The 72,089-nt window shown below is 34.5% G+C and overlaps 4 protein-coding genes and 1 pseudogene across 9 annotated transcripts; 2 read left to right on the top strand and 3 right to left on the bottom strand.

The window, feature by feature from the left end:
- The first annotated feature begins 37,385 nt into the window (after positions 1-37,385).
- Positions 37,386-39,459, top strand: LOC114169506 (ankyrin repeat-containing protein BDA1-like). Its single transcript, XM_028054682.2, has 2 exons — positions 37,386-38,006; positions 38,538-39,459. The coding sequence occupies exons 1-2, from the start codon at positions 37,386-37,388 to the stop codon at positions 39,282-39,284; spliced, it is 1,368 nt and encodes a 455-aa protein (XP_027910483.2). The 3' UTR covers positions 39,285-39,459.
- A 12,782-nt stretch (positions 39,460-52,241) lies between these two features.
- On the top strand, positions 52,242-53,363 carry LOC146881541 (uncharacterized). Its single transcript, XM_085669226.1, has one exon. The coding sequence runs from the start codon at positions 52,242-52,244 to the stop codon at positions 53,361-53,363; it is 1,122 nt and encodes a 373-aa protein (XP_085525352.1).
- A 3,518-nt stretch (positions 53,364-56,881) lies between these two features.
- On the bottom strand, positions 56,882-61,219 carry LOC114169938 (uncharacterized). 6 transcript variants are annotated; one of them, XR_014986635.1, is made up of 4 exons: positions 61,012-61,219; positions 58,930-59,068; positions 58,167-58,500; positions 56,882-57,371 (listed from the first exon to the last, which is right to left on the bottom strand). XR_014986635.1 is itself a non-coding variant. In XM_028055341.2 (4 exons), the coding sequence occupies exons 2-3, from the start codon at positions 59,056-59,058 to the stop codon at positions 58,399-58,401; spliced, it is 231 nt and encodes a 76-aa protein (XP_027911142.1). In that variant the 5' UTR covers positions 59,059-59,068; positions 61,012-61,219; the 3' UTR covers positions 56,882-57,371; positions 58,388-58,398. The 6 variants fall into 6 exon arrangements, 4 of the variants coding, with proteins under 4 accessions (XP_027911142.1, XP_027911146.1, XP_085525549.1 ...); XR_014986636.1 differs by having other exon boundaries at positions 58,930-59,063; positions 61,012-61,170; XM_028055341.2 differs by having other exon boundaries at positions 58,388-58,500.
- Positions 61,220-62,188: 969 nt separating this feature from the next.
- LOC114168283 (uncharacterized) lies at positions 62,189-66,579 on the bottom strand. Its single transcript, XM_085669225.1, has 10 exons — positions 65,904-66,579; positions 65,729-65,792; positions 65,071-65,156; positions 64,482-64,723; positions 64,198-64,403; positions 64,039-64,132; positions 63,855-63,956; positions 63,554-63,772; positions 62,404-62,514; positions 62,189-62,322 (listed from the first exon to the last, which is right to left on the bottom strand). Exons 1-10 carry the CDS (start codon positions 66,577-66,579, stop codon positions 62,266-62,268), a joined length of 1,857 nt encoding a protein of 618 aa, XP_085525351.1. The 3' UTR covers positions 62,189-62,265.
- A 3,010-nt stretch (positions 66,580-69,589) lies between these two features.
- On the bottom strand, positions 69,590-70,657 carry LOC146881540 (uncharacterized; annotated as a pseudogene).
- Between the last annotated feature and the right edge of the window lie 1,432 nt (positions 70,658-72,089).

The raw sequence follows: 72,089 nt of genomic DNA, 5'->3' as shown, positions 1-72,089 counted from the left end.
GTGCGTAAATAACCTGTTGGCACAAGCAAGCTTGAAGCAAATAATCGATAAAGCCATGTGCATGAAGATTATAGGTGTTTGATGAAGATTGATGAAGATCCATTTGAAGATTATGTTCTAGTGTGTTAAATCTATAAATAACGTGTTAAATGTAATGTGTTATTGTTATATCTTATTGGTAGGCTATATAACATAGGTTAGATGTCTTCTGTGCCTTAGTGTGTCATTTTAATATGTTAAAATGGGTTTTAACATGTTAAAAGGCTTGCTGTATATAGTTTTTGGTATGAATGCATTCAGTTAGTTGAATTATTTTTCAATCGACTGATTTCACTTAAGTCAGGTGAAATCAGCTGACTATACGGAAAATTCAATCGACTGTTTTCACTTAAACTAGACTATATAAGTTGTGTTTTTGCGAGCAGAGGTGCGAATCTAAGATTTTGAGAACGAAACTTTGTCATTCATCTCTGGGAAGCTCTCTCTCTCTGCAATACACAGCTGTAACTCGTGTTTTGAAGATCTTGGTTGATCTTGGTTGATCTTAGAGGCATTTTGACTTGTGAGTAACTTGAAGAACACATGTATGGTTGGCTAGGGACCACCACCATCAGGTTTGGATGTTCTTATGCCTTTGGTTAGTTTGCCTGATGTGATTTCAAGTCTGCAAGTGTGATTCTTGTAGGGTGTGTCTCTAGATTTTTGTGAGTCAAAAGTCTTGTGAGTTTTGTTGTTCAAAAGTGCAATCTTGGTGTGTGATTTGTAAAACTTTTGAATATAGTGGAAACCAGGCTCATGTTGTCCTGGTAAACTGGATGTAGCTATGTGATTGAGTGAACCAGTATAAAAATAGCTGTGCATTCTTCTTTCCCTCATCTCACTCTCTTTGAAACTCTTTAAAAACTGAAGAAAACCAAGCAATTTAATCTTTGGTGTGATTTAACGCATTCTTGTGTAATCTGAGGCTTTATACTTGTTATAAATACTGACTGAAACAAGTCTTGTATGTAAAAGATTGTTGTTTGAGTTGAATTCGCAAATTTTGCATTCAGCATAATTCTCCAGTATTTTAGCCGACTGATTTGTCTTTTTAATCGACTGTTTCATAGAATCAAGAACAATTTAGTCTGCTGTTTTATATTTTAATCGACTGAAAGTGTACTAGTTTACTGCATTTACATCCAAACTTTCCAGACCATTAGATTCAATTGAAAAGAGGTTTAAGCTTTCAAAAAAGTTTTATAAAGCCAATTCAACCCCCCCTTTCTTGGCTAAACTCACCATTTCAAAACTAACAATTGGTATCTAGAGCAAGGTTCTTGAAAGGTATTCAAGTTTGATAAAAAATATTTTGAAATGGCTGAAAGTAAACTCCCTTTTGCTGAAGGTGCCTCTATTCATAGACCACCTATGTTTTGTGGCCTAAACTAGCAGTTTTGGAAAATAAGGATGCAAATTTTCATTGAATCTATAGACAAGGGAATTTGGGATGCAATAGTTAATGGACCATATACTCCTAAATGTGTTGTTGAAAATAAATAGGTGGAAAAGCCTTGGAGTGAATGGACTGATAAAGAAAGGAGAAGAGCTCAATATGATTGCAATGCCAAGAACATCATCACTTCATCTTTGAGTATGGATGAATTTTTTAGGGTCTCCCAATGTAAGAATGCAAAGGACATGTGGGATGTCCTACAGGTTACACATGAAGGAACAAGTGAAGTGAAGAGAGCAAGGAAGCATGCCTTGATTCAAGAGTATGAGCTTTTCAAGATGCAAAAAGGAGAGTCCACAGTTGAAGTGCAAAAGAGGTTAAAAGAATTTGACAAAGAGGAGCTAAACATCAAAGTGCTTAAGTGTCTTGATAGAAATTGGCAACCAAAGGTGACTGCCATATCTGAATCCACGTATTTATCCATCATCATAACAACTGCACTGTTTGGCAAGCTTAGAGAGCATGAGATTGAAATGCAAAGGCTAAGTGAGCTTGAAACAAGTGAGAAAAAGGTAAAATCCATAGCCTTGAAGGCTAACTCTAAAAAGAGTGATGAAACTGAGGAAGAGGATGCTAAATCAAGTGATAATGAGAACTTGAATCTACTAGTCAAGAGGTTTGGGAAGTATCTCAAGAGGAAAGGCACCAAAGGTAATCAAAGGAGGTACAATTCTAAACAAAATGATTCAAGTAATTCTTCTAAATTCTCAAGTTATAATTGTAGAAAGCAAGGACATATCAAGATTGAATGTCCTAATGTTAACAAAGAGAAGGAAAAGGTTAATGAGAGGAAAAAGGAGAAAAAGGGCAAGAAAAGATGTGCTTACATAGCTTGGGAGGACAATGATGATTCAGCAAGCACTTCATCTCAAGAAGGAAGTGAGGAAGCAAACCTATGCCTCATGACCGGATATAAATCATCCTCATCAAGTCAAGTAAGTTCCTTGTCATCCAAAGATAAGAATGACTATTACCAATTGTTGCATGACTTTGAAGAGTTGTATAATGAGGCAAACAAAATTGTTGTCATGAACAATCAGCTAAAAGGATTAAATAGCTGGCTAGAAAACAGAGTTAGCCAACTAGAATCGGAAACACTCGACTTAAAAATTTGTTTCAAACATTTGGAAATGATTTACAGTAATTCAGTCGATTGTTCTGAAAAATAGCTGGCTATAAAACCTTGTGAAAACTGCACTACTTTGAAAAATCAAGGGAAATATCTTTTGAAAACATGTGCAAAGTTCACAAGAGGAAAAGCAAATCTGGAAGCTGTTCTTGGCTCTCAAAATTGTGTTTTTGGAAAGGCTGGACTTTGTTATATACCTATCCATGAAAAGAAAGCCAAGAAGTTCTCTAGTTTCTTTTCCAAGAGTGAGCCAAATGCTATGCCATTCATTTCCTACAACTATTGTATGAAAAAGGGTCATGTTCTTAAAAATTGCTATGCTAGAGAGTATGATGTACCTAAGGGTTTTATGAATGGATCCCAAAAAGATCTAGAAAGGCATAACCATGTTGGACCCAAACTATCAAAGGGTACCATGTAATACTATGTTATTTAGAAGGTCATAAAACAAGAAAAGAAGGATCTATGGTACCTAGATAGTGTCTGCTCAAGGCATATGACAAGAGATAAGACCACATTTGCAAAGTTGGAATTGAAAGAAGAAGGATTTGTAACCTATGGAGACAACAATAAAGGAAGAATTCTTGGAAAGGGAGTCATAGGCAATGGATCCTCTTTCAACATCAAGAATGTGCTGCTGGTAGAAGGGCTCAAACATAATTTGATAAGTATAAGTCAATTATGTGACAAAGGCTTTAAAGTGATGTTTGAACCAAATAATTGCTTGATATATGATGCACATGGTAGTATTGTCTTGGTAGGAAAAAGAGTCAACAATATATATCTACTTGATCTACATCATGCATCATTTAGCATCCATTGTTTGCTTATAAAAGAGGATGACACTTGGTTATGGCGTAAGAGACTTTATCACATACACATGTAGCATTTTAATCGGCTAAACAGAAAACAGTTGGTTGAAGGACTACCAAAACTCAAGTTTGAGAAGGATAAAGTGTGTGAAGCATATAAAAAAGGAAAACAGACCAAGGTCTCTTTCAAACCCAAAAATGTTGTTTCAACTGAAAGACCTTTAGAGATACTTCACATGGATCTATTTGGTTTATCTCGAACCATGAGCCTTGGTGGCAATCTTTATGCATTAGTCGTAGTTGATGACTTCTCTAGGTACACATGGACTTTGTTCTTAGCTGCCAAAAATGACACTTTTAATGCTTTTAAAAGACTTGCCAAGATGCTAGAAAATGAAAAGAGTTCCAAAATAGTGTCTATTCGAAGTGAACACTTTTGCAAAAAGCTTGGCATTAAACATAATTTTTCTGCACCAAGAACGCCACAATAAAATGGTGTTGTTGAAGCGAAAAACATATCACTTGAGGAACTAGCTAGAACTATATTAAATGAGAATTCACTACCTAAGTACTTTTGGGTTGATGCAGTCAACACTGCTTGCTATGTTTTAAATAGAGTGTTGATTAGGCCAATTTTGAAGAAAACACATTATGAACTTTTCAAAGGGAGGAGGCTTGTTTTAAGTCACCTAAAAGTATTTGCATGTAAGTGTTTCATTTTAAACAATGGCAAAGAAAGTCTTGGCAAATTTGATGCAAAAGCGGATGAAGGTGTTTTTCTAGGCTATGCTACACAAAGCCATGCATATAAAGTCTATAGTAAGAGATTGATGACTGTTGAAGAGTCTATGCATGTTGTATTTGATGAAACTAATCCAAAATTGCAAGATCATGTGCCTAAGATTGCAGATGAAGAAGAAACAACACTGGAAAAGAAATCTGCTGTAGAATTAGAGACTGCTGCAGGAAATCAGTCAGCTAAAAAGGAAATTCAGTCAACTGAAAAAGTTGCAGATAACAACTTACCTAAGGAGTGGATTAAACCCAGGGGATTATCAAAGGGCAACATAATTGGTGACATAGAACAGGGAGTATCCACAAGACGCAAGCTTGCATTCTTTCAACATCTTGAATTTGTTTCTCAAATTGAACCTAAGAATGTGAATGATGCATTGTGTGATAGTAATTGGGTTGTTGCTATGCAAGATGAACTTAATCAATTCTCTAGGAATGATGTGTGGTCTCTTGTTCCTAAAACTGATGCAATGAATGTGATTGGTACAAAATGGGTGTTTAGGAATAAAATGGATGAAAATGGTAACATTGTTAGGAATAAGGATAGGCTAGTTGCTAAAGGTTATAATCTAGAGGAAGGCATTGATTTTGATGAAACATATGCGCCTGTGGCTAAGCTAGAAGTTGTGAGGTTATTGTTAGCATATGCATGCATGTGTAATTTCAAACTTTCTCAAATGGATGTGAAAAGTGCATTCTTGAATGTTTCTTGAATGAAGAAGTGTATGTATCACAACCTCCTGGCTTTGAAGACCACCTCTATCCAAATCATGTTTTCAAATTGAAAAAGGCTTTATATGGTTTGAAACAAGCACCATGACAGTGGTATGAGAGGTTAAGCAACTTTCTTGTATCTAAAGGATATGCTAGAGGTGTTGTTGATAAAACACTTTTCATTAGAAAGCATGCAAGTGTTGTAATACTTGTTCAAGTATATGTAGATGATATAATCTTTGGATCAAATAATAACTCCATATGTGAAGAGTTTGTTGTAGCTATGCAGGGAGAATTTGAGATGTCCATGATGGGTGAGCTAACCTACTTCCTAGGGCTGCAAGTGAAGCAATTCAAGCATAGGACACTTTTAAGCCAATCAAAATACTATTTTGATCTACTAAAAAAGTTCAAAATAGAGGATTGCAAAGAGGCTGCCACTCCAATTGCTACAATCTGTCTTATGGATGCAGATGAAGCTGGAAACCAAGTTGATTCAACTAAATATAGAGGGTTAATTGGTTCCTTGCTATATATAACTGCTAGTAGACCGGATATACATTTTGGTGTTTGCTTGTGTGCAAGGTTTCAATCCAATCCAAAGAAATCACACTTCAAAGCTACAAAACGGATTCTCAAGTATTTGAAAGGACAACTAATGTTGGATTATGGTATCCTAATGAATCTAACATTGTTCTTACTGGTTTTTTAGATTCTGACTATGCAGGGTGTAATTTTGAGAGGAAAAGCACATGTGGTACATGCCATCTACTTGGATCAAGCCTAATCTCATGGAATAACAAGAAGCAAGCTTGTGTAGCACACTCTACAGCTGAGGCTGAATACATAGCAGCTGGACATGCATGTGCTCAAAGCATATGGTTGAAGCATCAACTTATGGATTATGGTGTAAAGCTAGAGAAGGTACCTCTTTATTATGACAATACAAGTGCAATCAACCTAACCAAGAATCCAATCCAGCATTCTAAAAATAAACACATTGAAGTCAGGCATCATTTCATAAGAGATCATATTCAAAAAGGTGATATTGAAATCATGTTTGTGAAAATTGAAAATCAATTAGCGGATTTATTTACTAAACCATTTGCACGTGATAGATTCAATAAGCTTAGAACTGAATTAGGTATTCTTGACATGAAGAATATATGTCGATATCTGTTTGGCTTGTTAATCTTATTAGATCATGTGTGTGCTGCACTTAAAATGACAAAAATCTGCGTAATTTGAAAACTGCCAGAATTTTAGTAAGCTAAATTTGCAATTTTGACACATTGATTTCATTTAAAATGTCAAAATCTGCATAATTTGTGTTCTAGATCTGTTTCAATATGTTAAATCTCGCATAATAGCACATATATTTGATTCAAATTGGTCTGGTGTGAATTTCGTGAAATTTGAAATTTTTAGTTAAATAAAACTGCAAATTTAACACAGATTTCACTTAAAACTGCCACTACACCAAAAATCAGTTTTCTGGTACAATTTTAGTCGACTAACTCTGTATTTTTATGTGTTAAAATCACTTATGCTGATGTGGAATTGCTTGAATTGATTTTAATTGATTGACCCAGTCAAAGTATGCATCACATGACTATTTTTGAACTGTAGCAGTAGTTGTAACAACTATTACATCAGCTAAAATCAACTTTTCAGATTGCATTGATCATAAAGTGCTTTAATTACATGATTTCCAATGAACATGCATTAGATGTGAATTGTTTGTGAGTGGGTTGTTCATAAAATGCATGGGAAACACATCACTGCATCTCTGATACAGATTCCCTCACATTTAATTGTTGTGATTTCTTGTATTGCATTGAAAAACAGAATATCTGCACAATTTAATTGACTGATTTTGAAAATCAACATGTTGATTCTATAAATACTTGTATAAGCATCATGCATTGGCATTCTCATTTTCTAGTAAGAGCCAAACCTACATTTCACCATGCCTAGAAGATCACGAACAACCCCCTCAGATGATGAAAGCTCCACCCCACCTACTCCATCCTCTCCAAATGCCATGAATTAAGAAAGGCTTGAGATATGGTTTGAAGGTCATGAAGATAGAATTCAAACCTTTTTGATTGAGATCAATAGGACGCAAATCATCCTTCCTAAGGTGATTCGTATGTCATGGCTAAGGGCAGAAAACTTTGGCAACCTTGAGCAATATCTTAAAGCTAAAAAATTGAAGACTTTCCTTGAGCTTTCAAGCAAGGTGTATCCGAATTTGGTGAAGGTGTTCTATGCGAACCTGAAGTTCAACAATGGCAAAGGTGTGAAGATGAAAATCACTAGGCAAACATGGAAGGATGTGGCTGGCCTAAGGCAAAGATGTGTGCAAGTTCGCAAAGGTGAAACTAGTGCAATGGATGAATTCAACAAGGTGCAATAATTCAACCAATGTGTGCAAAATCAAGGTGAGCAAGCTAGAAATTTCCATGTGGGAAGGCTTCATGTGGAGGAAAGATTGCTAGCAATGGTGGTGACCAAAATCATCATGCCTAGAGGGAGCAATCATGCCACTTTAAATGAAGGTGATCTAGTGGTAATGTATTGCATTCAAAATGGTGTGATGGTGGACCGGACATACACAATCCGTGACCACATGATGAAGGCAAAAAGACTCATAGATTTCAAGCTCCCACATGTGGTGCTCATCTCCAAGTTCATTGAGCATTTTGGTGTGGATGTGGAAGGAGATCTTGAGGAGTCTACTGGTCTTCTCAATCATGATTCCACACTGAATATGCACAAGATGGGATTCAAGAAGGTAGGAAATACTTGGCTGGTTGAAAGAGATCAAGGTGCTAATATTAAAGTTGGAGCAAATGATCATGAAGCGGGAACTAGTGGAGGAAACCAAGATGAAGATGAACCACAGCCAATGACAATTGAGCTGTACAACCCTCCTGAGAATACTGGACCTGCATACTCCCAATTTGAGAGAATGGTTCTCAATCAACTTCAAGACCTCAACATGGCAAAAAATGCACATCATGCTTATTGCACAACAAGGTTTCAAGACTTGGATGACCAACTGCATAATGTTCATGACCTCCTTTCCAATGTCTACAATAGAGACAACCCTAGGAATGAGTGAAGGGCTCATAGGTCATGCATTGCATTTTCGTGCTACATTTTGTGTGTGTATCTGTCTGTTCCAGTATTTTAATTGGCCATTTTCTCATTTTAGTCAACTAATTATATCAGTTTTCAGGTTCATGTTGTATTTGTCATTTCTGTTTCAGTTCTGATATGTTTGTATTTGTATTAGCTGCCTTGATACACCCCTATGTTACTACTTTAATGAAAATTTTCATCTATCCAAAATGATCTATGCATTTACTTTCATTTGATGAATCCAAAGGGGGAGAAAAATGAGTTAAAATGAGTAAAATGGTGTTAAAATTGGAAAGCCTGAAATAAATCTGTTGTAATCATATAATACTACAAACTCAATCTAAAATCTGAAGTTAAATCATATTATTAGTGATAGGGGGAGCATACGCATATGTGATATGTATGTATGCAAAAAGCTTTTTCAGGTTTCTCTATGGATCTTAGCTCATCAATTAAACTCGAGGATATTGGCTTCATCAATTCATGGGGAGATTGTCGGCACAAGCAAGCTTGAAACAAAGAATCGATAAAGCCATGTGCAAGAAGATCATAGGTGTTTGATGAAGATTGATGAAGATCCATTTGAAGATTATGTTCTAGTGTGTTAAATCTATAAATAACATGTTAAATGTAATGTGTTAGTGTTATATCTTGTTGGTAGGCTATATGACATAGATTAGATGTCTTGTGTGCCTTAGTGTGTCTCTTTTAGTCTACTAAAATGAGTTTTAACTAGTTGAAAGGCTTGCTGTATATAGTTTCTTGTATGAATGTATTCAGTCAGTTGAATTATTTTTCAATCGACTGATTTCACTTAAGTCATGTGAAATCAGTTGACTGTACGAAAAATTCAATCAACTTTTTTCACTTCAACTAGACTATATAATCTATGTTTTCGCGAGTAGAGGTGCAAATCTGAGTTTTTGAGAACGAAACTTTGTCATTCATCTCTGGGAAGCTCTCTCTCTACAATACACAGTTGTAACTCATGTTTTGAAGATCTTGTTTGATCTTGGAGGCATTTTGGCTTGTGAGTAGCTTGAAGAACACATGTATGGTTGGCTAAGGACAACCACCATTAGGTTTGGATGTTCTTGTGCCTCTGGTTGGTTTGCCTGATGTGATTTCAGGTCTACAAGTGTGATTCTTGTAGGGTGTGTGTCTAGATATTTGTGTGAGTCAAAAATCTTGTGAGTTTTGTTGTTCAAAAGTGTAATCTTGGTGTGTGATTTGTAAAACTTTTGAATATAGTGGAAACCAGGCTCAGGTTGTCCTGGTAAACTGGATGTAGCTCTATGATTGAGTAAACCAGTATAAAAATAGTTGTGCATTCTTCTTTCCCTCATCTCACTCTCTTTGAAACTCTTTAAAAACTGAAGAAAACCAAGCAATTTAATCTTTGGCATGATTTAATGCGTTCTTGTGTAATCTGAGGCTTTATACTTGTTATAAATACTACCTGGAACAAGTCTTGTATGTAAAAGATTGTTGTTTGAGTTGAATTCGCAAATTTTGCATTCTGCATAATTCTCCAGTATTTTAGCCAACTGATTTATCTTTTTAATAAACTGTTTCATAGCATCAAGAACAATTTAGTCTGCTATTTTATATTTTAATCGACTGAAAGTATACTGGTCTGCTGCATTTACATCCAAACTTTCCAGTCCATTAGATTCAATTGAAAAGAGGTTTAAGCTTTCGAAAAAGTTTTATAAAGCCAATTCAACTCCCCCCTTCTTGGCTAAACTCACCATTTCAAAACTAACATAAGCAACTTAATTAGGCACACTCTACCCGTGAAAGACATTTGTCTTCCTTTCCATTTAGACAACTAGTTCCTAACTTTTCCCAAAACATCTTGCCAAAACTGTTATTTCCTTAGGTTATCCCCAATGGGGATTCCTAGATACTTGAAAGGGACTTTCATTTGTGTACAATTTAAAGTTTTAACAAAATCTTTCAGTACTTCCTTAATTATACCCATGTCTCCTACCTTAGTCTTACGAAAATTTACCCTTAGTCCTGACAGCATTTCAAAGCATCTCAATACATTTTTTATTTCATTAATGATTTCTGTAAGACCCCAGAAAATTTAGAATAAAGAGAAACACATGGGAAAAATTTATGACTAGACCAATATGGTTGATTTTTTAAAATTAATTATTATTTTTAATTATGAAATATTTATTATTTGAGTGATTAAGTTATTGTTGTATTTATTTTTTTTAAGTGAGTGCAGTTGTTGTTTATTTCATTTAATTCTGAATTGTTAAAAATGTGTGTTTATAAATTCATAATGCATATGAAGTAAAGAGAAGGCATTTGGCTTAGTGGTTGGTGCATATGTATGGTGTATAAATGAACAATGGTTTGATTCTTAGCTGTCCTAGAAATAGGTTAGATTTAATATATATTTTTTTCTCTTCTTGACTTTTGTTGAGAGGCCCACGAAAATTTCTTTAGTTTTCTCTCTCCTCCGTTGGTCACGTATCTCTATCTCTCTTTTTCCTGTTATCTTCCTTTAGAAAAACATTGAGACCACATTTTCCTTTGAAGAATAAAAATAGCTTGTAGAATGTATCTTTTCATTTTGAAGAATAAAAATGGTAAGATCTTAGATTTAACTTTTAGAATATGAACAAAAAAGATTAGGTAGGAAAATGGATAAATTAATTATAGGTTAAAGGTTAGGGTTTTGGGAAGAGGGAGAGGACGAGAGTTGGAGAAATGGTAGAAACGTGAAGAATGAAAGAGGAGGCTATGGGAGAAACGCGTACTGAAGAACCTAATTCATGTAGGGGAAACCAACTTTTTGTATATTATTCTTTAACTTGTTTCTGTTTTTGCTTCTTCTTTTGGTCGTTTATACTGTCATTGCTGCCATGGATTTTGTGGTTATGTTATCGTTTCAATATGGTTAAAATACTCTGATGGTCCTCGTTTTGGTTTAGAATTCTCAAATTGGTCCTTGTATTTTTATTGATCTCAATTTTGTCCTCATTTTTGTAAATGTGTATTAAATCAATCCTTTCCGTTATCAGTTCACAAACAACGTCTATTCGTGATGATGTGGTTGTTTTGTGTATTCTTACGTGTCATTCAGTTGTGTTTTGGCAAATGCGTTCTTGCTTTCTCTTTTAAAAAGAGATTATGTTCATAACATTTGAAGGTAAGGGTTTGAAAAGGGTAAGGTGAAGTTGTCTCCTCCATTCTGATTTGCTAAGACCGATAATGTGTCCCTCTCATTCTTGCTCGTCTTGCACTTGCAATGGTTGGGGAATGAAAAATTCTAGCGTTTCTTCTCATGGGGGGTGTGGTGAGGAGGTTCTATTTAACTCCTGTTTGCTATTGCGGTGAAAAGGCAATCACGAGAACAGCTAAGAACAAGGGGAGAAAATTTTGGGGTTGCCCAAAGTTCAAGGTATGATATTTGTTGTTTTGGTGGACGTTGTTTTCGTATTTTGGTTTTGGAAAACCTAATTTTGTAATTGGTATGCAATTGGTGGTGTTGATTTTTCGTTGGACAAGTTGGAAGTGAAGAAGTTGTTGGCTGCAACTTTTTTTCATGGTGCAGTGAAAATGTACTAGAAGAAAGATGTGATCCTACGAAGAATGATGATGATAGTGATGACACTACGACGAAGATGGTAGGAAGGGATGACCAAAGCAAATTAATAAAGACGAAGATGGTAGAAAGGGAAAGGGAAAGCAAATTAATAAATATCGAGAAATCTATTATGAGTTTGGAAAAATGGGTGAAAGTGTTGTTTGGAAAGGGAAAACAAATTAAACATATTTCTATTCACAATGTATTAAACTTCTTGATGTAATGATTCAAAATGAATGTGAAAGTTTCAGTACCCTTGGAATGTAATGACAAATCCATTTCAATTATTGATTTTTGTCAAGCATTTTGATTTTGGTACTGAAATATGACATGGATATATTTGAATATACTGCGTTCGAGTACACCAAATGTGATATAAAATATGTACATATAACTGGATTTCTGTGGGACAAATATGTGTTCGAGTAATCTAACATGAAATGTTCACTTTATTATGTGTATGCACCACATTCCTGTCACAGTTATTTATGCCAACATTGTTTTAAGCAAAGCAAAACAATATCTTCTCTTACTATAGTAGAGATCAAGATTCAGTGATCCCATTAAGACAGATTAAATGGAACACATCCATCCCAACATTAATTAAACAAAATAGCAAACATATTGGTCATCCATCTAGATTATCACACAGATCCATCCATCCATTCATTACTTAAACACCATCAACATACAATAGATCCATAAATCAACTGCCTACACAAAAGATTGATCACAACCAAAGCAGAAATTGTTCAACATACCATTACAGTGGACTGCCCAAAAAGACTACATGGCTATGACTATTCAAACACTCAAAAATCAACAAAAGTTTAAACAACATCTACAAAGCAGATTGAAATCTGTCTTCTACAAATGCTCAGGGCTTCTAAACATATCCCCTTCTAGCCTGGAGTTTGTTCCTCATTGGTTAGACAATTTGGTTGCTTGATGCACATTGAGATTGACATGGTGGTGGCACTGATTGGGACTAATTGGCTGGTGGGCCAGTTTGTGTTCTTGCTGCTAGTAGTGGGCCAGTTTGTTGTGATGGGGCTGATGTTGTTGGTGGGCCACTTTGCTGTGATGGGGCTGATGCTGTTGGTAGGCCACTTTGCTGTGATGGGCCTGATGGTGTTGGTGGGCCAGTTTGTTGTGATAAGCCTGATGCTTTTGGTGGCACATATGATTGACTTGGTGGTGGCACTGATTTTTTAGGACAAGCAGTTCTATTATGACCAATTTCCCTGCACACAACACACCTTTTGTGAATGACCAACCTCAGAAGGACCAACCTCCCCCATACGAACACCCTATATCATGTTGATTCTCAGGTTCTGTCATTTCATGAACCACATACAAATGAACTGCACCATTTAACCTTGCTAAGTTTGCCATATGAGTGGCCCCTTTATCATCACAAAGAAGCTCCAACCTATCTTCTAAGACAGTCCCACCTCCTAAACAATACCACAACTCCTTCAGAGATACATGTCCTAACTCTTTTAATCCAGTAATAACCTCAAAATATCCCCACATATCATGGTCACAGAACCACGTGGTTGTTTCCCCATCATATTCCAATTTCCCATTACTAAAAAAGTGGCCACTATGGTGGACCACCACTTCAAAACGATCAACAAACATGGCTATATATGCACCTGTATACATTGCCCACAAAGGAATTCAAATATTACAATTCATACCAACACAGACAACACAGAACCATGCATTGAAATAGGGGACCACAACTTAAACAAATAAAAATGGGAGAACACATTCAAATAGGGGACCACATACTACAATCCATACGGTTACCGATTAAAAAACACATTCGAATAGGGGACCACCAATCAAACGATTTCATTATCGAAAATGGGGGGACAAGCAACATTTAATCACACAATAAAAGCCATACAACATCATTCCCAGCCAACAAAACCCAAAAGGCATAAAAGCGAAAAAATCCTACACCTAATCAAATAAAACAGCCAACGATGAACTCATACTCACCTTCACGGTGTGGCGCCCAAGAACGACTAGGATCAACGACAGTAAAGCTCGGAAATTGACCTCTGAAATGTTCAAGCTCACCTTCGATGACGCTAAATCTCACCTTCGTCCACATTCACGGCATTGGCGTAGTTGCAGTCACAATCGTAGTCACAGTCGCAATCGCAGTCGTAGTCGCTCCCTTCACCACCCAATTGCAATTCCTAATTGCGTAATTTAGGGTTTCAAGAACGATGCTTTTTTTAATTATAAGGTCCACACACCAATTTTTTCAATCCTCAAAATAATGCATAAAGCCACGTTAGAAATTTAAAATGAAGTTAACGTTAATAATTTTAACATTGTTAACGATTGGGTTGATTTAATACACATTTAAAAAAATGAAGACGAAATTGAGATCAATAAAAATTCGAGGACCAATTTGAGATTTCTGAACCAAAACGAGGACCATCGGAGTATTTTAACCTTTCAATATTGCATGAAGCTTTGTGAGTTGGATGACTTATATGTGTGCATGGTGCCACTATTTTTACTTGCATTTTTCTTCTCTTCTTTCATGCATGAGGTGTAGCCACATATGATGGCTTAGTCAAGAGTTAATGGTCCTTATCTCATCACGTTGTGGGTTGTATAGTTAAAGCTTTTCTCTATCCATGGGTTGTATATTCACTTGTTTCTTTGTTTAAATAAGTGGTGCAGACCATGCATAGCCAACCTTGCCTTCTCTTTCTTATTCTTTTGTAATAAATGTGCCAAAACCACTATAAGAGTGTAGGCCTATATTTTCTCTCTTTGGTTTCTTTCTTTATTGTGCACATTGCTGCCACAATAAATTAATGCACATAAGGGTTCTTTTTCTCATGTCACTTTCCTTTTTGTTTAGTATTATACTATAATATATCATTGGAAAAAGGTGCTTGAAGGTGGGCCACTTACACAAAATTTTTTTTTTCTTTTCTTTCTTGGACGTCTTTTGCATGGATTCTTGGTTTATTTTTCTTTTTTTCACATGAGTTTTTGTTGCAATACTACCACAATCATAGGGCTTTATTTAGCTTAGATTGCAGTTTGTTTTTTTTATGATACTACTTCATGTGTTTGGTGCAACCATGATGTGTGAGGGTTATCTCGTTTATCTTGATGTTTAGTGCATGCATTCTCCACTTGGGTAGCAAGTTGTGTGTTTTGGATATAGGGTAGCATGGTTATGGAATTAAAATGGTGGCTTGGTACTTTAGTTGGTTGTTACTTCTTTTGGTTTGGAAAACACTCAATGAGTTCGTTGTTTGAATGTATTGTTTGGTAAGTTGATGGATTTTGATGGAACTTTATTTTCCATGCATGATATGATGGTGTGTATTATGTTGGCAATCTATAACTCTAATGTATTTCATGTTGGGAATGTTTTTCTGGTTAAGTGTTGTATGAGGTTTTCCGTTTCACCTAGAGACCTAATGAAGAATCTTTCGCCTGTGTGAAGCAGTGGAAATGGGTCCTCTTCGCTTGTGTGAAGCAGTGATAAAGGATTGATATGAGTACTGAACTCTCTCGACTGTGTGAAACAATGGGGAGAGGAAAGATGTTTCGCCTTACTTCTGACTTGTTGTTGAGTATAGTGCTAGGTGTGTGATGCACCGACGTTTTTACTCATAAGTATTTGAGGAATAAGGGAGATTTGTCTTTACTGGAATGGTAGGACTACTCGAACCGTCTGATTCTAGGAAACTAGGTGTGTGGTGGGGTAAAAGGTGGCGAAAAACCAAAGCTTGATTATGATTACTATGTGCAAGGATTCTAGATGAATGTGATAGTTTATTTAGTTTGGTATGGTTATTTTGATTTTGGGATTGTGTGTTCAAACCAAAGCTTTGTTGTGATTACTATGTTGAGTATTTTAGTTGGATGTGATGCTGAATATTATTTGCCATGTTTTATTTTGCTGAATTTCTTTTATATATCATTATTTATGGTTAGCTTAGCCCTATTTGTTTATGTGTTTGTTGTGTGTGCGATGATCCTATAACATGTGTTATACGAGAGCAAAAGATATTGCAAATGCTTTTGGCATGGAGTAAAATGACGAGAGGCTGGGGTGAAATCGGGAGTTTCTTATAATTTATTTAGTTCTTTTAAATCAAATACTAAAGACTATGTAATATTCTTTTGTTCACAATTGTTACTTGGAATTTTTTTAGACAACTTGAGGTTTTAAATTACGTAATTTAAACTAAATTATAAGTTTTTTTATTATTATATTTTCAATAATAATCATTTTCCACCAAACGTGTTCATTTTCTAAAATTTTGTGACCTCCCAAAATTGGGGGTGTTACAATTTCCATGTTGGCTTCACATTCAAATAATTTGTCATTTGCAAACTGTAAAAGGTTAACTAGGGTTCCCTGTTTTCCCACTCTTACTCCTCTCTATACAATTGTTTCTATATTACATGTCTAACCAACCCAACCAACCCCTCTGCCACTCCCAAGAATAAGAATGAAACCATTGGGTCCCCTTGCCTCAAGCCTCTTTTTGGTTGGAATTCATTTGTTGGGTTACCATTTATAAGAACTGAGATTGTGGCAAATTACGTACATGATTTAATCCAACTTATCCATTTACAAAAAAACCTAAGTCTACCCATCATGTAATACATAAACTCCCAACTCACTAAGTCGTACGCTTTTGCATAGTCCACTTTAACTATTGTTGTAGTTCTTTTTTTCCTCCTAATCTCTTGCACTACTTCATTAGCTACTAGAATACTATCTAACATTCCCCTCCCCTTAATGAACGCTAATGGAGAAAAGCCAATCACTTTTGGTAGTACTTTTTCATCCTATTTGCTAGCACTTTAGAGATCACTTTATAGACACACCGAACCAAAGATATTGGTCTAAATTCATTTAAGTCTATTGGGTTGTTTTTCTTTGGTATCATTGTAATAAATTATGCGTTACAACCCCTAGGAATTTCCCTTGCCTGTTGAAACCACTTCACTGCTTTTATCAAATTTTTGTTTTATGGTCTCCCAATTTTCTTTAATAAAACTAAAGTTAAAACCATCTAGTCTAAGGCTCTTTTTACTTCCACAATCATTAATTGCTTCCCTAATTTCCATATCCTCTATATCACTTGTAAGTATGTTGTTGTCAGCATGGGTTATAGATTGAAATTCTATATTGTCCAACGTGATCCTACTTTCTCCAATTGCCCTAAACCTATTTTCAAAAAATTCTCTTACTTTTTCTTTTTCTTTTATTTGATTCCTCACACCATTTACCATGTACCAACATCCCTTTTAGATTATTCTTTTTCTTCTCCATCTAATCCTTGAATGGAAAAATATGGAATTGGTATCTCCTTGTTCTAGCCAGCTTGCTCTTGCCTTTTGTTTTAAAATTTGGCTTTCTTTGTTAAATCAATTTGAGCTCCCTTAGTAACTTTATACATGCTAACCTTTTTTCATCATCTATGTTACTCTCATCGTCCAACCTATCTATTTCCTCAATTTACCTTATTATTAATTGTTTCTTTGTGCTTGTGATCCCAAAGACATCTTTATTCCACTTTTTAAAGTCATTTTTCAAAATTTTCATTTTTTTCCTCATAACTACCATGGGGTTCCCAATTTCTTTGTTAGTATTCCACATTTGTTTTATCATATGTCCTTAAACCTTGATTCTTTATTCCAAACATTTAGGTACTTAAATGGTTTTGGTCCCTGATCAATTGATGACTCCTTTAGAACTAATGCACAATGGTTGGATACTTGTTTTACCTTGATGTACTGTTTGCTATCCGACCATTGTTCCAACCACTCTAAAGATACCATAATCCTATCTATCCTACTCTTTGACTTACCATTACGTTTGTACCATGTGTATTTTCCTTCAACTTTCAGAGGGTGAATATATATTCATGACTGTTATTGGCACTTGATTTTCATTATTGGTCTTCTTATATTTACCTATGACAGAAAACCCTAACCTATGATGTGCCTTTCACAAGAAAATATCTCTTTGTGCCACATAGTTAAGATCTCCCCGGATGCATTTTCCCCTTTGTATATCCAATCTATGTTATTACCCTCTTTGTGCCACATACCCACTTATAACATTTTTCTTTATTTAGCTTCCTTAATTTTGTTTCTTGTATGCATACCATTCCCGCTCCTTCCATTACAAGAAAAACTGTATTTATCGACGATAATAATCCATCAGTAATGGCAAACATTTGTTGGTATATATGTTTTACCGATGAACTACCGACGACCGAAAATTCGTTAGTGAATGCTTCATCGGTAATACTCTACTGACGGATTGTCCAGATCTGTCGATAATTATTGACAGACACATCCTTTGCAAAAATCGTTAGTTATTATCGACAAATGCATCGTTCGGTAATTACTAACGACCATATCCGTCGGTAACTACTATCGTTCATGTTTTATCATTACCAACGAATTTGTCCGTCGGTAATTATCAAAATACGTGTGCCATTCTAATATGAAACTTGTACCCATTCACGAAGTACGTGTGCCATTCTTTGACACATTTCATGGGCCAATTTGACAAATCCCTTAGGTCTTGGTTCCTAACACTTAATGGCTCGTTATAAACCTACAAATATAGAAAGATAGAAGTAGAATTATGATACATTAAAACCCTTTTGTTGTATAATTAATGTTTCAAAACATACTTGATATTGGAACTATTAAGGAAACTCTAAATGAATACGAGCAGAAGCACTAGTCTTAGGTATTTGCAAGCACATTACAATAGGCTTATATATGACTAACCACTAAAATTTGTTCACAAAGGAGGTTACAACATACTCAAGATATGGTTTAACTTCAGTGCAATTGATTAACACATGAACATGAGAAAATTTGAACTCAACATCAGTTAGCCAATGAATTTGTATTATACCTAGGCAGTCAGGATCGGTATGGCTATCTACCTGGCCCCAACTGCCAACTTATAGTCCTAGATTAAAAGGAATATAGGATAACTATATAAAAAGATCACATATACATAGCGGCCAAGGCAACAAACAAGAAAGTACTGCCTACTCTTAACTTAGGAAATAATGGTTCCTAGAGTCAAATCACAAGTCTGGTACTGGACCTTAGTCAGGCCCACACAGACCCGAAAGAGGCCTAATAAGACTAATAAGAGCCCAACCCACGAATAAGGTAAACTGTGATTAATGCTCTATAAATACAAGTGGACCCCAACAATTAAAGGTACACAATTCATTAATCCCCTAATCTGTGATTTGACTTTTGAGAGCTTTTTTGCTGACTTGATTATCAGAGTCTTTTTTGCAAGTAATCCTTAAAATGTCCTATCCACCTACATTGCAAGGATATACTCCAATCGAGGAACAAAGAAGTATCCATCCTAAGGAGTCAAGGATTTGGTAAGATTTAATTTGTGTTCCCTGATATTCTGTTATTGTTTCCGCAGGAACAAAATCAATTCTCTCCCTAAGTGACGACCTTGTTGTTGGAAAACATACAACATTGACACATCTTTTTGACATTCAACTTCATTCCTCTAATTGTGTGGTGACAACATGAAGTTGTTGAAGTAATTGGAACAAAAGTAATTTGATACATCCATCTGTATTGCATTGGTCCACCCAACAATGCTTCATGGGGCAGATGAATAAGGAGATGTTCCATGGAATCAAATAATCTAGGAGGGAATATTCTCTCTAATTTGTAGAGAATAATTGGAATACTTTCCTCCATTCTTCTGAAGGATTCCTCTTTTAATGTTGTAAAGCACAAATCCTTGAAAAAATGGCTAATTTCAGTAAGAGGATTTAAAACATGAATGGGAATAAGAAGTAATGTCTCTATGAATACATGGAAATCATGACTTTTAATTCCATGAATTCTTCACTTTTCAGCATTAGCACATCTAGCCAAGTTGGAACTATAACCATCTGACATCTTAAGTTCCTTTATCCACCAATAAACTGACTTAGCTTTATCTGTGATTAAAGTGTAATTCGCTTTAGGCTTTAATATTTTCCCATTATCTTGAACCTTCAACTCTAAGTCTTTTCGCTTGCAATACAATCCTAAATCCCTTCTTGCCTTCTCATTGTCCTTTGTCTTCCCTATCACATTCATAATAGTATTGAATATGTTCTCAAAGAATTTGTTTTCTATGTGCATTACATCAAGATTATGTCTTAACAAATTATCTTTCAAATATGGAATATCCCAAAAAAATGATTCCTTTTGTCCAATTATGCCAATCTCCATATCCATCTATCCTTGTAACACCACTTTCAGTGACTTTTGGAAAATCTTTCACTCTTCTCTAAATTTGTAATGGTGTCAACCTAGGAAGTGGCCCATCTGTTTCAACTTGGACTTTTCGAAAGGCTTTAATATTTCTCCTAAAGTGATGGTCATGAGGTAAAAACCTATATTGTGAATCAAACCAACAACTTTTGTGACTATAATTTAATGTGAATGACTTATTGTGCTCCATGCAATGGGGACAAGCTAATCTACCGTGTGTGCCCTAACCAGATAACATCCCATAAGTAGGGAGGTCATTAATAGTCCACATTAAACATGCCCTCATCATAAAATTTTATTTCCTTGAAACATCATACGTCAAGATTCCAACCCACAAGTTCTTCAAATCATCAATTAAGGGCTCCAAGTAAACATCAATAGAGGCATTTGGATTGGATGGCCCTAGGATAAGACAACTAAAAAGCATATAAGGTTTTGACATGCACATTTCAGGAGGAAGATTGTATGGAGTAATAATCACGGGCCAACAAGAATATGATGAAGATGAAGCCTGAATGTAAGAGTTAAATCCATCTGAACACAGACTAAGTCGCACCTTGCGTGGATCAAACACAAAGGTAGGATGTTTACGATCAAAGTGCTTTTAGGCTTCACCATCAGATGAGTGATGTAGCATTCCTTGGCTTTGGTTTTCATGATGCCAAGTCATATATGGCACGGTTTGCGTAGAAGCAAACATTCTTAATATTGGAATTATAGGCAAATAAAACATAAACTTCACTACAATTGTGTTTTTGCGCCTTGATCCCTGATGAATTGGGTGATATCCTTGTTTGTGACAAAATTTACATTCAAGCAATGCTGCATCTTTTTTTCCACTATCGTTGTCATAAAAGAGCATACAACCACTCACACAACAATAAATCTTCTTAGCCTCTAATCCCAACTTGATACTAACCTTTTAATATCATAATAACTTTTTGACAAGCTCATATTTGGTGGTGTGAGATCTAACAAAAGTTTGGTGAAAGCCTCTAAGCATTGGTTGAGAATATTCCAATTAGACTTATAAGATCGAGCTGACTTAGTTTGTCCGGGTCATCGGGCCGACTCAGCCTATCCAAGTGTTGGGACGTCTTAGCCTGTCCGGGTCAGCTCAGCTTGTCCGGGTCGTCGGGCCAACTCAGCTTGTTCGGGTTGTCGAGTCGACTCAGCCTGTCCGGGTTGTCGGCTCGATTCAGCCTGCCTGGGTCGTCAGGCCGACTCAGCCTGTTTGGGTCATCGGGCTGACTCAGCCTGTCCGAGTCGTCGGACCCGTCCAAGTAGTCAAGCTTGCGTGACCCATCAGGGTCATCGAGCCCGCCTAGCCCGTTCGTATCTTTTTGGGTCTGCTCGACCCGTTCATGTTGTCGGGCACAACCTGTCTGAGTCTGCATTTAGCCTACTCCATCTCAACCTTTAGCCTAACCCAACTAAAAATTTAAATTAAAAATTTGGATTGGATATTTTGGAGTAACCATATTTGAAAATCTTGATTTAGAGAATGGATATTCAGTCTATAAAATATATAAAATGTAGATTAGATTGAAATCCAGATCCATTAAAATGGATTTTAAATTGATTGAATTTTTAATAAAATGAATTTTAAATGGATTGGACAAAGCAAAAATGGTTCAGATAAAAAAAATTAGATGTTCTGCCTATCCCTAGAATTAGCCAATAGTGACTATGAGTCAAAACAATACTCCTTTGTATCTTGCGGTGGTAGTCTATTTAATAGAAATTAATCAATTGATTGAGAAAGAGACATAGTTTATACTATCAAACAAATTAATATAAAAACTTTCGTTCTAATTTTATATTATATATTATAAAACTTAAATTAACTTAAGAAAGTGAAGTTTAGTGCGTAAAAAACTTTGTCAGTTCTTCTTAGTAGTTTAAACCTCTTGTATGTCTACACATCTTCAGACAATACTAGTGAAAAATTATAAAAATTATTAGACATAATTTAATCTTCTCTTCTTGTGCTTTACCTATTATTCACAATGTTGTCATTAACCTTTCTTCTTCAAGAAAACATATATAAACATTTGAAGAAAAGAGTCGTTAAAAATCTTTTAGAGTTGTTACTTGGTATTGCGAAGTTCTTCTTCATCTATCATTTATCCAGCTGCATGTTTGGAGAGGCATTAAATGATTTTCATACAATATTGATTACAAATTTCTTCTTCAAGCAATATTGTGATACACTTCATGACTTATCAAACCTGGATCACAGTTTTTTTCCAAAATTAGGGGAAAGAAAAAGATCGTGTGTGGTTGATAGTCTTGTCATAGTTGATACACTAACGAGTTAAAGGAGATGTTGGCATAAATTATTTTAGTTCTATTCTTCAAGAGATCTTTGATGTTGAAACAGTTTGGGAGATCCTATTATAAGAAATGAAGAAATGAACATTCACTAAATTCATAGAATAAGCATTTAAAATATTTAATATTGACCATGAATGCTTAAGACTATGTATATGTTTATAGTTTGTTCAAACCTTCATTTGGTCAAACGAAGTGATACGTGTACAAGGTGCTATGCATGTATTGGATAGAGCACATATATATGTCATGATATGATTCTTTTAAAAAGACATATTTTATACTTTATTGTAAACACTTAATCAAGACAAACTTAGAAATCATAAAATTTTAAATTGAAAGTAAAATGAAAATAAATCAGGATAGATGCGAAAGAAACCTTTAGAATTTGAAGAAGGTGATTTTATATTTTTAAGAGTTTACAAATGTTGGATTTTTTTTTTTATGGAAGAGGTAGAAAGAATTTTGTTATAAATACTTTTAAGACAAAAAAAAAGTTAATAATTATTAACTTATGAACAACTTAAAAATAAAAATGTAGTAAAATTTATATAAAGAATATACAGAATAAATTTATCTCGAAAAATATTACTCTTATTCAGAATTTCGTCCAAACACGCGTCTTAACTTATGAGAAAAAGATGACTTTTTATTTGAAAACAAATTAATTTGAACAAGTCCAGCATCATACGTATTGCACTAATTATTTAATTTAATTAATCTGTTTATTCTTTTCTTATTTTGGTCACCAACTGCGGGCTTAAGAACATGTGGTAGCTCCTACTATATTAACTGGAATAAAAATATTAAGGAAAGGTACCTTAACTAAACGTCACGAATCTATAATAAAAGATTATCTAAGGCCTTAACGATACCACTAAATGTGAAACTTGAGATGGGAACCAACTACACAAGACAAATTCATATATATGGCAAAGTTAAGATTTTGTTGATAAGTAAAACTTAGTTAAATTATACCAACTCACTTAATTTTACCCAATGATATATAGAAAACACAATTCTCTATTACAAAATAATATATTTATAAAAAATTAAATGATAAAATATATGTTTTGACATAATCATTAAAATATAACAGAAAATATTCAACTGTTATATCGATTAAATTTACATTTCTTTGAAACCTATAATTTATAACTTGAGCAAATAAATAAATAAATATATATATATATATATATATATATATATATATATATATATATATATATATATATATATATTTATATAAAGAATTTAACAGAAAATTTAGAGTGACACGTCAATTTAAAAACGTGAATCAAACGTAGGTTAAGTTTGTAAAATAAGATAAAATAATTTATTTTATGTTCTATTAGCGTTAATCAAGGTGCTATATCATGTATGTGTATTTTTTAAGTATGTAAAATATTATATTAGGAGGTGATGATATTATAATAGTACTAAGTTAATATATAAAATAAATTTATATTTATTAAAAATAAAATGAAATAAATGATGAAAAGATAAGAAAATAACTGTTTTTAATAAGAATAAAAAGAAGAAAAGAAAATAGACCATATTTTATAATGTAAGACCCACTTTAATTTTGTCCTAAACTTTAAGGGCCTCTCTTAGTCAGTTGGGCCTAAGGCTGGCCCATAAGGCATCCCAAAACCCCTAAACCAGCCTAACCCTCTCATGTTCTGCCCATTTTGCAAAAATCAGTCATCTTACTCCTCTTTTCCCCTCAAACAGTGCTCTGCTAGGGCTCGAAGCTCATTCAGATTCAAGTAAGCTCAACCTCATTCTCTGCTCCACCTCTTAAGTATGCTCCTAAAGCTGTTGGGTTCGTTGTCGTAGGTGCCTGTGCTTTCCACTAGCATCTATCCAGGTGAGGGAAGCTAGGATTTTTTCATGCTTTTATAAATAATGTGTCTTTTTGTTTCTGTTGGGTGCTCTTGATAATTTGATGTGCTTTTGATGGTGTGAAAATAATCGGTGTATTGTTTCTGGATGGATTTTTGGCTTTGCATGCGTGAGAGCAGGTGAGATCTGTTATGCTCGCCTAAGCGAGTTGTTTCTCGCCCAAACGGGAAGCTCTCGCCTAAGCGAGGAGCTCTTGCCTAAGCGAGAATGACAGTAACTCGCCCCCTTTTATTTTCGAGTGCTCGCCTGAGCGAAGGCCTCTCGCTTGAGCGAGATGAGCTAGCTTGAGCAAGAACTCGAAGTACTCTTTGTTTTCAATCTCGCTTAAGCGAAAGTTTTTCGCTTGAGCGAGAGACCTTGTTGCCTGAGCGAGAGCTCCTTAGCTTGAGCGAGATTGACAATTTTTAAATGCTTGTATGCTCCCATAATTGATTTGTTTACTCTTTTAAAGCATGAAATATGATGCCAACGTTTTATACAACGTGCTTGTGTTTTCTTAAATTTTTTTATGTTTGGGATTTTGTGTTTTTACATGTTGAAATCATTAAAAAGCTGTCAGTTTAGCTTAAGCGAGGGATTTTAGCTTAAGCGAGATCAGTCTCGCTTAAGCGAGAATTTCTAGCTTAAGCGAGATCAGTCTAGCTTAAGCGAGAATTTCTAGCTTAAGCGAGATCAGTCTAGCTTAAGCGAGATCAGTCTAGCTTAAGCGAGAATTGCTGCAGAATTTTAATTCCTTACTTTAACTTGAACTTGTGGATTGATTCAATTACTTTTAAAAGCATGAATTGGGCGAATGGGTATGAGTAGAATGGTTTAAGGTCTGTGATTGATAAGTTTAACATGACCTTGGCATGTGACTTGTATGAGATGGTTAGTAATCAAAGTGGCATGGTGTCGGTATGAATTACATTTCTATATTCATGAATTGGGAAGGATGATTTGGAATGGATTCAACATGGAGCATGTATAAGGATGGATTATAAAGGTTGGCATGAGATTTATAAGCATGATAAATATTACTGTTTGTTTGAATATGTATAGTATGTGGTCAGTACGTAATTCCTTGGAATTTCTAGGTGAGATTTCAGGGTTGTGCTTCAGTGGTCGGGACGTAATTCCATGGCCCCTGTTAGTGGGTGTCCATGGTGGTGCCCCATCTATATAATTTGGTAAGGATTCAAGGTAAGGATTGCATCCTGAGACTCTAAAGAGTCAGTTAGTCTCACTTAGAGCGGACTGACTCTTGCGGTGAGAGTAGCAGGAGGCCCGAAACTCATTAAGGGCTAACCTTGTGTGTGGGGGATTGATTCATTGTAACACTTGTAACATATAGCTCGGGGGTGAGCAGCTCGGGGGTGAGCAGAGGTATCCACCACAAGTGCAAGCATCCGCTGAATCCGACCAGGTTATATGTATCCGGATGAGTCGAGTCGAGTCTTAGTGTATTGATTGGAAGGTCATAACATGCTTGGATGATGTATGCATATTGGACTGTGAAAGTATATCTGATTGCATGATAAAATCTTTTTGGCTCTAGCTTACCCTTGCTGGTTTGATTGCCTTGTATGTTGTTCTTCTACCTTTGCGATGATCATCAATTTATTGATGGGAGCAGATGTGAGAGGTACTCGAGGTCAATAGGGAAGAGATGATTCTGCTACACAGTCTACCTAGGCTGGACTTCATGTTTTATTTGGGCTTTTCTTTAGGGCTAAGGCTCGTGTATTGTATTACCCCCAAGGCTTTATTTCGAATATCGGCTATCTCTTACTCCTTTTGGGTTGTAGGCTTTGTAATGAGCTTTAGTATTTCCTTTTAAGTACCTTGGATAACTGTAAGGAGTGACTTTATACTCCGCAACTTGGCTTTTTTATATTATCCGGTGTAAGATTTCATTTAATTATGTTATTATTTAAATGGGATGTTACATTAATGGTATCAGAGCAATTCGTCCTTAGGATGACCTGAGGTTGTGGGTTTGTCATGCCTCGCAGGCGTGAGTAGTCATGTCTTGTCAAGTGTGTCAGTAAAACCAAAAGCTTTAAGAACAGAAAAATGCCTTGATAAAGTAATGAGGGTGCACACTCACGACTAGATTAAGGGTTGTTTTTCCTTTCTTAATTCTACTGGCTAGGGAAAGAAGGGTGACATACAAAAGGGTTTGGTTGTTTGTAGATGATGGAGTGTTGCTTCGTATGTTCTAGTTTGTCTTGTTATGCCTCTGTACTATGTGTCTGGTGTATATAGAAATGAGGGAATGCAGATCCAATGTCAACTTGGCCTGCTTTCCTTTATAAGTGTTGGATGAGGTCTCTAAGACAACTTCTTGCCTCAGAGATAGGAAGTTGATGTGTGATGTATACCGTTGAGCAAGGGAAGCTAAGTTTGGGTTAATAGTTTGAGAACAGATGTTGGAGTTTAGCAACGATTGGACTAAGGGAGCTTCAAGGACAAGTTTGGGATCAAATGCCGCAAGTTTTCCAAAATGAGTTGAATCTAGAGGTTAAAACATATGGGAGATATCAGTGCATGCAAGTGTAACAACGTTTGAGGAATATCAACCTGGTTCTACATTCCGGCAATACCATAATTCAGAGTTCTACAGATACCTGTGATATTAAGAGAAGTGCCATTAGATATGGTCGTATGGCCATATCTAATGTTTTCTTGGATTGGTGGAAGAGAAGCAATTGGCAATATCCTGGGTTGTAGAAAATAATGAAATTGCTTGGCATCGAGCAAACTGAGAAAGATAAAGACCATGGGGGTGTAAAAGGACAACAAATCTCTAGTTGGAGGCTAAGATGGAGTAGAGCTTATGGATCAGTCAAGTGAAATGATGTTCCTAAGTAAAGGAAAAAATAATATGTGGATAAAAATGAAGTGGCATAAAGGTTTCGTACTAGGTTGGATAGTCAGAAGGAGATGATTTGGTCTTTGGAGTTGATAGAAGGATGTTTCAAGGAAAAGTAATTCACATGAGCAGAATAATTGACCTTGGGCTGAGACCAAGAAACCTAAGTGTTGGATCTTGTAGGAATGGCAAGAACTAGTGGGGGCAAATTACACTAAAGAATGAAAGGAGAAGAAAAGTCTGAAGAAATTGAAATGGTGTATACGATAGTTGGTGTTAGAGTGATTAGCGCGAATGATCAAATTCGAGGATACAAGGTATAAAAGTGGTGCTTGGGATATGGATTTGGTTTTGTTCGAGATCGTATACCTCTTGGTGTCGCCCATATGGTAGAGGAGTCATGGGTGCCTGCAAGAGGGAGTTGGGGCTGAGATGGTGGTTTGCTACAATTGCGGTCAAGTGAAGTTTACTCGGGTGTGTTTCATGTTTCATGGTGACCAAAGGATTTAAATTCAAAGACAATTTGAATTGTTTCCTTTGCAAGGTTGGGACACAATCTCAAGGGTGAATTGATTGTTTTCTTAATCTCATTCTTAGGAGATATGATCCCCAACGAAGTAGTATCCTTTGATTTGAAGAGATAAGTCAGTAGTAGTGTAACAAGTGTGGATCAAGCTGAAAGATGAGGGCTGGGTGTCATGTGAATCAGAGTTATATGACAACGGCAAGCGAAAAATAGACGCAAGGAATCTCAATGGTAGAAGAGTTATAGATTTATTCTAAAGTAAATATTAGAATTTTCGCTTTGGAGTGATGAAGTTCACTTTTGCATTTGGGTTTGAAGTCGAACTTGTGCTAATAGCTTCTAATTGGAGGATTTATGCTGGGATTGTGAAGTAAGAGAAACAAGTGAAAGAGTTGTTGGAGACATAATGGTATAAACTCAGTATAATCACCAAGATGACTACAAGTTTGGTGAATCTTCAAAAAGAAGTTGTGGTGTGTCAAGCCGTTCAAGAAGAGTATTGACTAAGGTTGGAGTGACTAATAAGGAATATGGTTTTAAAAGGATAGATACCTTGTTGAGAAAATGGAACGCTAAGACTATCAAAAGAGGAGTTTAAAGGGGTTCTACAAGTTTTATAGGGGTCTCGAGGAAGGTTTCTCAACGGCAATTGGTTCCTTGTCATGGCGGACACGAAAGGATCATTATTTTGAGTAAACAAACAAGTGACCTTGTGTATGAATTAGGGTAGCACAACGGAATGGTGGCAGATGATGCTTAGAAATGGTAAGAGGTGCGTGAGAAGAACTATCTTACTCATGACCTAGTGAAGAGATTTCCTTGGTCTAGTTATTCGACTAGGACGAGTGAGTTTCTCAAAGAGGTTGGAAAAAAATAATAAAGCCAAATCGGGCAATCTTAGTTTGAGGTGTATCGTAGAGTTGCTTGGTGCAAAAACATACTAGAGATTTGGAGTCAATGGAAGTTATGGTTTTGTGGTTTAGTGGAATGATGGTTACGAGTTAAGGGATAAAAAAAAATGAGGACAGGATGCCAAAACGATATGGCAATGGAATAAGTTGATAGTTTTAAATTGGAACTGGAATAACTCGGTAGGGAACTTTGTTGCCTTGGTTGAAGCCAACAAAGGAAGTAAGATGTTATGAGTGTCGTTATACATAAAAGTGGTCAAGAGTGTTGATGGTGGGGCAGTAGGCCAGAACTCAAGAGTGATCAAGTCAGTGGAGTGATGCTTAAAGAAGAGAACAAAGTGATGTGAAGTGATAAATACATGCTTTAGTTTGAGACTTGAAGTCATCTTAGACTTTGATAAAAACCTACAAGAGGTAGTGGAGAGCATATGGTAGACGAGTCAGTATATCAAATGCAAGTTGGTTGGGCAGGTAAGAAGGAGCATCCCAATTTTAAGGTTGTAGGTTGGAAGTTACTTCGAGAGTAGTGACTAAACCAATCTACACAGTTGAACACATATTGCTTAGCACAGAGGCGAAGTTTCCAGTTACTATAGGTGTTGGAGTCGTTTTATTAGTCATGTCTAAGTGGTGGTTGTCGGATGAAATGAGGAAAACGTAGTTTTCTTCCCATCTCGTCGGTGAATTTTCGAGGTCGAAAATTTTTGTTTTTGGGGAGAATGTAAGACCCACTTTAATTTTGTCCTAAAATTTAAGGGCCTCTCTTAGTCAGTTGGGCCTAAGGCTGGCCCATAAGGCATCCCAAAACCCCTAAACCAGCCTAACCCTCTCATGTTCTGCCCATTTTGCAAAAATCAGTCATCTTACTCCTCTTTTCCCCTCAAACAGTGCTCTGCTAGGGCTCGAAGCTCATTCAGATTCAAGTAAGCTCAACCTCATTCTCTGCTCCACCTCTTGAGTATGCTCCTAAAGCTGTTGGGTTCGTTGTCGTAGGCGCCTGTGCTTTCCACTAGCATCTATCCAGGTGAGGGAAGCTAGGATTTTTTCATGCTTTTATAAATAATGTGTCTTTTTGTTTCTGTTGGGTGCTCTTGATAATTTGATGTGCTTTTGATGGTGTGAAAATAATCGGTGTATTGTTTCTGGATGGATTTTTGGCTTTGCATGCGTGAGAGCAGGTGAGATCTGTTATGCTCGCCTAAGCGAGTTGTTTCTCGCCCAAACGGGAAGCTCTCGCCTAAGCGAGGAGCTCTTGCCTAAGCGAGAATGACAGTAACTCGCCCTCTTTTATTTTCGAGTGCTCGCCTGAGCGAAGGCCTCTCGCTTGAGCGAGATGAGCTAGCTTGAGCAAGAACTCGAAGTACTCTTTGTTTTCAATCTCGCTTAAGCGAAAGTTTTTCGCTTGAGCGAGAGACCTTGTTGCCTGAGCGAGAGCTCCTTAGCTTGAGCGAGATTGACAATTTTTAAATGCTTGTATGCTCCCATAATTGATTTGTTTACTCTTTTAAAGCATGAAATATGATGCCAACGTTTTATACAACGTGCTTGTGTTTTCTTAAATTTTTTTATGTTTGGGATTTTGTGTTTTTACATGTTGAAATCATTAAAAAGCTGTCAGTTTAGCTTAAGCGAGGGATTTTAGCTTAAGCGAGATCAGTCTCGCTTAAGCGAGAATTTCTAGCTTAAGCGAGATCAGTCTAGCTTAAGCGAGAATTTCTAGCTTAAGCGAGACCAGTCTAGCTTAAGCGAGATCAGTCTAGCTTAAGCGAGAATTGCTGCAGAATTTTAATTCCTTACTTTAACTTGAACTTGTGGATTGATTCAATTACTTTTAAAAGCATGAATTGGGCGAATGGGTATGAGTAGAATGGTTTAAGGTCTGTGATTGATAAGTTTAACATGACCTTGGCATGTGACTTGTATGAGATGGTTAGTAATCAAAGTGGCATGGTGTCGGTATGAATTACATTTCTATATTCATGAATTGGGAAGGATGATTTGGAATGGATTCAACATGGAGCATGTATGAGGATGGATTATAAAGGTTGGCATGAGATTTATAAGCATGATAAATATTACTGTTTGTTTGAATATGTATAGTATGTGGTCAGTACGTAATTCCTTGGAATTTCTAGGTGAGATTTCAGGGTTGTGCTTCAGTGGTCGGGACGTAATTCCATGGCCCCTGTTAGTGGGTGTCCATGGTGGTGCCCCATCTATATAATTTGGTAAGGATTCAAGGTAAGGATTGCATCCTGAGACTCTAAAGAGTCAGTTAGTCTCACTTAGAGCGGACTGACTCTTGCGGTGAGAGTAGCAGGAGGCCCGAAACTCATTAAGGGCTAACCTTGTGTGTGGGGGATTGATTCATTGTAACACTTGTAACATATAGCTCGGGGGTGAGCAGCTCGGGGGTGAGCAGAGGTATCCACCACAAGTGCAAGCATCCGCTGAATCCGACCAGGTTATATGTATCCGGATGAGTCGAGTCGAGTCTTAGTGTATTGATTGGAAGGTCATAACATGCTTGGATGATGTATGCATATTGGACTGTGAAAGTATATCTGATTGCATGATAAAATCTTTTTGGCTCTAGCTTACCCTTGCTGGTTTGATTGCCTTGTATGTTGTTCTTCTACCTTTGCGATGATCATCAATTTATTGATGGGAGCAGATGTGAGAGGTACTCGAGGTCAATAGGGAAGAGATGATTCTACTACACAGTCTACCTAGGCTGGACTTCATGTTTTATTTGGGCTTTTCTTTAGGGCTAAGGCTCGTGTATTGTATTACCCCCAAGGCTTTATTTCGAATATCGGCTATCTCTTACTCCTTTTGGGTTGTAGGCTTTGTAATGAGCTTTAGTATTTCCTTTTAAGTACCTTGGATAACTGTAAGGAGTGACTTTATACTCCGCAACTTGGCTTTTTTATATTATCCGGTGTAAGATTTCATTTAATTATGTTATTATTTAAATGGGATGTTACATTAATGGTATCAGAGCAATTCGTCCTTAGGATGACCTGAGGTTGTGGGTTTGTCATGCCTCGCAGGCGTGAGTAGTCATGTCTTGTCAAGTGTGTCAGTAAAACCAAAAGCTTTAAGAACAGAAAAATGCCTTGATAAAGTAATGAGGGTGCACACTCACGACTAGATTAAGGGTTGTTTTTCCTTTCTTAATTCTACTGGCTAGGGAAAGAAGGGTGACATACAAAAGGGTTTGGTTGTTTGTAGATGATGGAGTGTTGCTTCGTATGTTCTAGTTTGTCTTGTTATGCCTCTGTACTATGTGTCTGGTGTATATAGAAATGAGGGAATGCAGATCCAATGTCAACTTGGCCTGCTTTCCTTTATAAGTGTTGGATGAGGTCTCTAAGACAACTTCTTGCCTCAGAGATAGGAAGTTGATGTGTGATGTATACCGTTGAGCAAGGGAAGCTAAGTTTGGGTTAATAGTTTGAGAACAGATGTTGAAGTTTAGCAACGATTGGACTAAGGGAGCTTCAAGGACAAGTTTGGGATCAAATGCCGCAAGTTTTCCAAAATGAGTTGAATCTAGAGGTTAAAACATATGGGAGATATCAGTGCATGCAAGTGTAACAACGTTTGAGGAATATCAACCTGGTTCTACATTCCGGCAATACCATAATTCAGAGTTCTACAGATACCTGTGATATTAAGAGAAGTGCCATTAGATATGGTCGTATGGCCATATCTAATGTTTTCTTGGATTGGTGGAAGAGAAGCAATTGGCAATATCCTGGGTTGTAGAAAATAATGAAATTGCTTGGCATCGAGCAAACTGAGAAAGATAAAGACCATGGGGGTGTAAAAGGACAACAAATCTCTAGTTGGAGGCTAAGATGGAGTAGAGCTTATGGATCAGTCAAGTGAAATGATGTTCCTAAGTAAAGGAAAAAATAATATGTGGATAAAAATGAAGTGGCATAAAGGTTTCGTACTAGGTTGGATAGTCAGAAGGAGATGATTTGGTCTTTGGAGTTGATAGAAGGATGTTTCAAGGAAAAGTAATTCACATGAGCAGAATAATTGACCTTGGGCTGAGACCAAGAAACCTAAGTGTTGGATCTTGTAGGAATGGCAAGAACTAGTGGGGGCAAATTACACTAAAGAATGAAAGGAGAAGAAAAGTCTGAAGAAATTGAAATGGTGTATACGATAGTTGGTGTTAGAGTGATTAGCGCGAATGATCAAATTCGAGGATACAAGGTATAAAAGTGGTGCTTGGGATATGGATTTGGTTTTGTTCGAGATCGTATACCTCTTGGTGTCGCCCATATGGTAGAGGAGTCATGGGTGCCTGCAAGAGGGAGTTGGGGCTGAGATGGTGGTTTGCTACAATTGCGGTCAAGTGAAGTTTACTCGGGTGTGTTTCATGTTTCATGGTGACCAAAGGATTTAAATTCAAAGACAATTTGAATTGTTTCCTTTGCAAGGTTGGGACACAATCTCAAGGGTGAATTGATTGTTTTCTTAATCTCATTCTTAGGAGATATGATCCCCAACGAAGTAGTATCCTTTGATTTGAAGAGATAAGTCAGTAGTAGTGTAACAAGTGTGGATCAAGCTGAAAGATGAGGGCTGGGTGTCATGTGAATCAGAGTTATATGACAACGGCAAGCGAAAAATAGACGCAAGGAATCTCAATGGTAGAAGAGTTATAGATTTATTCTAAAGTAAATATTAGAATTTTCGCTTTGGAGTGATGAAGTTCACTTTTGCATTTGGGTTTGAAGTCGAACTTGTGCTAATAGCTTCTAATTGGAGGATTTATGCTGGGATTGTGAAGTAAGAGAAACAAGTGAAAGAGTTGTTGGAGACATAATGGTATAAACTCAGTATAATCACCAAGATGACTACAAGTTTGGTGAATCTTCAAAAAGAAGTTGTGGTGTGTCAAGCCGTTCAAGAAGAGTATTGACTAAGGTTGGAGTGACTAATAAGGAATATGGTTTTAAAAGGATAGATACCTTGTTGAGAAAATGGAACGCTAAGACTATCAAAAGAGGAGTTTAAAGGGGTTCTACAAGTTTTATAGGGGTCTCGAGGAAGGTTTCTCAACGGCAATTGGTTCCTTGTCATGGCGGACACGAAAGGATCATTATTTTGAGTAAACAAACAAGTGACCTTGTGTATGAATTAGGGTAGCACAACGGAATGGTGGCAGATGATGCTTAGAAATGGTAAGAGGTGCGTGAGAAGAACTATCTTACTCATGACCTAGTGAAGAGATTTCCTTGGTCTAGTTATTCGACTAGGACGAGTGAGTTTCTCAAAGAGGTTGGAAAAAAATAATAAAGCCAAATCGGGCAATCTTAGTTTGAGGTGTATCGTAGAGTTGCTTGGTGCAAAAACATACTAGAGATTTGGAGTCAATGGAAGTTATGGTTTTGTGGTTTAGTGGAATGATGGTTACGAGTTAAGGGATAAAAAAAAATGAGGACAGGATGCCAAAACGATATGGCAATGGAATAAGTTGATAGTTTTAAATTGGAACTGGAATAACTCGGTAGGGAACTTTGTTGCCTTGGTTGAAGCCAACAAAGGAAGTAAGATGTTATGAGTGTCGTTATACATAAAAGTGGTCAAGAGTGTTGATGGTGGGGCAGTAGGCCAGAACTCAAGAGTGATCAAGTCAGTGGAGTGATGCTTAAAGGAGAGAACAAAGTGATGTGAAGTGATAAATACATGCTTTAGTTTGAGACTTGAAGTCATCTTAGACTTTGATAAAAACCTACAAGAGGTAGTGGAGAGCATATGGTAGACGAGTCAGTATATCAAATGCAAGTTGGTTGGGCAGGTAAGAAGGAGCATCCCAATTTTAAGGTTGTAGGTTGGAAGTTACTTCGAGAGTAGTGACTAAACCAATCTACACAGTTGAACACATATTGCTTAGCACAGAGGCGAAGTTTCCAGTTACTATAGGTGTTGGAGTCGTTTTATTAGTCATGTCTAAGTGGTGGTTGTCGGATGAAATGAGGAAAACGTAGTTTTCTTCCCATCTCGTCGGTGAATTTTCGAGGTCGAAAATTTTTGTTGTTGGGGAGAATGTAAGACCCACTTTAATTTTGTCCTAAAATTTAAGGGCCTCTCTTAGTTAGTTGGGCCTAAGGCTGGCCCATAAGGCATCCCAAAACCCCTAAACCAGCCTAACCCTCTCATGTTCTGCCCATTTTGCAAAAATCAGTCATCTTACTCCTCTTTTCCCCTCAAACAGTGCTCTGCTAGGGCTCGAAGCTCATTCAGATTCAAGTAAGCTCAACCTCATTCTCTGCTCCACCTCTTGAGTATGCTCCTAAAGCTGTTGGGTTCGTTGTCGTAGGTGCCTGTGCTTTCCACTAGCATCTATCCAGGTGAGGGAAGCTAGGATTTTTTCATGCTTTTATAAATAATGTGTCTTTTTGTTTCTGTTGGGTGCTCTTGATAATTTGATGTGCTTTTGATGGTGTGAAAATAATCGGTGTATTGTTTCTGGATGGATTTTTGGCTTTGCATGCGTGAGAGCAGGTGAGATCTGTTATGCTCGCCTAAGCGAGTTGTTTCTCGCCCAAACGGGAAGCTCTCGCCTAAGCGAGGAGCTCTTGCCTAAGCGAGAATGACAGTAACTCGCCCCCTTTTATTTTCGAGTGCTCGCCTGAGCGAAGGCCTCTCGCTTGAGCGAGATGAGCTAGCTTGAGCAAGAACTCGAAGTACTCTTTGTTTTCAATCTCGCTTAAGCGAAAGTTTTTCGCTTGAGCGAGAGACCTTGTTGCCTGAGCAAGAGCTCCTTAGCTTGAGCGAGATTGACAATTTTTAAATGCTTGTATGCTCCCATAATTGATTTGTTTACTCTTTTAAAGCATGAAATATGATGCCAACGTTTTATACAACGTGCTTGTGTTTTCTTAAATTTTTTTATGTTTGGGATTTTGTGTTTTTACATGTTGAAATCATTAAAAAGCTGTCAGTTTAGCTTAAGCGAGGGATTTTAGCTTAAGCGAGATCAGTCTCGCTTAAGCGAGAATTTCTAGCTTAAGCGAGATCAGTCTAGCTTAAGCGAGAATTTCTAGCTTAAGCGAGACCAGTCTAGCTTAAGCGAGATCAGTCTAGCTTAAGCGAGAATTGCTGCAGAATTTTAATTCCTTACTTTAACTTGAACTTGTGGATTGATTCAATTACTTTTAAAAGCATGAATTGGGCGAATGGGTATGAGTAGAATGGTTTAAGGTCTGTGATTGATAAGTTTAACATGACCTTGGCATGTGACTTGTATGAGATGGTTAGTAATCAAAGTGGCATGGTGTCGGTATGAATTACATTTCTATATTCATGAATTGGGAAGGATGATTTGGAATGGATTCAACATGGAGCATGTATGAGGATGGATTATAAAGGTTGGCATGAGATTTATAAGCATGATAAATATTACTATTTGTTTGAATATGTATAGTATGTGGTCAGTACGTAATTCCTTGGAATTTCTAGGTGAGATTTCAAGGTTGTGCTTCAGTGGTCGGGACGTAATTCCATGGCCCCTGTTAGTGGGTGTCCATGGTGGTGCCCCATCTATATAATTTGGTAAGGATTCAAGGTAAGGATTGCATCCTGAGACTCTAAAGAGTCAGTTAGTCTCACTTAGAGCGGACTGACTCTTGCGGTGAGAGTAGCAGGAGGCCCGAAACTCATTAAGGGCTAACCTTGTGTGTGGGGGATTGATTCATTGTAACACTTGTAACACATAGCTCGGGGGTGAGCAGCTCGGGGGTGAGCAGAGGTATCCACCACAAGTGCAAGCATCCGCTGAATCCGACCAGGTTATATGTATCCGGATGAGTCGAGTCGAGTCTTAGTGTATTGATTGGAAGGTCATAACATGCTTGGATGATGTATGCATATTGGACTGTGAAAGTATATCTGATTGCATGATAAAATCTTTTTGGCTCTAGCTTACCCTTGCTGGTTTGATTGCCTTGTATGTTGTTCTTCTACCTTTGCGATGATCATCAATTTATTGATGGGAGCAGATGTGAGAGGTACTCGAGGTCAATAGGGAAGAGATGATTCTGCTACACAGTCTACCTAGGCTGGACTTCATGTTTTATTTGGGCTTTTCTTTAGGGCTAAGGCCCGTGTATTGTATTACCCCCAAGGCTTTATTTCGAATATCGGCTATCTCTTACTCCTTTTGGGTTGTAGGCTTTGTAATGAGCTTTAGTATTTCCTTTTAAGTACCTTGGATAACTGTAAGGAGTGACTTTATACTCCGTAACTTGGCTTTTTTATATTATCCGGTGTAAGATTTCATTTAATTATGTTATTATTTAAATGGGATGTTACATATAATAAATATGTGAAAATAATTGTTAATTCTAAAAAATTTAATAAATTATTATATTGTAAAAAATAAAATTAAAATTTGTGAAATGTGAATATAAAAGACCCTCCTTTTATATATATATATATATATATATATATATATATATATATATATATATATATATATATATATATATATATATTTATATTTATATATAGATTTTTGAATCTGAGATTTTGAACATGGGTTATTTTTTTAAGATAGTGTTAACATTTATTTGAAAAAAAAAATATTGTATTGATACTTAAAAAAATATGATTGAATTAAAAAAAGTTAAAATATTATATCAAATGAAGTCTTTCAAGAAAACCTATTAAGCCTAAATTTCAAAATGAGATTTGACTAAAGTGATTTATATAAGTGAAACGAAATATGACGTAAACAAGTTTATTTTGTTAGCAGCTAGCTGCTATAAATACCCGCTCTCATCCTTTCTTTCCAAAGAATAATGGCTTCAAACATAAACATAATAATTGATAACAAACTGAAAGAAGCTTCAAGAGATGGAGATATAAACCTTCTCTACAGAGTAATTGAACAGGATCCACATGTGTTGGAACACATAGATTCAATACCATTTGTTGAGACACCGTTACATATTGCAGCATCTTTTGGTAACATAAGGTTCGGCACTGAGATTATGAGGCTGAAACCTTCATTTGCATGGAAGCTAAATCAACAAGGATTCACACCAATCCACCTTGCTATGCAGCAGAAGCATAAGAGAATGGTGCTGCGCTTTGTAGACATCAACAAAGGTTTGGTTAGAGCGAAAGGGAGAGAAGGTTTCACTCCTTTGCATTTTGCAAGTGAGATTGGAGAAATTGATCTTTTGGCTAACTTCCTCATGGCTTGTCCAGAATCCATTGAAGATGTGAGTGTTAGATGTGAAACTGCACTTCATATTGCAGTTAGGTATCAACAGTACGAGGCTCTTCAAGTCCTGGTTGGATGGCTGAAGAGAACATGTCAGAGAAGTGCCATGCAGATAGAAAAAACAGTATTGAACTGGAAGGATGAAGCAGGTAACACCATTCTGCATGTTTCAGCCCTCATCAATCACTCAAAGGTACCTTCTCTCTTTGTATCCAATTAGTCAAACTTTATGTCAATCAATATATCACATAAAGTTTTATTTATGTGTATTTATTTAATAGACTTCCAATATGAATATTTAGATGATTGAAAGGTTGTTTTCTTATTTTTAGTGAATCTCTTTTCCTGCAACATTAAGTTTTAAGAATTTTATCTACTTCATGTTATCGTAATTAATCATCTGTATCATAACACATTATCTTAATAATATTATAAGAATGAGCTGCAAAACTTTTAAGGGATGCGTAGTCTTTGTTTCCAATACCGTAATCTATCATTTTCAATATTTTTTCTCTAATATTAGAGTTAGGGATCACTATAGTTGATAATTTAAAAAAAATAATTATTTTGTATTATATGTTTACGTGTAAATTAAATATTTTAAATTACAATTTGTTTGAATATATTGTTTTGGTTTCTCCGATATCCACCGTTAATATATATAATAATATATTTGGTTGAAAATTCTTACACAACAACTTTTTCTTATTTTTTGGTGGAACAGGCGATTCTATTATTGGTGAAGACTAAAATTGATTTGAAGGCGAAGAATTTGGAAAACTCAACAGCACTAGACATAGCAGGCAGTGCAGAGATAAAGAATGTGTTAGTGAGGGCTGGTGCAAAACATGGTTCATCAGTAACAGATCCTCCAACCATTGCGGAAAAACAAAGGTGGAATGTGACACTTGCAGAAAAAATAATGATATTCGTAATTCGCATGAGAAGGGATATAACAGAAGACCAACGCCAGGCTTTTCTCATAGTTGCTGCTCTTATTGCAACTGCTACCTACCAATCAGCACTGAGCCCCCCTGGTGGAGTTTATCAGGCTAATTCAGAAAACAACATTAATAATAATGTTAGCATCACTTCGGTCAATTCTACAACCACTGCTAATGCCGGAAGTTCTGTCATGTCTGAAGGTGATTTCATGACCTTGTCGATTCTGAATTCATTTTCTCTTTTGGTTTCAACAGTGGCGATATGTATTCTGACGCCAAGTGGGATAGTGGGTAGTATACTGTTAACGCCATTGATTTGGTTTGTCTACTGCTATCTCTATTCTATGAAGGTGATATCCCCCACTAATGCTTCCTCAATTGTGAATTTGGTTATGGTGTGTTTATTCCCTTCCTTGCACTCGGGGGTAAGGTGGGCATTTTCCTCAGTTTATAAGAGACTTAAGCGTCGTCAGGAGAACACGGAAATTGAAACAAGGAATGCTACAACAGGAAGAAACATATGGTAGGAGACTTTATCTTCACCAGAAAGAAAATCTAATGAAACAAACAAGGAAAGACGGTGGACTCTAAAGCATATTATTCTTGTTGTATTTATTTTACCATCTTATATTGAAGGAAGTTATTTAAGTAATTGTTAGTGATGTATTAACTTTTTTATTTCTCTTTTATTTGATTTTAGTGGAAAGGATTGAATCACCCCATTCATTTTAGTGTTTTCGTCGACTTTATACTTTCAAAATCTACCAAAGAACTTGAGGAGCTTATTCTCCTAATTACAAAAATTGATACTTGACAATTGAATCACAATGACCTTTTATTCCCAACTAGTATTTCTACTCGTGCAACGGACGGGATATCAAATTTTAAAATTAAAAATTATAGTATATTTATTAAATTAATTTGAAATTATAAAAGTATAATTAAATTTAATATAAATTTTATTTTATAAAATTCAATAATAATATTTTAATTGATTTTATAATAAAAATGTTTTTAAGTTATTTATATATATTTTTAATAAAATGTATTATATATAACTATTTTAAATAATATATTAAGATTTAGTTAATTAAAATTAAGAAATCAAATTTAATTTTGAATGAAATATTGAGTAAAAAATGTAGAAAAATATAATAGTTGTTTCTGTAATAATAAAAATGATGGGTGATATAGAAATTGTTGAGTAGATTTAATAAAGATACAAACATTAGACGATACAAAAAATGTGTAGAGTAAACGAATGTAATGTTTTATTAGTCAGATAGTACTCACTTGTTAAAAACATATCTGTCTAATAATCTTGACCAAGAAGGAATCTGAGTTGATTAATGAGCTTTTCACTTTTTTAAGGTGAATCTTGGAAGAGTCTTTAAGTTTTAAAACTCAATTAATCAATTTCGCAGTTCTGGATTAATGGACTGTTTAAATCAATCAAGAAAGATTATGAGAGAGAAGAAAGAAGCAAGACACACAATTTATACTGGTTCGATTCAAAGTGAATCTACATCCAGTCTTCTCCTAAGTAACACACTTAGGAGGATTCCACTAAACAGATAGGATCCAAGAATTACAAGCACACCTATATAATTCTAGACCCTAAAAACCCAAGAACTTGATTTACCAATCAAGAACTCCCCCTAGGAGCAATGCATCCACACAATTGCACATAGGCCTACACTTCACACACTGAAGCAATTGTAACCAGAAATACAATAAACAAAATCAAGAAACGAATACACCTATGTTGTGCAGATTTGACAATATGCTCCTTGATTCAAGCAAGACCCATCATGGTAGAATCAACTATCAATCTTCTTGGATCTGCACTTGAGTGATCTTCCAGAATGTTCAGAAACTCTGTGACTCTCAGAAGGCTCTCTTTCAGATGGAAAACTGCGTGATCTATCAATTTTCTCCATACCCAAAACAGATTCTAAAACCAGCTTTTATAATGAGATTTTGTTGTCACTAATTGATTAACAATTTACCTAATCGATTATCGTGAGTATATTTTCACTTCCTTAATGTCATACTCACAGCTAATCCATTAGTTAAAGAGCTAGCCATACATGCTTACACCAGTAAGAGTGTAAGGGTCCAAAGCAACACACAGCGGGCCTAACATACAACTGATAGGGATAAACTACTAGCCTAATACACGACCTAGCTAGACCAAGTTAAGTTCTACTCTAATACAGCAGACATCATCAAAACCATGCTTCATTCACAGGTGAATTGACTCCCCCTTTCAACAATCTCCCCCTTTTATATGATGTCCAAAACATGGACTGTGATAGGCCTGCCTGCAGCACATTAAGCAAACAGCAACAACAGTACAAACACAAAAAGCAGATAACAACATAGGCATATAACAGATATCATTTTCATTACATACTCCCCCTACCAATAAACCATCAATATACACCAAATCTCCCCCTTTTTGGACATTAGCAAAAAAAAAATCAGAGAGATTTAGGATGCAATACAGAACAACAGGAAAAATTTATCTAAACAGCGCAACAATGTAAGAGATGCAGCAGGAGATAATGCAAGCAAGGTGCAGTTAACAATTACGCATAACAACCAGGATAATCAGAGTATATAACACATTACAGTCCCAACCAAAATAATCCTAGGCTAAGGGAGCTATACTAGGATAACCACAAAAAGGAAACACACACACCTCTAGGACTACTTGGGTTCCTAAGGTCAAGGGATACAAACTGAGGATATAAAGGGTTGGTAATTAAAAAGGGGGTGTGTGTGGGTAGGAGGCTAGGCTATTCTTCGTCAGTGGCATCTTCAAATTGCTCACTCTCACTACCTTCTGCAGTGTCCACAGCGGCTTCAGGAGTATGAGGGGCACGACCAATGTTGAGTTGAGCCAGTTGTTCTTGGACAAATGTGAGTTGGTGCTTAATGGAATCCAGTTTTGATGCTGGTTAAATAGAGTTGTGACCATGCGCAACATTTCCTGCTCGTAGTGAGTTCTGGTGGTAAAAGAGGAGGCGTCAACAGCATACACAGGGTCATTATCTGGTTCATCTTTGAAGCACCAGGTGTTGCCCCGAAAGGATATTCCCATGTGGTGAAGGGCATTTGCACTAATCAGGCTTGTGTGATTTGGAGTGTAGGAGGCCTCACCAGAGAAATCCACTTTGTAGTGCTCAGGGACTTTGCACACGAATACGACATAGGGCAGAGGATAGTTGGGTAGCTTGATGGCTTTTTGCATTGTATCAGAGACAACTAGTCTACAAGAACGTTGGATTTGAAGGCATGGATAAGGAAAACATCCTCTGTTGTAGTTGAGCATAGTTGTCGTTGCGGGGAACCAGAATCCAAGTAGTTAAAAATGCGAGCACTCGCTCGTCTTTCTTCATCCCACCGGCGCGGAAGATACTATAGTCGCGTTTGGCTTTGGGATCCCTCAAGCAACCCTGGTAGATATCCAGGCGATTTGCCCCAAGAAACCCTCGATGGGCCGGAATGCTTGAGATGCGGAAGCCAGCAATGGAGGTCCAAACGTCTGGGGTTAGGGCAATGTTTACCCCTTTGACGCGCAAGGTGAGAAGATCCTCTTCACACGCGAGATTTGCGTAGAAAACCCTAACCAAATCGGGGTAGATGTCACCTGTGAGTTGGACGAACGTCTCCAAGTGTTGGGAGGAGATAAGCTCTGGGAAGGCAAAGCCGTGAGTGCGAAAGAAGGGCAGTTCGACGTGCTTGTGGTTGATGATTTTGCAATTGCGAAAGGAGTCATTGAAATTTTCTTGAGCGTCGTGATCACTGATCCAACCATCAATATTTGGATCTCGTTGCTTGGTTGCCATACGCTTGACACGCTTGCGAAAGGAAGACGAGGATGCCGTGGTGGAGTGGTGTAGGGTGCTGGGTAACGAGTGGAGCAGGGGTGGAAAGGGAAAGGGGAAGCCTAGGGTTTTAGAGAGATTAGGAAGTACAAGGGTCTGGGTGCAAAGATTAAGACTGTTATTAAGAGTAGGGATGTATTTACCTAATAGATTAGCCATACATGCTTACACCAGCAAGACTGTAAGGGTCCAAAGCAACACACAGCAGGCCTAACATACAACTTATAGGGATAAACTACTAGCCTAATACACGACCTAGCTAGACCAAGTTAAGTTCTACTCTAATATAGCAGACATCATCAAAACCATGCTTCATTCACAGGTGAATTGACTCCCCCTTTCAACATCACTCTCTTCAGATGTGTCAGTTTGGTACTCACATTTAAAAATGTGTCAATCGAATCCCAACTTTTGAAAAGATTTCTCAATTAGGTTCCTTTCACTCTTTTAAGTCATTTTAAATATCGATACCATTAATGGCGTTAATACTTTTTTTCTCAAAGGGACTGATTGAGACATCTTTTTCAAAGTTAGGATCCAATTGACACCTTTTTAAAAATGGGTATGAAACTGACATATCCAAACAAAAGTGAGTATTATCCGATTAATTACACCTAAATATAAATAGTAGATTCTTTAAAGATACAAATGTTAGACTGCAAACAAAATATAAATAGTAAACGATCAAAACTTACAAAATGTAGACTATGTAGACAAATATAAATAGTACACTATGTAAAAATACAAAGGTTAGACGTTTGATAGACTCTTCTATTGGAGTCCTTTTTTCACAATTTTTTTGGATTTTGAATTTCAAATTTTAACTTTGCTCCCATATTTTATAGCTTTTAAAATTTAGAATTTAAATTCAAACTTTATTACTATATATTTTGAATTTCAAATTTGACAATATATATATATATATATATATATATATATATCTCCTAATTTAGAAAAAAATATATTGAAATCGACATCATTAGTGATTTTTATATTTTTAAAAATTTTAAGAATGTATAATTTTAACTTGTAATGATATACCAATGTCTATGTTATAAAAATTATTTTTTAAATTATTGTTTAAATTTGTGTAAAATGTCAAAAATATCTGAAAATTATTTAAAAATATTTAAAAATTCATATTTAAATTTTACAATTATTTATTTATTATTTTACACCATATTTTAATTATTTTTACTATTATTATTATATTAGGACTAATATGTTAATATATTATTATATTATTAAGAACCATAGAGCTTTTGTTCCTAAATATTATATTACTTGTTTATTTTCTATATCATATTTTTTACTTTTATTGTTTTTAATTGTGAATATTAATGTAATTCTATTAAATTTTTTTAATTTATCATTTTTTAGATTTTGATAATATATAAAATACGAACATTTCTTATAAGTTAGAAATATTTGAAAGTTGTTTAGAGACATTGTAAGAATCTATTGAAAAATCTACACTATTTTACAATTTTTTGTTTGAATGTTAAAATTTAAATTTTATTGGTATATTTTTGGTTTAATTAGACAAATAGTACCATTTTCATTCTAAAGTTTCAGTTTGGTAATTGTTTTTAGAGAAAATGTTACTGTATATATTTCGAATTCCAATTTTCACAATATATGAATCTTAATCTTGCAATAATATTGAAATTGAAATATTTAAAAGTTTAAAAAATTTATAATTTTTATTTTTTACCTTATATTTTAATTATAGTAATATTATTATATTTTATATTTACATTATTACATATTATTATATTTTATAATATATTATTATATCATTATGGTTCATCAAATTTTTTGAATATTTGAATTTATATATTTTTATCAGAAATATTAAAGTATTTATTACAAAAATTAACTTTTTGTATATATTTTTCATTTTAAGTGTTAAATTTAATTTTTGTTATCACATTCTTTTTCTTTTATTGTCTGTTACGATTTCAAATTTGAATCCAAAATTTATTAATATTATTATATGTATTATGATTAATTTTTCACAACTTAAAAACGATATTATTTTTAATGAATTAATCTTGAAATTTATTCTAAAAACACACGGAAGGAATATATTACCTAATATTATCTACTGCTTGATGTTTAAAAAAATCAACTATAAGAAAAGTTCAATTTCGAAGGACATTAAATGAAAAAAACAATAGTTTCCAATGTAAATTCGATGTAATCTAATATTATATAAAAATATAAAATGATAATATTACATTAATCCTACATAAATATAAATTTATTCTTAAATTAATATTTAAATTTAATCATAAATTGATATAAAGTTAAGAATACAACCATAATCAGTACTATTAGATCAATCAGATTTCAAACACATTAATAGAAGAAGATTTTGGTTTCCAATGCAATATTTTAAATCCATAATTGATATAAAGTTAAGAATACAACCATAATAAGTAATATTAGATCAATCGGTTTTCAAGCACATTAATAGAAGAAGATTTTGCATTTTGTATTAATCATTAGCGATAAATAAAGATGCATATAACATCTCAAAAAACAACATGATGATATAAACAATTTATATTTTTTATATACTTAAAATTGATAAATAATATTTTTCGTGAATGTCTTAAACTCTAATTATGTGTTTGATTGATACTTCATGATTCATTGAGTCCCACAAATCATGATTGTTGTTGTTCATAATAAATAGTCATAATTCAAAATGCAAAATTCTTGAAGACAAAAGTTTTCCATTTATTCTTTATATTTTTGACATTTAGACTGAAAGACGTAACTGTTGATTTATAAAGTTTATTCAATAAGTTAGGTAAAAAAAACAAAGTCTTAATTTTTAATTTGGTAATTAAATATATTTAAGGTAAGTAATTTTATTTGCATTTATTAATATTGTTATTAATTATTAAGAAACTATTAACTTATCAGATTTTAAGAAAAGTGTAATATGTAATGACTATTTTTAAAATAAATTAATAAAATACATAACTTTTCTCTTCTAAGTGTAATATGTAATGACTATTTTTAAAATAAATTAATAAAATACATAATTTTTCTATAGAAGAGGAGAAAATATTAATACTTATATAAAAAATATTTATTAGTTATAAATCTTTCTTCTACTTTGAACTTTTTAAAAGTCTATGTTATCATTAATGAGACAAATTCATGGAGTCAGAATTTTATTTTAATTTTGTTTGTTCAAAAATTTAAAAACTTGGATTATGCCTTTGTAATTTTTATTTATTATAAAAATAAAATGTAGTTTATGATTTGCATTTACTTCACTATAAAAATTATGAAATAGTAAATATTATCTAATCAAATAAGATTTAATATTATATTTTAAAGTATTCACTCTCGATGCTACAAAACATTTCAGTCGTGTAATATCCGTAAATTTCACACAAAATCCTAATTAATTTATTATATTACAATTTTTAATTAGATTTATTTTATAAAAATTAGCTACCTTCTCCAAGAAACTTTGTAAAAGTTTCTAAAGTTGTTATTTTGTCATATTTACTTCAAAATATTAATTATGAAGACCACCAATTATGTATATTTTGGGACAATGCACATTAGAACTCAAAAGAGTATTGTTAGCTTTGCAATTATATATAATTATATATTAGATTAGATATTATTAGAGATTTTGGTCATTCAAAATGACTTTTACTCTATGGAAATGTGAGAAGATTTTTGGACTCCGTATAAAACTTTTTCAAGAAGGTATATAGATTTTTTAAAATATTTTCCATTAAAAATTATAATACAATAAATTCAAATATAATATTGTATTGAGACACTAAAAAAGTTGTTGGTTTCTTCATAATTAATGCTAATTAATTATAAAGATGTGTTGGAAAAGACAAATTTTTATCTTGAAAGTAGTGTTGAAAGAAACTGAAAAGTTATTTTTATTCTCCTCAACATCTTTTAATTTTTAGAAGATGAAAAGTATTTTTTGAAAAGTATAAAAAGCATATCTAGCAAGCCAAGTAAAAAAAGTTTTAATTTTTAATTTGGTAAATAAATGTATTTAAAGTAAATAATTTTATTTGCATTTTTTATTAATAAGAAAATATTAATTAATCAGATTCAAAAAAAAAGTGTAATATGTAATATTATTTTTAAAACAAAAATTAAAAAATAACTAATTTTTTCTATAAAAAAGGAGAAACTATTAATATTTATATAAAAATATTTGTTAGTTATCATTATGTATTCTTTTAATTTTAAATTATAAATCTTTTTTGTACTCTGAAATTTTTAAGACGTGGGACAAAGTCCTGGAATGAGGAAGCAAACGAATATATTTCATTCATGGATTTAACTTATTAAACTTTAATAAATATTTATTGAAGCATGAGCTTTATTTCAATTTTGTTTGTTGAAAAATTTAGAAAATTTAGATTTTACCTCGATTTGCATTTATTTTAAAAATAAATTGTAGTTTATGATTTCCATTTACTTCACTATTATAATTCTTAAACATTAAATATTATTGTATCAAATAACATGAAAATTATATTTGAAAGTATTCACTCTCAAGACTATGAAATATTTCAGTAAATATCGTGTAATATTTTGTAAATTCCACACCAAATCCTAATTAATTTATTGTATTACCATTTTTAGTTTAATTTAGTTTAAAAACAATATTTACTTTCTCTAAAAAAACTTTGTAAAGGTTCCTAAAATGTCATCTTATGATACTTACTGCTCCAAAACATTAGTTATGAAGACCATCAATTATGTTTTTTGGGGACATGACACTCTCTTACTACAATAAATGAATGTTGTATATTCCAATACATGTCTTCTCCAACACATCATTTCCATCCTTTGTCACCATAATTGTTCTGCTCAAAGATTAAATTTCATGCATTGGTTTGTGTGCTTTTATGACATCTGCCAAACATAAATGTTCCACCAAGATTAAATTTTCCCACATAGGTCTATGTGCTCTTATGTTCTTAGCAATTGTATAAATGTTTGCATCTTCAACAAACACCTTTGGGCTCCCTCATTCTTCTCAAACACCCACCATATTCATCCATCCAAAAAAAAAAAAATATTGCAAGTGTGTTCTATGAAGAGACAACAAAATAGAAATCATAGAAGATGTACACATAAAGCATAACCCAAAACAAAAAGAAAAACAACTAAATAAAAAAAGCAAAAAATACGAAAAAAAACATTGAAGCAAAGAAAACCCCTAATAATAAAAAAACAAAACTTTAATGGGTTAAACAAAATGTAAAAAAAAAAAAAAACATATTCGAAGATGGAAAAAAAAACAAAAACTTAACTTAAACAAATCGTAGTTGAAAAAAAAATAAAAAGATTGGAGAAAATCATAAAAAAATAGTAAGTTGATTTTAATGCAAAGAAAAAATCTTAATAATGAAAAACTTCAACTTTGACAAATCAATGAAGAAGAACACAAAAACAGTGAGTTGAGTATGATCCAAGCCGAAACTTAAATGGATTAAACAAAAATGAATAAAAAAAACTGAAAATCGAAAATCAAACTGGAAAGAACAGAATACATGGATGTGAGAAGACATGGATGTGAAAAGAAGAGGTAAACTGAAGACACATCCTGATAAAATCTTACCCGTGAAAAAAAAAGATGGTAGAAAAAACATTAAGTTTTGAAACAGAGATCTAAAAAATAAAAATGAAGAAAAATAAACCTTTTAAGAACGTTATTCGTACTTGATAGCCTTGCCTTTGGCTTTGAAGAGATCTTCAATTTTCTCCTTCTTGAAGATTTCATTCATCTTGAAAACAAAAACAAAGTTAAAGTTAATATGCGAGAAAAAAAAGCCACATCAAAAACAACAACAAATAAATGAAAAAAAAAACTTTTAAAAAAAGAGGAGAATGATTTTAATCTAGTAAAAATCAAACCTTTTACAAATGATCTTCATGAAGGTCATCAAGAACCTCATAGCAAAAAATAAACCAAAAGAAAATAAGATATGAGAATAAAATATCCATCGAACAACAAATCTGAGAAAAAAAAACTCGATCAAACTAATATCGACAACAAAGAAAAGTATATCTGAAAGCTAAATATTCATCAAAGAAAATAACAGAACAAAAATAGGTTGATCTAACAGAAAAATAACCATCAAACACAAAAGTGATAGAAAAAAATAGATCTGAGAAGATGGTAGAAGAACGAAAATAAATGAGAAAAGATGATCTGAGAAGATGGTAGAAGAACGTAAAAAAAAATAAGAATTTGTTACCTTCTTTTATTTGTGAAGGTCATGAAGAAGTCAGAACAAAAAATAACCTAAAAGAAAAGTAGATATGAGTAAAAACTATCCATCGAACAACAGATCTGAGAAAAAAAGCTTGATCCAACCAATGTCGGCAACAAAGAAAAGTAAATATGTAAGCAAAAGATTCATCAAACAAAATATTAGAACAAAAATAAGTAGATCTAAGAGAAAAATAACCATCAAACACAAAAATGATCGAAAAAAAAGTAGATTTGAGAAGATGGTAGATGAACAAAAACAAATGGGAACTTGTTACCTGTTTCTTATTCGTGAAGGTGATGAAGAAGCTCTGAGACAAAAAACAGCGATCCAACATCTCGTCAAAAATAGATATGAGAAGATGGTAAAAAAACGAAAATAATGAAAATGAGAAGTTGTAACCTTTGTTGTATTTGTAAAGGTGTTGAAAAATCTCACAGCAAAAGATCAACCAAAAGAAAAGAACATATGAAAACAAATATACATCGAACACCAAATTTGAGAAAAAAACCTCGATCCAACCAATCTCGTCATATAACAAAAGTAGATCTGAAAGCAAAACATTCATCAAACAAAAAAATATAACAAAAATAAGTAGCTCTTAGAGAAAAATGTCCACCAAACACAAAAAATGATAGAAAAAAAAGTAGATCTGAGAGATGGTAGAAGAACGAAAACAAATGGAAATGAGATGTTACCTTTTTCTTGTCGGTCACGATGGCCATGAATCTGAGAGTAAACAAATGAGAGGAAAAGATCCATGCAATAGAGATGAAGAGAGAAGACGGAGAGTGATGGAGTAAGACAGAAAATGAAAAGTTGGAGAGAATGAGATGAAGAGAGGAAGAGAGAAGACAGAGAGATGAAGAGAGAGAAAAATCAGAAGAGAGAGAAGTAGATGAAGAAGTTTGAATATCTGTGAGTGAAAAGAGAGAGAAGAAGATGAAGAGGTTGGGAGGAAAGAGAATGATTGGGTTAGTGGGATACAGAGGTGAGACGAAAAGAGAGAGATATTATTTTCTTTTTGATTTATTTTTTGAAGTTCCAAAATTATGAGAGTTTGACACGTCAGCCTTTTTACTTTTTGTAGTAAGAAATATTTGAATTATAGTAGTTCAGAAATAGTATTTTATTCAAAAACTTGTCATTTGTTAGTTCTCATTTGTATATAGATATAGATTACATTATACATTGAATGTGCGTTACTCTTCCATGCAGAGACTTTATCCTCGGTAATAAAAAAAATCATTACTTTGCCCTTTTCGAACACCAAATTGCTTTATGGCCAAGATCAAACCAAAGGAATAGGGATGGGGAATAGTGAAATAATAAGGTTGTCACAAATTTTAAATTGTGGAGTTATGTCCATACCATTTAAATATCTAGAAATGGATGTGGGACCAAGGAAAAAACCGTTTTGGCAACTAGTGGTTAATAAAATCAAAAGCATACTAACAAAATGGAAAGGTAGGCACTTGTCTTTTGCTAGAAGAGTATGTCTAATTAAATCAGTTTTAACAGTGTTACCCTTGTACTACATGTCCTTGTTCAAGATGCCATCCTCTGTGTGTGAAGAGATTAGGAAAATACAAAGGAAATTCTTATGGGGATGGGGAGTGGAGGGCAGAAAAATAGCTTGGGTTCAATGGGAAAAATTGTACCAAAATAAGAAAGAGGGTGGATTGGGGATTCAAGATATAAAGGTGTTTAATATAGCTTTATTAGGTAAATGGAAGTGGAGATTAGTAACAGAAAAAATAGGGTTGTAGAAGGATATATTAGAATCAAAGTATAGATCCTAGAAAAGCCCGAATAGTACCCAAAGTCCTAATAATGAATCTTGGGGGTGGAAAGATCTAAGAAAAAGTTGAGACCTTAGAAAGTTGGTTTGATAATAATGTGCAATGGAAAATTGGTTCAGGAACTAGGAAAAAATTTTGGGAAGATAAATGGCTTGATGATAAGTCACTCATGCCACTACAAAAAACTTATTATTTAGTGGAGGGTTTTTTTTCGATCTAGGGGGGTTTTCACCCTCCACAAATTAATTTGCGAGGATTTTCTAAAACTATAATTAGAGTCGCCACAAGCTATTCATGGAGGTTTTGGATGACCCCTGGTATCTGAGTTATATTGCGGAGGTTATTTTGTGGAGGGTTTTAACTTCCTTTATTGGTGACTATTATTTTGTGGAGGTTTGAAACCTCCTCTATTTTTAATTATCCACCAACATTTATAATTTATTAATTTAATGAAATTAATTTTATAATAAAAATAAATAAAATATATAAATTCGTAAATTACACAAAATTTAACCAAAATTAATTTTATTAATGATTTGATAAAGTATCAACAATTATAATGTAAATATAAAAAAATACATAATGTTGAAAAAATAAAATATATCATAAGAGACTTGTATACAAAGTAAAATCAGTGAAATTTAAGTGTCTTTTGTCTTTTGCTTTCAGTGTATCAAGTGATGGCAGCAACCTCAACTCAAACTCATTTTCAGTTTCTGCTTTCAGGTCAATAAGTGGTAATTTTTCTATTCCTAATTGCTTAACTTGCCCAATGTCTTCATAAAAAACCTGAATTCAGATCCATCAATCATGGAGACAAAAGAATTTAATCAAGATAATGCAGTTGGGAAGAGAATAAGATTTCAAACCAAAAAACTATCAAGTGTAGCTAGTCAAAATAGATTAAGGTTTGGATAAATTTATCCATAAGCACTTAAAGGAAAATGAACAAGGTAAAAGGGAATAGATTACTCCTAAAAGTTAATATTAGTCCATACATATGTTTATTTGTGATGTTTCTTTCAATTAGTTTTGTAAAAGTTATTTTTAACTCATGCATAAACTGATTTTAATTTATGGAAGAAGATTATTTCATTTTACCTTCTAATTTTCTTCTCCTACAAAGGCTTGTGGAGAAATTTATCCAGAAAGAGCCTAGTAAACCTTCAGGGAGAGAAGATAAAGTAACAACTATAATTAAGATTAAAAAAGGAATCTAACATGAATTTTCTAAGAAACAATTACATAAGAAACCCTACCACTCTTCAGTCACATTGTTTGTGACCGCGCTAGTTCAAGACGTCGATGGCACTCAACATCCTGTATACTTCGTCAGTCGTACCTTACAGGATCTAGAAACCAGGTACCAAATGGTGGAGAAGCCATCCCTATCCCTCGTGCACGCAACACGATGCCTACGCCCCTACTTTCAAAACCATAACATCATCGTCAAAACCGATTATCCCATTCAGAAAATACTCCAAAAGCCAGACCTTGTCGGCCGTATGTCGTCTTGGGCCGTGGAACTATCTGAGTTCAACATCCAGTACGAACCCCACGACCCCATCAAAGCTCAATGCCTCCTCGACTTCGTCAATGACCCGCAACACACCCCCGCCGAAGACCAGTGGACACTCTACGTTGATGGTTCTTCCAATCCGAAAGGAGCAGGGGTCAGTATTGTCCTTGAAGGCCCCAACGACATCCTGATCGAAAAATCCCTCCATTTCGCCTTCAAGACCTGCAACAATCAAGTTGAATATGAAGCCATTCTCGTCGGGTTATCCCTTGCACGCGACGTTAGCGTCAAAACACTCACGTGCAAAACCGATTCTAAACTCATAGTGGGCCATCTAAACGACGAATTTCAGATAAAAGACCCTACCCTCTTGCAATATTATCACCTAGTCCGCAATGTCATTCAATCCGCCTTTGAACAAGTACACATCCAACACATCCCCAGAACCAAAAATGTTAGGGCTGACATATTATCCAAATTGGCTAGTACTAAGCTCAAGAGCCGGCACAGATCCCTCTTACAACAAACACTATCCACACCGTCCACATCAAACACTTGCCTTAACCTAACCCAGAACCAAACCGAGAATTGGACAACCCCCTACATCCAGTACCTCCAAACCGATAACCCCCCACCTGATGCTAACAAGAGTTGGCTAGCTAAAGCCACTAGGTACACGATGATAGGAGATGACTTATACAAGCGAGGGTACAGCCAGCAACTCCTCAAATACGTCACAGCTGAACAAGCCCAGTACATAATAAAAGAATTGCACGAAGGCATATGCAGATATCACTCCGGTGCACGAACCATGACCACCAGAATCCTCTGCGTCGGCTACTTTTGGCCAACCATGGAGGCAGATTGCCACACCTTTGTCAAAAAGTGCATACCCTGCCAGAAGCATGGTAACCTCATCCATCAAAAGCAAGAACAGCTCCACTTTATACTCTCCCCATGGCCCTTCGCAAAGTGGGGAATGGACATTCTCGGCCCCTTTTCCCCAAGAAAAGGCCAAGTGAAATTCCTTATAGTAGCCATCGACTACTTCACTAAATGGATAGAGGCCAAACCATTAGCCACCATTATAGCTCAACAAGTCCAGTAGTTCGGTCTGGAAAGATATTATATGCTGATATGGCGTCCCACATACAATCATAACCAACAATGACCGACAGTTCATAGACAAGGAACTCGCTAAGTTCTACACCGGCCACGACATCAAACGTGTAACCAACTCTGTCGAATATCCGCAGACTAATGGACAGGCTGAAGCAGCCAATAAAGTCATACTAGTATAATTGCGCAAACGGCTGGATAGCATACATCAACCGACGAGGAGCCTATTGAGGAGATTGCGGATTGAGGGAAGGTATCATTTGTATCCGACATCTCTTATTTGTTCTCTGCAGGAACAATAATAATAATAATAATAATAATAGTAATATAATATTAATAATAATATAATAATAGAAATAATTATAGTTAATAATAATTATTATATTTATTGTTAGAATTGATAATAATAATAATAATAATAATAATAATAATAATAGAATAAATATACTAAATAAAGGTCGCATAATTAAAGTAAAAGTAGAGTGTGAGGCATATAGTATAAAGGATTTTATAGTCATCCAAATATACCGAAAAGAAAAGCAAAGGCATTACACAATGCCATGAACAAGAACACTAAGTGTAACAGTTTTGCAAAAAGATTGCTCTTAGAGCAAGAAATTACAAAGGCATCGGTGCCTTAAGGCTGCTCAAGAAAGCCACAACTAACACCTCCAAACTAGATAGTAGTGTCACCACCATCTGAACTACCACGAGGGGTTTCCAGATCTGCCTACACCAAATAATTTGTGATCATTGCAAATAGGAAAAACCCAAGAAGCACACAAACATAAGCAAACAGAAAGGGTAAGCTAGTGTAAAATAATTTTAGCATTATTAAATAGTTCTCCATACAAGCAACACAGTAGGCATTCAACAAGTGATAGCAAACAAACAGGACACTATGACTCAATTATCAGAATACATATAATAAGATCGGATTCACTGGATGCTTGCACTTATGGTGGCCTCTACTGCTCTGTAGAGCCTTTGCCAATGGGTTTCACTCTACCACACACAAGGTTAGCCTTCAAACATCTAAGGCCATTATCCTGCCAAAGACTAGGGCCTCGTGCTACTCTAACCACTTAAATCAGTCTGCTCTACGTGAGACTAACTGATTCTTTAGAGTTTCGGGATACAATCCTTACTTGAATCCTTATCTAATTATATACACTACACAACACCATGAGATCTCCCCACGAGACTCATGGAATTACGTTTATCTCACACTAGATTCATGTTCCTCATACCATAACCACAACTTTTATCTCAAGCATTATAATTTCATGCCACTACTCAACCAACCAACCAATCCATATTTCATTTCATGCCAAACACAACATATAACAGCCTCATTTCATCCTAATAAACATATGCAACATCATGCTTCAAGCTTTTACAGTAAATCATTAGATCATGTAACCCAAACATCTAAAACACATAAGAGAATAGTTTTGGAGCACGTCTCTGTACCAATCTCGCTTAAGCTAGGAGCCCTCGCTAAGGCGAGAGATTTTCTCGCCCAAGCTACAAGCTCTCGCTTAGGCGAGACTGCAAACAAAGAGCACTGGAAGGCTCTACGAGTTCTCGCTTGGACGGCACCTTCTCGCCTGAGCGAGATTCCTCATCGCACAAAGATGAGGTCTCCCGCTTGAGTGACAACTCAACCAGAGAACCCACCAAGTTCCACGAATTCTCACTTAAGCAAGACCCCCTCGCCTGAGCGAGATGATTCATCGCTCAAAACGAAGGCTCTCCGCCTAAGCGAGAACTCAAGCAGAAACCAATATGAGCTTCTGCTATTCTCGCCTAGGCGAGACGAGCTTGCTTGGGCAAAAATAACAGTTCTCCCCCATTGTCCCATGCATGCAAAAACCAGAAAACAGTCTAACCAAACAATCCAGTTCAGTCTCATACCAGCACATGTATGTTCCACTCATTTTATGCATAAAATAGAAGCAAAAATTGGCAACATACTTCAAAAACATGAAAAACCTAGCTTCCCTTACCTTTGAGTGAAACTTAGTTTAAAAAGAAGAAACACATAGTGGGAGGGGCACCAATACCAGGAAGCTTACAGAGTTGAAATAGTACATAGGGGGACGAAAATGAGACCAAGATAGGGATTAAGGTAAAATTAGAGCTTAAGAATTGAAAATGGGAAGGAATAGAGGTTAAAAGGTTACTTACTTGGAGAAAACTTCGACTAGCTCATATGGGAAGCTTGCACAAACCGTAGCAGAGCTCTGTTGGAGAAAAAGAAAGAGTGTGAGTGAGTTGTTTGAGAAGTGGGAGGCAGAATGTGAAGTGAAAGGATAGCTGGGGGGTTCTGGAGAACTTGGGGGCTACCATTGGGCCTATCTAAGAGGTCAGGCCCAAAACGTTATTAGAGCAATAATAAAAAGAAAAGGGGTCTCACAATAATAATAATACTGATAATAACAATAATTTTTCTTTACTTTTTTTCTCATATCAATAATATATAATAATACAATTAATATATTACATATTAATAATACTAATAACAGTAATAACTTGACTATTAATAATGTTAATAATACTAATAGTAATAATATATAATAGTAATATATAATAATAATAATAATAATAATAATTATACTAATATTGATTATAATTGTACTACTATCACTATAAATAATATTTATCATAATAATATTATTAATAATTATATATATTAATACTTATAAAAATATTGCAAATAATAATATTACTTATAATTAATATTATAGTTGAAATCACAAGTAAATGAAAAAATGAAAACAAATTGACTTTTGTAAAATTTGTATACAGGTCCTTTTGTACAAGAATTTTAAAATGACAAAAAAATTAATTTTAATGATACATGTCAATAAAAAAATGAGTAGTATAGTACCTTTTATAGTATCTTCTTTTCTTAATACGTAATAGATTATAATTCTTCTATTTTATATACTTTTGTTCATTGTGATATTTGATAAATAATTTAAACATATCCATAATTTAAACACATTATTCGAAAATTTCCATTCTATAAGTGACGCTTAACTATAATTAAATATTGATATTTTTAAAATCTTTATTTTTTATTAACTTATATATTTTAAATATTTATTATTTTAATTTAAAACATCTTTATATATTTATATGGGTTGTTTTATACTCTCTTTTCTATAGGAAAATGAGAGCAGAAAAAAAAGTGTATGAATTAAAATTAAAAAAAAAATCTAATTATGAAATAAATATTTTATAAAAGTAAAAATTATTACTATAATAAACACTTTAAATTGAATATAGTTAAATAATAAATTATAAATGATCATAAAAAATTCACATACCAATTTGAAAAGAAATTAACCACTAATCCCATTAAGAATGGTAAAAGTTTAAAATCAAAATACAAATGCTTCGTGCTATTTTGATTTTCAAAATATAAAATTCAATGAAACACATGAAACCCCAAGCTTCGACGCATATATTACCATAAATTTTCTTACTAAAGACACATCATTGACCAGGCAAGACGATTATAATCTATTATCACAAGATCGACATAGTAGTTCCATTTACGGGAAAAAAAAAAACAAAAAAAAAAAACTAAGAAGAGAAGAAGAGTTAAGTGGTATAATATATACTTGTCTCTGAAAGCTCCACAACACCTCAACTGCCTTTCTATTTTGTCAAGCATGTCACTTGCAGAAATCTGAACTAGAGTTTGCTTCCTAATTCAATGGTTCAACTTGTCAACAATTTCAACCTTAGATTGAGGCCTCAAACTCCACCTTTTGCAATCTCATTCTGTGCACTCTCAACCTGATCACAAATTCTTGATAACCTGATCACTAAATAGATTACGTTTATAGGCAGTTGACATAAGTTTTCTAGTTATAGTTGTTAGTCAGGTTACATCTCTTTCTACTTAAGAGCATAATAACCTTAAGTGTCATTATTTGATTGTGACTCTTTCCACTTATCTTTGTCATAGAACAATTGATATCACCTGCGACAAGGGAAGCATAATGATTAACATGGCAAGGGGATACATAAAAAATTCGGAGAAAAATGAGAAGGTAAAAAATAAAAACCAAATAGATTTGGAAATCATGACACATCAACAAAGTATATAAAAAGAAAAAAAAAAACACAACGCATAATATAAAAGACTTTTCAAATAATGATCCAAGCATTTTAGTTATAACCAATGATATGCAACAATTTGACATTTTCCCAGATATGAGTCTGAAGTATTCTATACTCCCTGTGGGAATTTGATACTATTTATATGCCGAGTAAACAAACAATAACATAGCACATACGTTCCTTTTCATCACAACATCTTTCTCTTTCAATTCTAAATATATAATCATTTTCCAACAACAGGCGGGAACAAGAAAGAATTAAAACACTGGTGTTGTGAAGGTGAATGTATGAAGATGGTAGAAAACGACTTTGAGATAGTCAATGCTTGCATGAAAAATTATAAAAATTCGTTCGTTCAAGAACTCTTATCTCCTCAAAGTTAAGTTGAAAAAATGCTTAGAGAAGCTCCAGGGAAGTTAGGTGCATATAACCATTTCTAACAGCTAACTGAACATACATCTTTCTCTTGTTTCAATTCAAGGCATCTAATGAGTACATGTGAAATGTCACAATTTAGATCATTTTATGAAGAAATCATTTAATGTTGACTCGCTTACATTACACTATATTAATTTCTCTGCAAGAAGTTTCATTGAAGAAAATTGAAAGACCTTTCCATTATGAAGCAACAGAAAAAGAACACAAAGAGGCAAACCTTCGTAAATTGGTTTCATTGTTAGATCTTCGAAGTATGACAAATCCAAGATGCACAAAATCAGTCCATGTATCTCAAAGGCATTTTCCCAATAAATAATACCCACCATTCACCCACAAAATATGAAAAATATGTAAAACAGATACAACAGGATCTCCACTATCATTTATTTTTCTTTAGATTTGAAGGTAAAACAGAAGTTTTAGGCAGTCTGCACCAACCACATGAAACATCAAGCACTATTCCTCCTACGGGCCATCTCCCGTGCCATTTCCCTAAGTTCATCCGGTGATGGTGGCCTTTCTGCCTCTGGTGGATATTCAATGTATGACCTCTGTAACATGATAACAATAAAATATGATTTGGAATAAAGATACTAGATTATAGTTAAAACAATTTCTAAATTGCATTCATGCTGATGAATAAATTCAAAGCCATCAAGATAAGACAATTGATCTTTGGAGACATTTATTTAGTCTCAAAGTGATTTAAATTGCTTATTGTACATTTAACCTTATCGGATAGTTGTATATGAAATTACATAATCTAATTTCAGGATGCTTGAATGTACAAAATTGATAGATATAACTTTACAGGCTAGCTTATGCACCATTTATGACAAATGAACTCTAATCCTAATACTTCATTTTTGTGATTATAGCAATATTTAATATCAATAAAAAGAAATTGGTGAGCATAGGTTGAAGTACATAAACCCAAAATGATTATATATGAGATATGAGAAGATGATTAAGGAGAATACATTTCCCATGAACTTGCGGAGGTTGCTGGAATTGTTGGCAAAAGTGTACATGAGAATGATTGGTACAGTCACATACACACCAAACTTGGCAATTTCTAGAATCCCTTTGGAAGTGCCCAGAGATGACATGGTATCTTTCCTATCACCAACAAATATCAATATCACCAGCAACAGAATCAAGCACTGTGTTTGAAACCGATCAATGAATAAATAAAGAGGAAAAATTATCTCAATCAATCACCATAACCAAACACAAACAGAGATAAAATCTAACCTTAATTTTTACATCACACTTTTGAACCTTTTCATTTTCCATTTCTCTCTCCTTTCCAACTTTGGTCAACATCATAAAATCTAAATTATTAATCTGATGTTTATTACAGCGTATTGAAAAGACCTTGAATCAATGCTTTTTATAATCGATGTCATCACTTAATTGGTTAGTGTCTAGATTATAGACCCTCCATGCTTTAAGACATTAAAATTGACCCTACCAACGTCTAATTTATAAAACTAATTGGTCATCCCATTAAAGCGAAGACAGGCATGTACTGTTTTAGTGTAAGTGTGTTGCCAGCTGAAAGTGCACTAAGCTAAAATACAGTGTTAATTACAATCTCAAGCACAGTATCAATTTTACAGTGTTCATTGCAGATAGATACATCAAAACGAAAATGAATAGCTTTAATGGAAGTGATTTTGTGAAAAGGTTACTACCAAGTAATATCAATTGACCCACTTTAATAACTTATCAATTGTAAACACAGATAACAAATGAATAATCAAGTTTAAACGGGATTAAGAAAGTACAAAGACAAAATTCGTGCAAGGATTGCATGAAGTAAACAATGGGCGGAAAAAACAGTTACACGGGCTTGTCATGAAGTGAAATCGACAAGACAGAAGAAAAAAGGTAAACCTGGTATGGAGGGAACAAATGGAGAATTTGACACCAATGAAGAAAGCTTCAGGTAAGTCAACTCATTGAAGTAAACGGGATAGAAGTTTCTGCTTACCACTTGGAGATCGATTTGCGAACCAGCACTCTAGATGATAATAGATATCAGCAAATTGATGTTAGATTTCGTGAATGTGAAAGTATAGAATTCTTAGGAGTGATATTTGATTCCAAAATTGGGCTTCAAGGGTGCAAAATGGGGGCTTCTTTAAGAGAATGGGATAATTTGTTTCTGAAATTACCAAAATGGTGTAAGTTTTTAAAAATTTTTGAGGTTGGACAAGTTGTGTCATGGCACAACATAATGAAGAAGCCGTACTAGGCTGAAGCAATTTCAGCAATTTCACTACTGAAATGAAGTCGTGTCATCTTTCGATAACTTCTTTGAAAAAGATAAAATAGTCGCAATTTGAGATGACTTTGATTAAGGATAATGATTTTCTTATCACCCAAAAACAAAGTCGTGCCATGTGAAGTTGTGTTGTGGAATATGTGCTGAAGTCGTGAATGTAGCGCAACACTCACTGTCCCAAGAAGATTACCGTAAGTGTTTTAGTTGTACAAAAGAAATTCCATTCACAGATTCAGTGACAAAGACACTACACCACCTCAGGTTACATCTCAAGCATTTCTCCATTTTATCTATCCAGCTTAAATCCCACCTATCTTTAGCACTACATCCCCATCAGTTGACGGGTATTAACCCAGATACCTAAATCATGCAAGTCGTGGTATAATGTGATGTGATCCCCAATTTTCACCTCCAAAACACTGATAACATATAACCTTCCTTACTCCCAATAAAATATACAATAAGCACCCAAAAACGCTTGAACCCTTCCAAATGCAAGCAGCAAATTACAGATGCCAGGCACCTTCGCTCTTCTTTAACAAAACAATTCAAATCAAAATATAATCCTTTCCGGAAGATTCACATCCTCTAATATACAAGAAACTCTCGTAGCTCCAGAAAACACGCAAGGGAAAGGGTTAAATGCTAATCGTTTCAAATTCCTCGTCCCATTTCAACGTGAGTATAAAACCCACTAAAAAGATACAGTTTTTAGGAGATAAATTCAAGAGATCAATAAAATAAAATAAAGGTTGTTGATGAATTGACGTACCTGAGCGTAGATTGTGACGAAAAGGCAGGAACAGGTGAAGAAATGGAAGGGGTTAGAGAAGGATCGGTGAAACCAAACGAGGATGGAGATTTGAGAAGTGCGGTGGGTCCCGCAGCCAATTAAAAAACACACAAACGTCCCAACCCACGATTTTAGTGTATCGGATCAGAGAGAGATACGTATTATCGACATATATGTCGATTATTTTTAAATTAATAGGATATTCGATATTTTTATAGGATCAAGTTTTATTTAAGTCGAATTGGTATGGTGTTCAGTTGCTTGATGTCTTTATAATTCGATGAAACTCTGATGACGATGTATAGGTGTATGTAAAAGATACTTTGATGTTTAAGTTAGCATTGATGATGTTAGGGATTTAGAGAATATTTTAATGTATAATCAATACATAGAACATTGTGTTATTTATACCTTTTTACCTGTAGACCCTACCTCACTACAACAAAAATAACTTTTCCTATAGGTTTTTTATGGCATTTCTAGGGTTTTAACCTCGTTAAAGGAGTTTCCGACGGTTTGTTTTTCCCATAGAAAAACCAGTGTCACTAATGGATTACCGACGATTTTCACTAACCCCTGGTAAAACAGCACTTACCGGAGGTTTTGAAACCGCTGGTAATTACCGACGGTTTCAAACCCCTAGTAATTACTGACGGTTTCAAACCCCTGGTAATTACCGACGGTCTCAAACCCCTGGTAATTACCGATGGTTTCAAAACCCCTGGTAATTACCAGCGGTTTTAAAACCCCTGGTAATTATCAGCGGTATGAAACCCCTAGTAATCCCTGGTATTTATCTGAGATTTTAAAACCCCTAGTAATTACCGGCGGTTTTAGAACCCTTGGTATTCACTGCAGTTTTGTAACCCTAGTACCCATTTCTTGTATGTAGTTTTAAATCCTTTATACCGTATAATAGTACTGAAAGTTCATTTTTTTACCCCTACAATGCAATTCATTATTTATTAATGTTTTTACTTTTCAAATTCCCTTAATTTTATTTATTATACTTTTTGAGTGCATATAATTCATAAAACATATGATATGAAAAAGTTCTAACATTTAGATATTTGTTTATAACTAGATATAGCATTCATAAAAACAAGAAACGTAGTCTATAAGTTCAAAGTAAATAATAAAGTTTAAACGTTCAAACTAGTGAAATATTACAATATCTTTGTTATACTTGTTATAAAGTCAAATAAAATGAAAGTCTAATAAGATTCTTCTGTATCAATCTTGATCCGAGTCATTTGTTTCTCCATTGGGAACACTCCCCTGATCAGATACCTAACATTAAAAATAATAATAATTGGTAACATTCTTCACAGTATAAAATATATATTAATATACTTAAAATTTAAATATTACCGATGATGAATGAAACACAGGAAAGTCATGAGGCAATTCTCCTTGATAGTTTTGTACAAAGAAAGTCATCATTGCCTTCATTTCATTGACTTGTGATGTTAAAGAAGAAACCTGTTTGAGAAAATAACTAATCAAATTAATCAAACTGTCTGCATTTTACAACATGCCTAACAATAATACAAACTTAGATCAAACTCAAAATCATAAATAATGAAACATATTACATCATGTTCATATCTTCTTTTGTTTGTAGTGCGTGATCCAATACATCATGTACATATCGAAATTAAATAAATTCTAGTGTGCCTGTATGCTTTCTCTATATGGATAATCTGGGTTCAATTATGGATATGTTTTCAGAGGAAGTGAGGAAGTCCCTAGAGGGTTATCTAAGAGAATAAACTGGAGTTCTTAATGAGTCAGAATTCTCTATAAACTTGGTGGCTGAAGCTAGGTTATAATTTTATAATTTATTTAACCTCAGGGCTAACACTCTAAGCAGACTTCTTTCTCCCACCACAATAACCATGCCGAAACTTCATGTGATCGAGATAAAAACTAAAAGCATATCTAAAGTGTAATGTTAATCTACGTACTTAATATTAAATTTGTTTAAAAAATGAAAAAAAATGCCAAACATATACTTATCATTAAACACAATAGAAATATTAATTGTATATTTACTATTTGACTTATTTCTGAATCCAATCTGTGTTTCAGTTAATTGCAGCAGTTGGCATCACTGGTTAAATATAGGTTCTGCTATTGCTGTTACCCTCAATTTTTCTCTCAGGGCCACTCTTTAACTAAGAATTATTATTCTCTGTTCTACAATTGAAATGGCTTCACGAGCAGAGACAGAGCATCCCAACAAGGCATTTGGATGGGCAGCAAGGGAGAATGATGTCTTAATAATGATAGCAATAACAACAATGACAGCAATAGCAATTTAAGGTGATTTAACAACAATAGAAAGCATGCATTTCACCACATTTTTGGTAACCATGTGGGATGCTACTGTGCAGCTTAAAAGTGGGGTTCTGTATTCCCAATATAACAACAAAAAAGACTATATTCATGGCAATAAAATATCATTATAGAGAAGAGATAAACTAAAAAAAGCAATAATTGAAAATAAGAAATTACTAACCGGATTTTGTAACTGTGTATAAGAAGGACAACTCGAAGACGCCCCACTATATGATTGTGCATTGAAGCCAAACACTTTAGATGGACAAGGTCCCAAACCTAAACCCCTAACACGTCCGCAATGTTCTTGACTTCCGAAAGCAAAAGCTAAGGAATCGGTGCTAGATACATCTTTTGATTGGGATGTTGATAATTTTGATTCATATGATTGAATTTTTTCCTATACAGAACATAAGAAGAAACTAATTAAAATAACGTGAATTGTGGATGATAATTATAGAGTTTATTAGAACCAAACTTACACCAATTTCCCTTGCTTCATCACTAACAAATGTTCCATTAGCATGCTTGTGGGTGGCTATCCATACCTCTCCTCTACTGACCTTTTGGCCACACTCTTTTTCCTATAGAGTTGAAGAAAAATTTTATGACACAATTCAAAAAATTAAAACATAAATTTAATTTGAAGATATGTAATATTATCACCATTTCATCTCTTTTCCTTGCAAGGCTCTTAGATCCACCTGTGTGAGCAATGGTTTGCTTTGTCCTATTGTTTTTATTTTTGAGGGCATGGCCTAATCACCAAAGTATAAAAATTAATAATAATGAATAAGGTTGATGAAAAAAAGTTTCAATTATACCTTTGTGTTTAAATTTAGACGATAGTCAATAAAAGAAGCCCATTGGTCTCTATCTATTCCTTTTGGAGCCATTGTGATCAATTCATCTCTAGTATGTGTACCATCATTCCTTTGTTGCCATAATTCTTGTCGATGATCTTTCCACTTTGTGTTAAGTGATTTGAGAACATAGTTTACATGAACATCAGAATTGACATCAAACTTAACCTTCAAAACATGAAACAATTAAAATTAACAACAATCATGGTATAATTAAATTATAAATTCAACTTTTACATTCCTTACCTGAATAGCGTTTTTAAGTATATCTTCTTTATAATCTTTAGGAATCTTCCTCCAACTAGAATAGCTAATAGGAAAAGCATTGGAGTTTCTTGAAACACTACCTAAAAACCTATTCAATAATGCTCCACTATCTCCAATTGGTTGACCCTCATTATTCCATTGCACAACAATCCTTTCATTTGTAGGTAAATTCCATACATCATTGGCTCGTAGCTGTTTTGTATTTATCTTTCCTTGATCATCTATAAAGTTTGAAAAACAAATTAAATAGTGTAGATTTAACTAAAAATCTGCATGATTAAAAATAAGATTTCAGTGTAGACAGAATTTGATTACAAGTTTTTGGTATTTGATACATCAAAATCCAAGTTACAATAATTAAAACTTACTGCTTTAGATACTAGACATCAAAACTTACAGTTGTAGTACAAAGTTACAAAGTTTCTAGTATTTGATTAATTCAGAAAAGATTCAAAAACTATGATGGTTGAAAACTTACTGCTTGAAAACATACATATATACAAAAGTTTCAATCTGACATGGAGTTATGTAAACTGTGTTCCAGCACATAATTTAAGTAGTTGCATACCAATAACATCAACAAACCATGCTCTTTTTCGTGCTACAAGCCTCTGTTGATCTTCTTGCAACTCAGACTCCTCACTTTCAAGGTTCCTGAAAGTAAATTAGTTGAATGAAAAAAAAACAAGTGTGCATAAATATGTGAAACGTAAATTACTTGGCTGAGGTGCAGGTGCATATAGAAGGGGATCATGTTCATTAATTGGTTGAGGTGCAGGTGGAGGGGGATCCTTTTCATTACTTGGTTGAGGTGTAGGTGCAGATGGAGGGAGATCTTGTTCAGTACTTGGTTGGGGTGCAGATGGAGGTGGAGGGGGAGCATGTTCACTACTTCTTTGAGGTGCAATTGGAGGTGGATGGGGAAATGGAAATGAAGAACCTATTTAGTTTTGGAAAATGAATCAATTTATTGAATATAGATGGAAAACAAATTAGTAAGAGAGTTGAGATATCTAACCTGGTGTAGATGGACGTTGAAGATGTCTAGAATTAGTAAATTTAGGTGCAGTTGGAGGTGGATGGGGAAATGGAAATGAAGAACCTGTTTAGTTTTGGAAAATGAATCAATTTGTTGAATATAGATGGAAAACAAATTAGTAAGAGAGTTGAGATATCTAACCTGGTGTAGATGGACGTTGAAAGTTTTTATGCCCATGCTCCATAACTCTTTCAACTCTTCTATTAGTGGTTGTAAATATACATCAATATCATTTGCTGGAGCTCGCTTTCCTGGAATGATCATAGAGAGAATAAAGGAACTTTGTTTCATACACATCCAAGGAGGAAGGTTGTACGGTATGAGTACAACTAGCCAAATACTATAACTGGTGCTTAGATTACCATATGGATTAAACCCATCAGTAGTCAAACCAAGTCTCACATTTCGAGGGTCTGAGGAAAATTGAGGATGTTTAAGGTCAAATGTCTTCCATGCCTTAGAATCTCTTGGATGCCTTAAGATGTCTTCATTTGTACTTTTTGATGCATGCCATTGCATATCCTCAGCTATTTTAGAAGACATAAACATCCTTTGTAAGCGTGGCTTCAGAGGAAAATACCTTAAAACCTTTATAGGAATCTTTTTTCTTTTATTACTTGTACCACTGTCACTTGTACCTTTCTTTTTTGCCTTCCATCTAGATGTTTTACATTTCTTACAAAAGTCCCTATTTGTGTATTCTCCAAAGTACAACATGCAATCATTTAGACAAGCATCAATTTTTGTGTAATGAAGACCAAGCTTGTTAATAATTTTCTTCGCCTCATAGAATGAGCTTGGTATTTTAACATGTCCAAAAGCATCGGCTAACAACTCTAGTATCATGGACATTCCCTTGTTAGTTATTTTGCACATACATTTGATGTGATACAACTTGATCAAGAAAGAAAGTTTAGAATATTTATCACACCCTTCATATAAACTCTCTTGACCTTCTTGCATCAACTGAAAAAAGTCTCCAAGATCATCATTCATATTATGGCTTGACTTTGCACCCGTTTCCCTATCATCCACCATGTCATCGTTTTATTCATGATACCCAAATGCATCATTAATCATGTCACACATTGGATTATTAGGGGGAATTACTTCATCATTTTCTCTTGGCATTACATGTATTTCATCCGTCACATTTGCTCCTTTTCTCTCCTCATGTAAAAGCCACACTGTATATCTTTTTGGAAAAGGTTTGATAATCAAGTGTTCATACACTATTTCACGACATTGCCACTTGTTAAAGTTGCATTTCGGACATGGACATACTATCTCCCCCCTCACACTACTATTAGCAAATGAAAAGTCCAAAAATGTCTTCAATCCTTCCATATATTGAGGTGTATTTCTAGGCATCTCTATCCAAGATTTGTCCATTGAGATGAAAACAGAAGTACTTGGAGTTGTGATTGACCGATTGGAGAAGAGAAAAGCTGAGAAATTGGAAGTTATGATTGAGAGGACCACGTTTGCTGAAATTGAAAGATGAAGTAGAGATGAAGAGAAGAAAATGCCCTCTATTTTAAATTAAATATTAAAATATAAATAATTGCATAAATACATAAAATATAGTAATATAATCAAAACAAGGAAGTGTCAAGTTATATTTATAAGATATACATATACAAAAATATAAGAGCAATTAGTTAACACTAACTACAGAAATAAATCTGTTAGACGTGGTTAAACTTTAATATAATATGTATTATTATATAATAATACATATTATATTATATAATAATACATATTATATTATATTATATATCATATAATATTATCATATTACATATGTGTATTATATTATATTATATGTATTATATTACATATATGCGTGTGTTTTTAAGTTACTTACTAAAGTCTTTGCCAATACTTTTACTTAGTGGAAGGAGGAAGTGGTGCAAGGAAGGAATACACTCACCTTGCTTTTCTATACAACGATGACTAAATGCTAAAAAGACAAAAAATAATACACTTTAAAATTCAAAGATTGAAAACAAATATAAATTATAGAAAGACTAGAACTAAACTTTCTAACTCTTATTTCTCCAAAAGTTGTAATTTTAGCTTATAAAACAAATTACTAAGTTTTCACGTTTTCACTAAAATTAATGTGAAACATTGTGTGAGTATATATATATATATATATATATATATATATATATATATATATATATATATATATATATATATATATATATATATAAATAACTGGAAGGACTGAAACTAAAGCAGAAAAACCTTAACTAGAGTACAATGTTATCTATTTGAGCATTGTGGGGTATGTTCCCTAAGTTGGGCAAGTTCCTATCTGTCATTGTTCCGTTTAAATTGTAATTTTTGAATATGCTGCTACCTCCAAAATTATCTTGTAATTTTCCTTCCACTCCCCACTTCATTTTGTGGGGTTGGTAGAGAGAGATATGGATAATATACATATCAATTATCTAAACTCACTCAATATTGGTCAGACAACATAACTAATTTCAATCTCTTCGGAACTATGTTTAAGGAGTGCTACCGACACATTTTCGAATACATTTTTTCAAACCCCAATTAAATACTGGATAATATTTATTCAATATTACAAATTATGACACATTCATTATATAATATTCTCTCGGTTATACTTTACATGGATGTTCTTGAAAATTTATTATAAATTAGTCTCTTATTTTCAAAACTAATAGTGCATTATTATTAGGAGTAACATGAATGAAAACATTCATTTATTTCATTTTTAGATTGTTTATGTAGTCCAAACAAATGCTAAATTTAATATATATATATATATATATATATATATATATATATATATATATATATATATATATATATATATATATATATATATCAATATTTTTAGAAGACTCGTTTAACGTCATATGAATATAGTAGACAATAATCATTTGAAAAATAATTTGTTTTTAGAAAAGATTGCAACCCAGAAACAGATTATGGTAAACATCTTATATTTCATTGGCTTTTGTAATATTTCACTAGTGCAGGGAAGGAAAATAACAGCGGTTATTTCCAGCTTTTGGCTTCGGGTCCGCAACCGCTGCATATACGACCGAGGTAAAAAACTAGTAGTTTATGCCTCGGTTACAACCCGAGGCATATAAAATATTTACTGCCTCGGTTTCCGCACAACCGAGGCCTAATGCGTACCAGAAATTCAAAAAATAAAAAAAATTTAATATACTTTCTGCCTCGGGTCTGTTTTGACCGCGACAGAAAGTGAACTTTACTGCCTCGGTTCTGGTCTAACCGAGGCATATGGCCATTAAAAAAAAAATTAAAAATTCGAATGATCTTCTGCCTCGGTTTTGGTTACAACCGAGGCATAAAGCTATTTTTTTTTAAATTCTGTCCTATTTCATTCAAATCTAGCACATTTAACCTGCAAATTTTGAACCAGAAATACAAACCCAGCCAGAAAAAATATCATATTATAATTGATGGACTCATTACAATACTTAAATACTATTCATATTGTAGCACTCATTACAATATCATATGCTTTCATAAACAAATATACTAAGTACTATTGTACATTTGAATAATATACTTTGTCAAAGCTATCCTTAAATATTTGATGGACTTGACGGGGATTGATGTACTGGTACCAAATCTCTGCACACAAGAGAATAATTTAAATTAGTATATAAACTAAGCCAAAATTGCATATAAGTATTTCATATAGTGAAATAATTATCGTTTCCCAACCACTTGTGATACGAGCACGTACAATGGTTGATATCCATTGCATTACATAGTAACCGCACTCATATGAACCGGTTTGTAAATTACACTACAATGAATGCACATTTATAAGTAATTGATGAAGAAAAGAAATTGAATAATTATAATACTGTAGACCAAAATAGCAAACCTTGAGGCTCAACCATGCTAGCCTTTATGTCATAGCAGTTGATTTCCCTAACAACATGCTATGTCCAGCGAGTGAACTATGAAAAAGGTAAGGTGTTAAGATACAATTATATAAGAAAGAAAGTTCATAAAATTAAGGTTCTTACCAATCTATAACTTGTCTAAGATGGTTAGGAGGAGGTCTGTGCAAGGAACAAAGCCACACAACAATGTTGTCCTTCATGGAAATTACAACTAGTTGCCAATGATGCCTGCAATAAAACAAAATTCGTTGTTGTACCTTAAAATAATATATTATAATTAGAAGTCAACAAACTACACTTACCCAGAAATATAAGGGACAAAATATATTTTCTTCCCTTGTCCAAAGCCTTCAGTGACGTATGCTTGAATGTCATCAAATTTATTGCCTACATGAGTGAGTTGGGGGTCTATGAACCCATATACATCACTCAACCCCATATTGTTACTGACACTAAAAATATACTTGGACAAAAACATTTATTTAATATAAGTTACTATATAAATTAATTAAACATAATGAATAGTTTAGATGCTTACATCATCCATAACTGAATAAGGGTAATATTCAGTTCTTCTGTACCCGACGCAAGCTCTAAGACATCTTGCTTATGCAGGTACATTGGGATGTCACTATCTCTCCCAAATACATCAGAATCCCATGGAACTACCATCGGCTTATCACTAATGATGTCAGCAAGCTGGTGTAATGCACCAAGAGGATCGTCCAAAGATATTGGAATCTTCATAGGTTCAGGACTTTCCACTTCATGCGACTATTAGTACATGGAAAAAATAATTTGATTGTGAACATAAATAACATGTAAACTTAAAATGCAAAGTACTATAAGGTGAGTTTGGGGATCCATACCGAAGGGTCAGAAATAGAACCAACTAAATCTTTAGGCCAGGCGAGGAAAGACTGAAATGCTTGTGCCACAGTATATACCTCATCTGTTGGCACAAGAACTAAAGCATCTGGTATAATAACTTCCTTTACAGTGACCTTAACCTCATCATCCGCCAGCTCCATACCATGAAGAATAGTGGCTGCCTCAAATTTTGTTCCACGAGCAACTAGTGTCTTCCCTGTACCATGCAGAACATATAGTTCACATTGATGAGTGTTGTCTGCATCATCCCCTGGTACAGCTGGACCCGAGCAACTCCCCTTTTTGCTTCTACCTGTTGGGGGCACAAAAGGTTCTGGTTGGAGAATTAGTTGCGGAGGGTTGCCATGACTACCAAAATGTTGCTCGAACTGACGCATAACCCTTTCAGTGATTTGTTTTGTCAACCGTTGAGTCAGTTTTTCTTCATACTCAGCACTATGTGTCCATGAAGATTGACTAGAGGAGCCACCAAAAAATTGACGAATGTCGACTCCTGATCCAGCAGCACGCACACGTTCGGGGTGCTCAGGTCGTCCAATTGCAGTAGCAAGAATATCATGACGACCTTCTGGAATGAAAGTACCTTGGGAGCTCTGCTCAACCAAGGAGTCCTACAATATAACACAAGAAAATTAAGAGAAACTCGGTATAAAATGATATTAATGTTTTAGTAAAGTTAACTCTTACAATTTTTTCAGAGATTTCTCGTGCAGTTTCAGAAGTGTAGGTGCCCGATGATCGTAGGCGGGCTAACTTCCACTTTTGATGACGAGATGGTGGTGAAGGAGGCGCAAGACAATCATCTTCAGAAGGTGGGGCTAACTTCCATTTTTGGATTTTTCGTATGAACTACATGGCGACTAGGTTCTGTTTGCCAGGCGGCGTGAGCTGGCTTGCCTAGTTCTTTTGTCTCTTTGAGGTGTAGTGTGTTGCGGTGCTTATGTGTATGATTTTACGTAATTGAGTGCTTGAAATTGTGATTTGATAGTCGAGGCTGCTATTTGATGAGGACTGTATGAATCTTTGGAATGAATTTGGGAATTAGGGTTCATGTGGGGGTTGGAAACGAATAAGCATGAGCTAGGGCTATGATTGGGGAACTGTTATATGAAAATGATGTTAATTTGAATAAAGTATGAATCTTGTATGATGCGTGCATGTTGAATTGTGTCAATATGAATTGTGGGACTGTGATTGGGGTGTTTGGGGTCACGATTGCCGCCAGGCGATAGACTTGACAACAGTGACATTTCAGTTTTGTGGCTGTTTTTAGGTGCGTTTTGGATTCAGTGGGTGTCCAGTTATTTTCTGCTTGTGAATTATGGGTGAATGGGGGAAATTGTTATGGGATGGTGTCTATGTATGATAGTATGATCATGTAAAATGGTAAATCTCAACTTAGCATATTATATGTGAAAAGAAAATAGTTGTAGTGTTGTTTGTGAAGTGCATCATATTGAGTTTAGGTGAAGTGGTTTGGACTGTGTATTTTACGGGGCATAGGCAGATGTGGTGGTTGTGTTGTTTAAAGTATATGTGCAATATTAACCAATTATGGTGGCATGAGTTTACATAAATACTAAAATGTCTGATTATAAGACTTGGAGTATGTTGAGTGGAATGTGGCATGTTTCAAGTAGTAAATGAAGGAGAGTATGATAGGCATAATAATAATTGATTTAGTGGCATTACTAAATGTGTGCATTGTGATCTAACCATAGGATTATG

The sequence above is a fragment of the Vigna unguiculata genome, chromosome 11 (genome assembly GCF_037176805.1).
Source record: "Vigna unguiculata cultivar grain cowpea cultivar isolate G323 ecotype 2 chromosome 11, ASM3717680v1, whole genome shotgun sequence".
Classification (NCBI taxonomy): domain Eukaryota; kingdom Viridiplantae; phylum Streptophyta; class Magnoliopsida; order Fabales; family Fabaceae; genus Vigna; species Vigna unguiculata.
Note: the sequence above shows the minus strand (reverse complement) of the source record. Positions and strands in the feature narration are given on the sequence as shown.

What these genes read in the sequence shown, in the direction of transcription:
- LOC114169506 (XM_028054682.2), top strand. Translation starts at nt 37,386, where the DNA reads ATGGCTTCAAACATAAACATAATAATTGATAACAAACTGAAAGAAGCT. An exon ending in CCCTCATCAATCACTCAAAG is followed by an intron (nt 38,007 to 38,537) that starts GTACCTTCTCTC and finishes TTGGTGGAACAG; the next exon opens with GCGATTCTATTATTGGTGAA.
- LOC146881541 (XM_085669226.1), top strand. Translation starts at nt 52,242, where the DNA reads ATGTCGTCTTGGGCCGTGGAACTATCTGAGTTCAACATCCAGTACGAA.
- LOC114169938 (XM_028055341.2), bottom strand. Translation starts at nt 59,058, where the DNA reads ATGTCATCTCTGGGCACTTCCAAAGGGATTCTAGAAATTGCCAAGTTT. An exon ending in TCCGCAAGTTCATGGGAAAT is followed by an intron (nt 58,501 to 58,929) that starts GTATTCTCCTTA and finishes ATCATGTTACAG; the next exon opens with AGGTCATACATTGAATATCC.
- LOC114168283 (XM_085669225.1), bottom strand. Translation starts at nt 66,579, where the DNA reads ATGGTGGATGATAGGGAAACGGGTGCAAAGTCAAGCCATAATATGAAT. An exon ending in TACTTAAAAACGCTATTCAG is followed by an intron (nt 64,404 to 64,481) that starts GTAAGGAATGTA and finishes CATGTTTTGAAG; the next exon opens with GTTAAGTTTGATGTCAATTC. An exon ending in ATGAAGCAAGGGAAATTGGT is followed by an intron (nt 63,773 to 63,854) that starts GTAAGTTTGGTT and finishes TGTTCTGTATAG; the next exon opens with GAAAAAATTCAATCATATGA.